Source organism: Ptychodera flava, chromosome 22 (genome assembly GCF_041260155.1).
Source record: "Ptychodera flava strain L36383 chromosome 22, AS_Pfla_20210202, whole genome shotgun sequence".
Classification (NCBI taxonomy): Eukaryota; Metazoa; Hemichordata; class Enteropneusta; family Ptychoderidae; genus Ptychodera; species Ptychodera flava.
The window spans coordinates 19573987-19634934 of record NC_091949.1 but is presented as its reverse complement, the minus strand read 5'-3'; the positions used below and the strand labels follow the sequence as shown (position 1 = coordinate 19634934).

At 38.3% G+C, this 60948-nt stretch overlaps 3 protein-coding genes across 3 annotated transcripts; all 3 read right to left on the bottom strand.

The window, feature by feature from the left end:
- Positions 1–23192: 23192 nt before the first annotated feature.
- On the bottom strand, positions 23193–25111 carry LOC139122898 (uncharacterized). Its single transcript, XM_070688752.1, has 2 exons — positions 24838–25111; positions 23193–23977 (listed from the first exon to the last, which is right to left on the bottom strand). Exons 1-2 carry the CDS (start codon positions 24907–24909, stop codon positions 23486–23488), a joined length of 564 nt encoding a protein of 187 aa, XP_070544853.1. The 5' UTR covers positions 24910–25111; the 3' UTR covers positions 23193–23485.
- Positions 25112–44447: 19336 nt separating this feature from the next.
- On the bottom strand, positions 44448–44918 carry LOC139123373 (interleukin 17-like protein). Its single transcript, XM_070689522.1, has one exon. The coding sequence runs from the start codon at positions 44916–44918 to the stop codon at positions 44448–44450; it is 471 nt and encodes a 156-aa protein (XP_070545623.1).
- An 11114-nt stretch (positions 44919–56032) lies between these two features.
- On the bottom strand, positions 56033–59066 carry LOC139123372 (interleukin 17-like protein). The gene is made up of 3 exons (XM_070689521.1): positions 59043–59066; positions 56834–57321; positions 56033–56099 (listed from the first exon to the last, which is right to left on the bottom strand). The coding sequence occupies exons 1-3, from the start codon at positions 59064–59066 to the stop codon at positions 56033–56035; spliced, it is 579 nt and encodes a 192-aa protein (XP_070545622.1).
- Positions 59067–60948: the final 1882 nt, after the last annotated feature.

Sequence of the window (60948 nt, the reverse complement as noted above, 5' to 3'; positions counted from 1 at the left end):
CAAAAAATCGGACACGGTTATCAATAAATGTACCACGACGTAGCATTAGAGGTATCGCTATACTCTTCACTAAAAATCAGAATCAGACAGAACTGAACAGTGAACTTTTCTTTAACCCATCCATTGAATCTGTGTCTGTATCAATCGAAGGCATTGCAAATAAAGTGTACGCTCAGAAGATGATACCAAGACAATTTTGGCGAGAGGTGCGACGGTATTTTGCTGAAGATAAAGATTGGTGTGAAATTGATATAGATGAGGCCGATTATTTGAAGAATAAATTCTGTCTGTTTATCGATCTGCGTAGCTTTAAAGATATTGAGTTTCATGGAAATGGTTTAAAAGTAATGAACACAAAGGACGGAATTCAACTGAGATCCTGAAGAAAGATGCCTCGTGGGGTGGCGATGACGCTCACAATGATAATATATTTGCCCACATTTATGTTATCAGTGATGCCCTGGTCTCTATTGAAAATAGTAGATTAAAGTCTTTACAATTTTAACCATGACCCGTCATTCCTATCGGTCATGTTTCTGCCAACCATTCGCCCGTGTTCTGGATTGTATAACTGCACACGTTTGATATCATTTGGCGCCATCATGATTTTACTACGCTTTTCACTACGGATTTCTCCAGCCTTTTTCCGTACAAACTGTACAAATTGTGCCGGCTCGGGCTCCTTCCCAGTTTCAAATAGATCTTTATAATCTTCAAAGTTCAAATGTTTTCTAACACAAACATCTTTCACCCCTTTATTTTTTTTCGTCTCGGAAACGGGAGTTCGAAAAGCATACACTTTCGAGCGTATGCCGACAAAATCAAGAATAGGTTCACCATTCAACTCATCTTTAAATTTACCTATCACTTTTTTATTAATCTTCGGAAAGTTGGGCCCACTCATCCCACTAGTATCATATATAGACTTCTCACCATTCTTTTCAACATCTTCTCGGACTATATCATTGAAAGTTACGTCGGGTCCGGGATCGCACACTGTAAACAAAACTGTCAGTATCCATGTAGGCTAATCGTATTCCAGGGAACTGGACCCGAAAGTAATTGTAATGCGTCTCATACATAACAGCTTAGAAAGTTCCAGTACTGCGGCGCCGATGAAAACTGGTTTTACATATCTATGCTCATCCGTTTTCAGTTCCAGTAGGGCACTGTCGCAGGAATCGCCATCCTCTTCGGAAGTTATGAAAGTTATATGTTTCATCTTTGGATTATACTTCTGAATCTTTTTACGTCCACTATCCGTGCCGTTCCAGTCCGAAACAAATTTAAAGTCTCTGTACTTTCGAACATCTTCTATTGTCTTACCGAACATTGCATTATTCATCAGCTTATAGAAATTCTTTTCGAAATCTGTCCTCCCCTTTGCCCTCATTTTAGTGTTAAAGTCAATATATTTCGCGAGACATGGAGCCTCATCGAAAGCAAGCACCCGATAAATCTTTTTCAATCTCATTCCCATCCGAAGATAGAATTCCAGCAACTTGTAGTGTAAGACGTATCTCTCTCTATCCATCACACTTGTAATCAGTCGACCGCCCTGCCTCGGAAATTCATAGTGATGCGGTGCTAATGGCAAATCGCTGTGTTCTTCATGTAATTCGGGGGATATTCTAAGTCTACTTCTAGAAAACTTGGTGGAAAGGTGGAACCAGGTCCCCACCCTCCGGAACCCGCTCCCCATTCCTCCCACTCTTCCATCGTCATCCAATGAAGTCCGCCCGTAGGCATTGCCTGACTCATTGCCCAGCCGTAGAGATTGTTTGCATCGAGATATTTTATTTCGGTCACTGGTTTCTCTGGATCGTAATTCCCGTAAGCAGGATGATTTGTCTGTAAATAATGAATATTACACTGGCTGATACCGCCTCTAATTCCCCGTTGTACGAAATTCATCTGCTCAGCATCTTGAATGAGCCCAAATTTATTACCTGTGTAAAGTAACATAGCATCCCATGTCAAGCCGGGCGCTGACATATAGTGGGCTGGATCTAACTTATATGCTTCTAAACATGTGTCACGAAAATTTTCAAATATATTTGCAAGAAGTAGAACGTCAGTCTCACAATAGAATTCCATATAATCACGAATCGTCTTACATCCAACTTCGTCCCATACTCGCAAAGCATGTTCGTAATCGGACTCTGAAATCCCCTCTTCCGTCAATTCGCTATAAAATTCCCCTCTCTCCGGGAGCTCACCCTCTCCCAGTCTGTCAACCGAGTCTAAATATTCGTAGGGGAAGAAACCTTTCGCCCTTTGAATGTCCGGGTACGAAAGGGGCCGCCGTCCACCCATCCTCCGGCACAGTTTTTGCCAACTTCGCCAATGACCCCATCATCAACTGAGCACTGTCCATAAACTTTATAGAAAAGTGGCGTCTCTTTATCTCCCTCTTCCCATCAACAACAATTGAGGCGTGAAAAATAAATGTTTTCGAGAGGCCCATAATTCCACCATTGCTCGTCTTAGCTATTATATTTGGCTCTTGTCCGGAACCCCCTCCATCTATTTCATGTAATTCTTTCAAAATAAAAGAACCATCGTATCCCTTGAGGTTGTGAAAGTAGATAGGAATGGTTCTCGACGGTCGGCATCCTTCGCAATAAAAAGTCGCCTCCTCCTTCACTACTCGGTATCCTGCCGGCTCTCCACATGCAATACAGACTGGATCATTGTAATTAGATCTATCTTTCATCGGTATTATTTTCCAATAATACGATTCGAATAATACTCGGCCCGTTCTTTCATATCCTTCAGAAAGTCTGTAACACAGGAGAGACCTGTGAATGTTCTTTTACCATAAACGGTGGGTGGCCGCCGTTCCGAAGGAACCCCCACCCCCGTTCCACCATAACATACGAAAGACAAATTGGAATGTGTCGGCCGGTCCCCTTCTCAATAATTGCCTCAGTATCTGCATAGACGACGTAGGGAGAAGGAACCTTCTTCCGATGTCCTTCGAATTGACATACTTCCTTAGGAAAACCTGGCTGGGCGTCGTCTGTTCCACAGTACACCTGATGTATTTCTAATTCTTCTGTTGACTTAAAACCTCTTTTACAAACCATACAAATACACTTCCGTCTGCGCTCATTCTTTCGATTAGTACGAGAATTACGAAAGCGATTTAATGTAGTAATTGGTACAAAGTGGTTGCCGTCTTCGCCAACTATCAGTAAGATATTTGCTATTTGATTCCTATCGGCTTCGCCTTCGGAACGGGCACTATATAACACAGTTATGTCGGACGGGGGAGTGGGATCATTTTCGTAGATCTGAAATACTTGAAGTTTGACCCCTGGATTTTGCTGCTCGAAGCGCCTGAATACAGTCATATCGGCGGGCGTAGGAAAGGGAATACCTTCCAACAGTAGTCAGCCATAAATGGGGCGTACGTATTCCATTTCTCCTTACCTGACCACATTTCTTTTCACGAAACTCGGGTCGGTCAACTTTAAACTTGCTACGATGGCGTATTGAAAACAGTTCTCGCTGCCCGAAGGTAGCACCAGATCGCTAACACAATGCTTATTTTTAACCATCCGGGAAGTTGAATCCGTTCCGGGCCAGCCCCGAGTAAAACTTCTACTAGAATTACTTCAAAATTAAGTATCTCCTCGAGAACGAGACCAGAACCCTCAACATTTTCAATTGTATCAAGCATAAGATCGTAGCGATCTATTAATTGTTGCCCCACATCCGCCCCTCTTACATCTTTTGTGTATGTATCTTTTAATTTAACATGCAATGTACGATTTTGTGTATTACCAGTTTTCGGATCCAATAATTTGACTTCTATATCTGTATAAAAAGAGTACATCTTTCGTTCCGAATGGCTTTCTTTGACCATACCTTCAATATCCACCAGCTCCCCGATATCCTTGACTCGCTTGACTTCAGGAAATTCTTTTCGTAAAACTGCTCCCTTGAATGCTGTATGTAATTGACTGGCCATCTTTATGATATATACTATCCTAAAATTTTTTTAAAATGAAAAAATAATTATTCTATGATAGGTCATCAAAATCCACTATAATATTTTTGTCAGCATTTATTTGTTTATATATCTCACCTAATCTTTCTAAGTCGACTAGTTCTTCCGCATCTTGAATTTCTGGTTTATTAGGCGCAGCACAAAATAACCTCTCAACAGTGAAAGAAAGGGCACGCTTACTTAAGCGCGGTTTAAATGCTAAGAATTCTATCTTACTACCTTTCCGGATATTACGAGGTACAATAGCAGGATTTTCTCGGACTGGCAATGGGCTCACTGTTTTAAAAGCACAGTCAATTTCTTGAACCATATCAATACATGTAGCGAAATCGTGAGCCTCCTCTTTTAAACTGAAATTTAAAATACGCAACTGGCTGCGCCCCGCTACCTCGCTTCTGATAAACTTTAGATGGATTGTAAAATCCGGTAGGATTCTTGGAGTGAGCGGCCAGGCTTAGAGCATAACTTTTAGCAGTAGATGCATCGAAACTTTCACCTAGGGTACGGAATATTATTAAATCAGTAAACTTTTGAAGACTCGGTTGCCAACGGACACACACCCCATCGCATGTAGCAGGATCTCTAGAACCGTACTTAGGTCCGATGGGGAAAACCACTTCTAGCTCACTGTCTACGTATATGAAAGGATCTACCAATGATTCACCAAATATGAGTTTGCCGTCACTGATTTGAATATTCTCTTCTCCGGTTTCAAGTATTTTTATTGCAGTTGAAATAGAAAGGATTGTCATTGTCTTATCGTATATATCTTAATAAAAAAAATTTAAAAAAAATTTCTATGATATAGTATCCTCAAAATGTCATACATATTCATAAATGGACCAACTGGAAGTGGTAAGAGTTACGATGCAATAAATTTGGATCCGTGTCACGTACCAGAATTTGACACTAGTTTTTCCAGCAACATTGCCGACTTTTATAATGGGCGTGTCGTTGTTTCGATTGCCGATTTTCAGAAACAGTTTATAGAACATACTCTTAATTTACAATATCAGGCTTGGGTGAGGGAGGAGTGGGAGGGGTGTACCCCTTCAGAACACTACATTATTTGTGACTCTTCCATAATTCAACATCTGACTTTTTCTCGAATCCGGGGCGTTTCCGTGGCAGCGGAAGAAAAAAAGATTGTTTCTAGAGCATTTGACCATTTACCCAGTTTCATTATCATATTCAAAGATATGCCTTGGGATTATTGCAGGCGGAATGTGTTGACTCGAGCCAGGTCGTACGAAATAGGCGCCTTAGAAGAACTAGAAGAGATTCACAACAAGTTCAAACAGACTTTCTTAGAAATTTGCCACGACTATAGGCTTCCATGTTTGGTAATTCGGAACGCTCTTACCCCCCTCGTTCTCAAGAATATACTTAATCCAACAATTGATACCGAGACAGTCGGACCAGTAGAATATCCACAAGCTTTTGACTTTGGAATTGCATGGAGCGGCGGCAGCCAGGGATTTTTAATAGACGGTTTCAAGGAGGAGGAACTTGAAAAAGCGTACTTCCCACCTGGTCAAGAACAACTAGAACAACCACGAGTCTCACTCAAGAACATACACAAACTTCTTAACGCTTGTGAATCTGTGCACGCTTATAATGCTCCGTTTGACTTGCAGGCACTTGATATGATGAAGCCCTACGGTTCCGAAAGGGACTTTGAAGTTACTTGTCTATGGCTCATGTCAGTTGTGTACATTATACTTCAACCAGAACTTATAGATAAAGCTGAAAAAGGGGGACTCGAAAGAACGGACTATGGCAACATGAGAAGTCGTTTTGAAGATCTTGCAAACTTAATATGTTCAGGAACTGAGATACCACCTCATCCACATACTGCCGAAAAAGATGCAGTAAGTGAACATTACTTACGACAGTACATGATAAATACTTGGCCAGGTGGTTGGAAGAATAATGGTAAGCTGTCACTTTCTTCTTTCAAGAAATTAAGACTTTTTCCATGGTTCTTATTGAATAACTTTCGTAAATACTTACGTTAGTACTTACGTAGTACTTGACAAGTACCAGCACAGGAACTTACGTAGTACTTGACAAGTACCAGCACAGGAACTTACGAAGTTCTAATAACATTTTCCTCTGGCTCCCAACTATTGAAACTTTCTGGATAACCTTTCCATTTTATCAGATAATATTTCTTTCCTCTAATTTTTTTCGTCTTCAAAATTCGTTCTACTCTGTACAGCTCGTCGAGGCCTTGTTCCGAAAGGGCGCTCTGAAGTTCATCGGAGTAGAAAGTGCCAAGTATTTCCTCTCCATTCAGATCTTTTATTTTGTAAACTGGTGGCGTTCCCAGTCCAGCCGCATACACAACTTTTGAAACCACGAAAATCTCCTCTGTCCAATTTGGTAAATATCCTTTCTTGAAAGTGGTCTTGTATTTTGTAATTCGGACCCGTTCTCCCGGCTTGAATTCAGGGTTAACTCCCCCGGCTGCCAACTCAGGACCGAATAGTGTATAAAATGCCTGCCAATCGTTCTCCTCTGTTACGTCCCTGGGTTTCATTTTGATACTTCCGTGAACGGTGTATTGTAATTCTCGAGAAGTTGTGGTAGAATGGGGAGCCAGGAACGTGTCTGTCTGTATGTAAAGTATTTCCACATCATCGTCTTAAGCGTCCGATTAAAACGTTCAACGACGCTAGCTTTTTTATCACTGTAGTGTGAAACCAGTGAATTCCCACCTCCTGGAGCCACCCCTGCATTTTTCGATTAGTAAATTCCCGCCCCTCATCTGTCTGAAGTTTGTCGGGCCTTCTCCCGGATTTCTTAATCACGTCTTGTAGCGCCTGTAACGTATCATCAGCCGTTTTTGACTGTATCGGCCTGGCCCATGCATATTTACTGAGTACATCGATTACTGTTAGCATGTATCGAATGTTACGATTCTCTTTTGCGAACGGGGGAGGGAATTCCACGAGATCCGCTTCCCACTGGGCGTCTATCGATGTTACAAAAACGCGCCGGCCTCCATGAGTACGAGGGACCGGTTTATGTAGATTATAAGTTAGCTGAGTTTTTAACCACTCCTGCACCTCTTTCTTGGTCACTTTCAGTCCGCTGGCCCGTGCTGCGTCATACAATTTTTGTACACCTCCAAAACCAGTTTTCGGGTTGTAATATAATTCTCTAAGAGTACCTTCGGTAGAACCTTCAGCTTCCATAATTGCTATATTATACGAATAATTTTATGTCGTACGGATTCCGTAAACGAAATACTAGTTTACTGAATGGCCTACTTTTCAATTGCTTGATTAGGCCCACGGCTTCCCGTTCTGACACCTCCATTCCATATTCTTTTATAATAGTTTTGTTGTCTATCTTGTTCGGTGTGTAAAATAGTACTAACATCTGTATGTTTTCCCTAAATGGTTTACTAATACTAGTATATTGTTGAGTCAGAACCCAGACAGATAATCCGTCATGTCTTGCGCTGAAACCAAGTTGGACTAAAACGTTACTGCGCTTCTTCATATCTTTGGACGAGGCGCAGTCATCGAGGATTATTAAAGTGTTCGTTCCAGCCCATTCTTTATGCACGTAGGTTAATGTATCATCCACTGCATCGAGTCCGACTGGAAATATAAACACATTATCATCGGTGAAAATGAATCTTCTATTATACGCTTTATTATTCATGAATGTTGGGCAAATGATATCACATATTCGAATTTCCTTAAGTACGGACCGGTGAGGAGGTCCAACATAAATTCTGTTTTGCCAGAATATGTCGGTCCAGTTATAATCATGTTGAATGGTGGGGTTACGTATATTGACATTTCCTCTGGATCTATATATTTAGTGACTTTATTCCAGTACCTACAATAGTAATGAATATTGCTAAAGATAACAAACCAATTTTACCATATTCGTGAATAGGGTCTGCAGATGCTGCCCGTTCTGGGGAGGGGAGGCCCCCCAGAGTCGTGTCATTGTGAGGTGGTGGTGACTCTCCGGGCTCGTCCTGCCACTTCACAGGATCCCCCTCCCCTCCTTCCATCTCATGTATAGCACTTTCTCGAACTTCCGTGTTTATATCACCATTCACCCCGAAGGACATAGATTCTGTTGCGTATTGCAATTCATTATTATAACCCGAGATTGCCGGGCCCGAAAGAATGACCATCTCAGACGGTAAGAGAAGTAAATTTGGTGAGACTGCCATATCAAGTTTGACACCAGTATTCATTATTGTGTCTTGATATCGCCGATAACTGATTACTTTGTCGGTATTGCGAATTTCATCTTCGAGGAGAACGCCGAATTCTTTTCTTACTTGCTCTGCACTGCCAGTATCGCCCACAATGGTACTGCGAATATTTGCTTGTGCGCCGAGTATGCAATATACGTAGGCTTCAAGGCTTTCATTGAGGCGAGCGAGACCGGCCTTTGTTAGTCCCGAGTCTCCTGTCAGAGGAATGAAACTATTGTATTGTCCCTCCGATCCATCATTTCGGAAGAAATAGTAGTGCGGTCGTTCTTTGTCGGGTAGTACATGTTTTTTCTTTCCAAAAATGGTATGTGTATAGAAAACGCCTCCGTCGGAGGAGAGGAAAAAGTCATGACCGTTGTATATCGCTTTTGGCTGTCGAACAGGGCCACGATTAGTGTAATATTCATATCCATAACCAAGACCTTTATTTTGACCTTTTCGATATCGAAAGTCGGACTTCGTTGGACTTATATTTCCAAATTCTGTACATAGAAGTTCATATTGGACGAGATTGTACGGATTGTCGCCCGCTTTGAAGGTGGGGTATCGTCTGGAAGTGCAACGCCCATTTCATGAAGGATACGACGTATTGTAAAATATACATGGAAACGGCAGAATGATCGTATTTGCGGAGGAAAACGCCCCCCTTCGGAACAAGAGATGGGCGAATGATATACCACAACCAGTAGTGCTCACCATACAGCGAAATTCAGTTGCTGGTCCCATATTTCATATGCGGGCTGCCCAGCCAGACATTACTTTCTTTCGCTGATCGATGAGTGATTACGTTATCTTTGAACACATCCCGAGGATGAAAAGTAAATTTATCTGTCGGCGTTACATATATTTCTAAGTCCATGAGAATAGGTTTTATTCCCCCATTCGGTTTGGAAGGAATATCAGCATGCTGTACTGTCGGTACGCTCGTCTTATTCAATTGAAAAGCAACTGGGAATAAGTCTGTACTCATTATTCGTGTTTCTATATACATATAGATTTAAATGGAGGAGAATTTTCCCGGAATCCCTGTCGGAATCGTTCTGTTAGGGTACTAACATTCCAGACTATGTTAATACTTTATTTCGGATTCAGGTTTAAACGAATTTTTTATTTTTTACTAAGAATAGATAACATACTGCAAACAATGGAGAATTTAATAAAGTCATCGGCAGCGGCAAATACGACAGCGCCCTATCGGAACGGTTCCGAAGGACCAACCGCAGCGTCGGACAATAATCGATCCATAATAGAGACGAAACGTGAAAAAATACTCTGTGTCATCGCAAGTGGTCAAAGTAAGTTATTTTTTGGTAAGGAGTTTACAGTTAGAGAAGTGGAAACGTGGAAAGATGAATTCATAACACGAGCCTTTAAAGTCTATGAAGCGAAATACAGTTCTCTTATAAGTGATACCATCACTCAAAGTTTCATAGATCTAGGGGCCCGTGCAATCAGTCAGGTAGTTCCAATCGATGATCGAGATAACTATGCCACTGATCTTAAAAAGGATTTTATTCTAAACAGTGAAATAAAACGATTATCAGGACGGATAGGGTACACATGGGGGCCCCTGATTGCTCTAATTTCCACCGGTTTAATTACGGGTAAACATTTAAATTTTAAAAAAATCGGGTTTAATATAGTACCTGAAATAAATGGATTCAACTTCGCCGACTCAGCAAACGGAAACGACTCCGTCAGGGACGATCCTACCACCAACACCGGCACCTCCGACACAGCGCAACATAGAGAAAATGACGTTACCGCCGAAGCATCCAGGGAGAGTTGCTGCGGGCAAGAAATTAGCGGAATGGAACAGGCAAAACAGGGAGAAGAAACTAAAAGCAATGGAGGGGAATGATAGTGATGCGGTAGCGACTGAAGCAGACCTACCGCCTACAATGAAAGAACAGTGTGATAGCTCACGCTGGTATAATAAATGTTATCTTGTTTTAGGAATTGTGGGAGTTTCATTGACTGCATTAGGGCTATATTGGGGGCGTGCTCGGCATACCCCCTGTCCTCCCCGGAAAGATGAACCGCTTCAGAAAGCGAAAAAAACAGAGCCCGTAGCGCTCCCGGGGAGGGGAGGGGGAGGGGGAGGGGGAGGGGGGACCCAGCTCCTCTACATTGTATGAGATGGATTAACTCCCCATATTTTATTTTTTATTTTTTATTTTATATACTAGTCAGCAATCATGGATATTAAAACAGTTGTAAACACAATGTACGATGGTATTGTAATCGCAGGACTTGCGATGGGATATCTTATGATCTCCAGCAAATTTCTGAAAATAGAGGTTGGCGATCCAAGTCGACCAAATTTAACTCGATTGGCAAAATTAGGCGGTGCGACTGCTGCCGCGGTAGCAACCAAAGATCTCCTTGAACAGAAAAATATTATTCCTGCTGAACCTTATACTTCGTAATGGGCACCTTCGGAATATTATTCATCAAAAAATTATACTTAGTAATATATACAGCGCACAACAATGATCATTTGGATTGAAAGTCAAACAGGTGAACCTGTTACTGTTAATTTTTACCCTTGTATTGACACGACACAGTTTACGAAGATAAGACTGCTAGAGTGCGGACTATATAATTCATGGCATAACATAACATCGACAAATAATGTACTAAAATATCAAGAAGGTGACCAACCAAAGAAGACTAAATCAATACGTCCAGGTAACTACAATATCGATACGTTAAACAAAGCAATCGGGTTGAAGCAAAAAATTAATTTTGAAAAACATCTGCCGACAAACCACGTTCTTCTAACTTTGGCTAAAGATGTTAAAGTTTATTTCAATGCTACAGGTAGCTTTGCCAACGTAGTTGGTTTTTCAGATAAACCTGAGGACAACCCAGTTATAAAAAGTACTATTAGTCCGAAGAAAGTGGATTTCTTAACAGTCACTAAATATATAGTTCATTCAGATGTAGTCGATGTTACTGGAAATTATGTTTCATTTGGTTCGGGTGAATACATACAGGGGAAAGTATCGAACTGTTTACAAATACTTCCCATCCGGGATACGAGAGAAATAAGTGAAAAGGTTACTTACGATTTTAAAACGGAGCAATTTCTATGCCATTGAGAAAAGGGGGAGATTACATGAATTCAATGCGTATCTGGATAACAGATCAGGATGGGAACATGATCGATTTCAATAACTGGCCAATTAGCTTTTGTATTGAATGCTGTAGTCGTTCCGAAGCGCGGGGCCCCTACCGGTGTAACATAAACCATCCCACGACCAATCCTCCAGCAATATAGATCATCTCATATTTCTTTTGCTCAGGACTGGGTTGATAATAATCTGAGAATTGAACTGGCCCTTCGGAACGACCTGATGCATAGTTGCTTTGCACGCTTCTGCTTCTTCCAGGATTTCTGCATCTGTATCTCTTAATTCTGCCGCAGCATGTGCATCCTTTGCCTGATTTTCTCTTTCCCAGTCAGCCTGTATAATCTTTTTCTGACCAGACGTTGCGATCATGTTCAAATTTTTCTAATGCTTTATCATGTCGGACCTTCTCTTCAATAAGAGCCTCACCATTCCCAGAAAGCTTTTGTCCGATAATATTTCCTCCTGTGAATGCCGTTGCTTTAATACAGCACCGAGAACTGTCATTCCTATAGCTGAAGCCATGTTGTGTATATTACAAGGTATTATTTAATTTTCACTGTATATAGGTAATCATGTCTGATCCAAGTGGCTTCGGTCTAGGTACAATTCGTATGCAAAATCTTGAGCTTGAAGATCTGAGTGATGTTAAAGTTAACAATAATACTAAGATGGCTGCTAATCATAATAAGGATTACGTCCTTCGTTATAAAGACCGCGAAAAATATTTCGTTTTAGCCAATGCCGCGGCGCCACCCCACGAACATGCTGTAGAATTTTCCGAACTTAAAGACATTGATGAAACTGTAATTGACGCCACAAAGGCTTCGAATGATCCTACTCCTTTTGCTCTGACATGGGATTCGGCTAGTCAGAAATTCATGCCTTATAATGTGCCGCGTAACATCTTAGATATATTGGATAGTGAAATTGCGGGTGGAGTTGCTGAACCACCAGGAACTCCGAATGTGATTTATTTCGATAGCAATGTTAACAAGTACAAGTTGTTAGATTTTCGTAGTTGGCTTACTCCTACGAATCCATACATTGCACTTCTTGGTATACCGATTCACCTTAAAATTAGTCCTCTTAATACAATAATGAAGGCAGATAATACACTAAGAAGGTGGATAAACGAGGGGGAGAATTATTGCTCGTATACAGCTAGCGGAGTTCCAGTTAGATTATTTTGGGACACAACTTTAAAGAAACTGGGTCTTAAAAGTGTCGGTGATGAGGCAGCTGTTCTCAACTTTACAGACAGTAAATCAACAGATGACTGATAATATGAAAATACTTCAACATGGTACAGTTCTCATTAGATGTGTAAAGTTAGCTACTGGAGATGAATTTGACGATTTGGTTGGATATTATGCTATGAAAACAGATAACAGAACAACTTGTGATATTATCATAAGTATTGATAAAGATCGTAATGAAATGAGTATTGAATGTTTTGTTGGTGGGAATAGAATAGAGAACGACTTAGGAACTACATTTGTACGTAGAGATAAAAGAGTGAACACTTTAGATATCAGTACCATTCATCTGAAACGTCTCATATTATTTGAAGTAATGGTCTTCCGTCAATTTTAAGTTCAGAGGAAATTACTAAAATTTTATCTATCAGGTGAACAAGTTCGCACCGATAGGAACTCCGAGTTCAAAAAAACCTACCGGAAATTCAGACCTCAGTCATGCAGTAGGAAAAAATTCACATCAGCTAGACTCCGCGACTGACTGACAACGGGGGGGTAAAAGTCCTTTATATAGGCTAGTTTGATGGTGATGACTCACACGGAATTTCCCGTACACCTTCGGAACGTGTTTATACATGTTGTGTATTTAGGTCAGACAGAACAAGTTTCTACATGTCCCAGCATCAGTGAGTGTATTGCGCAAGTCCAGGACCTGTCTCAGCAGGGAATTTCCCTGCTTAGTTCAGGACAATGCACTGCTGCGCGTGAGTTCATATATAGGTCAGGGTCATACTTTAGTTACATGGATGGTTAATTTTTCCTTCGCTTCATGTAGATAAATGAATAAAATGGGTGTAAAATTCTTACTCTATCCCAGTTGACCACCTTTACTTTACTACTACCGCCTGAGACTAGCATAGTATGACTCATTTAGATAGCTGTAACGCATTGACTTTTGCACTGCCTCTGTACTCGCTGAACAACATCGTTCAAAAGACAATAAAAAGCTATTAGCATCAAATGAAAGAGGCCTGTTTACTTTTGCTACTTACTAAAGTTCCTTGAGTTCATAACACAGGACCTCACCTCCATTTGGTTTTGATATAGGCTGGTACTATACGTATTGTCGAATTTCCGTCTCGTCTTATCAAGGTGTGTGGGTGGCTGTTCGGGGAAACCCAAGATGCCACACACTGACCTGTGTAACCACCCCGAAGCAATTTTTTTTTCTACGTGCCACGCTTGGACTGGAGTAGACTTAAGACTTCCTTTCTTGCCGCCGATGAATTTTCACACGAGTCCACCCATTAACGTTTTAAAACTTCCCAGTTGAATCCCACATCCCAAAATTAGATGTAGAGATGTACCTTGTTTCATGTGTTGCCTCACACCAGCTGTTCTCGCCTCTTTTCAAAGGGCGAACAACAACGTAAAAAGAATACAACGGAAAAGCAAAGATATGAAAGAAGAAACACCCAATAGTCAATCCCTACAGTTTTTAATCGCATGAGTTGGTTCCCTAAGGCCTTGCCTCCCACAAATGTTGTTACTTGCTTTTTTTACAAAGTGCCACTTTTGAAAACGCCCCAACGGATGTCACTAGAGCGAGATATGGAGGTACAGGGGAAAGGTGTACTCTATTAAAATATTTCAATATAAGGGGGTTTGGCATCTACCGATGTTTATTCCAAATATTGACCGAGTGTTAGGGATTTTCTTGACATATTTGGAGAACATTTACTGATTTTTTTATATTACATTGGTAGGTTTTCCTAACCCATGTACACTTTTTCTTTTGTTATCGACCCATATTTGGTTTTTGATGAAAGTCGACGCATTTTTAGGAATTTTGCGTGAACAAGTGACCCGTACAACGTTCGGGGCACAAACTCGTACGACTTAGGTGACCAGAAAATCATTAACTACGGTAACCTAAAATTCCGATATTCTCCGCCCGGGAATCGAGGAGAAGGAATATTTCACCCGATGAAGTGATGACAACACATATAGGTCAGATTACCGATGCTGTAAAATGAGCAGCCAGCAGTCGTAACGCAATAGAACTCCTGACAGTGTACGCAAGTGTGGATGCAAATAAAAGGGAGAGCGATAACTTTGTGTGAAGGCAAACTCTTTATGTAAACCCATATCCATGGCTTCCACAATGAATAAATACATGCACACACATGCGTGCACAAACATTTATACCTACCTACCCTATACATACATACCTACATACATACAGACAGACAGACAGACAGACAGACAGACACACAGACAGACACACACACACACACACACATACACACACATACATACATACATACATACATACATACATACATACATACATACATACATACATACATACATACATACATACATACATACATACATACATACATACATACATACATACATACATACATACATACATACATACATACATACATACATACATACATACATACATACATACATACATACATACATACATACATACATACATACATACATATGCACACAACCACCACCACGACCAACATACAGACAGTTTGTGTCCCTGTACACACGTATTATATATGTAGTCCACAGAATACTAGACGTACATTTCACATAAGGTTACACATTGCCCAAATTTATTTATCTGCATCCTAATCCAGTAATTCTCAATAAAGATAAAATCTACATAGATATAAAAAATAGTGTTTAAAAGATCATCATAATGAAGTACTCGAAATCCTAGAATCATTTGACAGTTTTAATCAACGTGAACAATCTGGTGACCTTTGTTAATAATAATAATTATAACAAGGCAGTATTGCTGAAGGCAATGAGTACTTGGGCCGTGATAGAGTAATTTTGAGGACAATATATACTACTATTCAAATATGGTCTTGAATTTCCTCCTGTCAATTAGGCATTTGATTAACTGGTTATTAAACAAAGCAATGGCATGACAACGGCAAAATATGTCTAGCACCTTTTGTGGAGTTTGAGGCAGGATTCTTTATTTATAGTGGAAATTGCTTAAACTCCTTAAATATTCAAATTACAGCAAATTTCTTTTGTTCTCGATGGTAGATGTCTAATATTTAGATGGGCATATTTAGATTTCTACCCTATAGTTATCCCTATATACCAAAAATCGGACATACAGCTCTATTGGCTTGCTCAGAATTAGATATGCGCATAATTAATGAGGTACAATATGTGGTGTCATAAGGTGTCCCATCATACCAAATATGAAGGGTGTAGCACTTGTGGTTACTGAGTTGTGGACAAATATATATATTTGAGGTCAAAGGTCATTGAGGTCACGTGACATTTTGTCAAAATAATTGTATTGCTAAGTTATTCCTAAATACCAAAAATCAGACCTCTAGCTCTATTGGCTCGCTCAAAATCAGATATGCGCATAATTAATGAGGTACAATATGTGGTGTCATAAGGTGTCTTATCATACCAAATATGAAGGATGTAGCACTTGTGGTTACTGAGTTGTGGACAAATAGATATATATATATATATATATATATATATATATATATATATATATATATATATATATATATATATATATATATATATATATATATATATATATATGAGATCAAAGGTCATTGAGGTCACGTGACATTTTGTCATAATAATTGTATTGCTTAGTTATTCCTATATACCAAAAATCAGACCTCTAGCTCTATTGGCTCGCTCAAAATTAGATATGCGCATAATTAATGGGCCCAATATGTGGCGTCATAAGGTGTCCCATCATACCAAATATGAAAGGTTTAGCACTTGTGGTTACTGAGTTATGGACAATAATGTATATTTGAGGTCAAAGGTCACCAAGGTCACATGATATTTTGTCAAAATGTCTGAGATATCTGCGTGAACCGATGGACTCACTGATGGACTCACGGACGGATATGACCCAATCTATAAGCCCCCTGGACTTTATCCGTGGGGACAAAAAACTGTGTCACTGCATCCTTTAGGCAATATGAATACGATGAGAAACTAAATTTTTATTTTTCTTGGCCTTATACATGGGAGTCTATGGAGGTGTAAACTAAAAAGTCCTCTAACACGGCCAAATTCGATCGCATTGTGAAACAAATCGACGTGCATCTGTATGGGGTGGGTACTATTCTTGTGCAAAGTTTGAAAGAAATTGACCAGGGCATGTCTGAGATATCTGCGTGAACGGACGGACGGACGGACTGACATGACCAAACCTATAACTCCCCCAGGACTTCGTCCGTGGGCACTAAAAACAACGCAACAGTTATTACAGCTACACCGGCGGTAGGTTCATATCCAGAGCCCCGTACGGTCTGCCGCCGTCGCTTGAAAACAATCTCATAAACCTGGCCATATGGGCAACTGTGTATGGGCAGCTGGATACTTGACTTCCCGGAGAAGGCGAGCTGTCACGTTCAAGCTCAGGATTATTTGTCGATCAAATTTCAGTAAATTTACCTTACCTAGATGAAATTTTGTCTATAGGCTGAAATTTCGCCGAAGTTTGACAAAATTGCATCGATTTTTCAGGTTCATATCCGACATTTTTGAGTTTTGAGTGCAGACAGAAATAAGTTTTGAGGCAACATGGCTGCGACCCCATGTTGACCCCTAGCCCTGCGTACGATGCTATGTGCTACAGCTAACACACAGCATCGTACGCAGGGCTAGCGAGAGAGTTGCCGACATCGACGGTTATTTACGAGAAGTGAATAAAAGACTGTCATTTTTGGAAGCGATCGAGTAGCTGAGGTAGGCTGGGATACGACTTGGGCCCAAGAACGCTGAATTTCGGCAGTAATTTGGCTTTTTACGTCAAGTCCAAAATGGATTTGAAGTCACCGACCCTACGTACGGGTCTTTGCAGGGCTGTGGTGAGCGGGGCGATTAGCTGTAGCGGAACACACAGCATCGTACGCAGGGCTAGTTGACCCCAAGTGAAAATGTGTTCGCGATCAAATCTTCCTATATTTTTTTCAGAATTTTCGACAAAATCATTGCTTCTTAAATCTTTTGTAAAATATAAAATACTAAAATAAACATAGGGCCAAAGTCCCTGAAGCTACTATAGACATGGATACAAAATTAAGTATTTCCTGACTGTATGAAATTATCTCACTAAGGTCATCCTAGGGATATGTAAACCAAATATTAAAGCTGTCTGACCAGCGGTTTTGAAAAAACAAGCGACTCAACAGTTGACAGAGCTCTGCTGTGTTATGTAGAGAATAACCTTTTGTGACACATGTATTGATGAAGAAGGTGGATATCTTTGATAGCTCATTTCAGGATGGCCTGACCAAAAATGGAAAAAAATCCGTAAAAATACAGATTTGCATATTTCATCAGACTATATTAGTCTATAATAGCAAATAAACGAGAGTTAATTACATTCTAATTAAAGTAAACAAGACTTGCTTAAATCAAGATTTACGTCATAAAAAAACAGCATATCTGTCAGGTTATAAAGAATCTTGAGCTGGTTATCTTTTAATATCAGTATTTTCATCCTATTAACCAAGCACATTTTAACTTTCAAATTAACATTGTAAGTAAGTTCTGTTGAATAAGTTGAGACTGTACGTACTCAGAGAAAGCACACTGAAGAGACAAATGTTTGAAACTTAAGAAGTTCAAGGTCATCAAAAGCATTATAAGGAATCATGTTACACTTTCATTGAACTGTTTACACAGATTGCATAATTGCTATAAATAGCACATGAGGAATCTTACAGCCCAGCTTTACCATAAAAACCCTATCACTTTGACCACTCTTTAATTGACCACTCTATTTTTTTCCTCAAAAAGTAATCTTATTTTATCCTTACCTAGTCAATCATAAATGGAAATTAGAACTTTCTCTATCTCTATTTATTTGACCACCCTATCATGACAAACTATTATGAGCAATTTCTTTTAGATAACATAAATGGTGGTTCAGAATATATCAAAGTTGGGATTCAGGAAAGTTGCCTTTACATGTTTTAATCCTCAATTCACTATGAACTGTCAAAAAAAGTTGAACTTTCTGATAATTCCACACTAAAATTATTTTGGCTTTGATGATTTCCTAATTAATTCAATTATTTAAAATCATATTAATTATTTTTTCTGGGTGAATTGATAGGGTTTATACAGTACAAGAATTACATACAATGTAAGTCAAACTTTGACCAAAAATGACAAAAAAATTCCTTAAAAATACACATTTGCATATTTCATCACAATTTGAACAAATCTAAGTTGGGTTATCCCTAGGGACCTGTATACCAAATAACAAAGCTGTCTGACCAGCGGTTATGAAGAAGAAGATTTTTTACCAAAAACACCTTTTTTGGCATTAATTTGCCTATTTTAACAATATCAAAAATTAAAAAAAATAGTTATCAAAATCATATTTTTCATCTACACAACAAATATCAAATCAGTAAGTACTGCGGTTCTCAAGATATTTGAGTGGACGGACGCCTCACAAACGGACATACCATACATACATACATACATACAGACTGACGACGGACGCCGGACGGATACCCATCCCAATAGCTTCTATAGACTATAGTCTATAGTAGCTAAAAATGCGATGTGCCATGTCTCCAGATTTCAAAAATATCGTTCGTTGACCGTTCGACGGAATACTCATTTCGCAAACTTGTGACGCAGTTGAAATTCAATACTGACCGCCAAATAATCTTAATGAGACGAGATCATTCTAGACATCCTCCAAATTATCCAACCATTCGCGTTAGAGTTCAGCTCGCTTAGAGTATCATAACATTCTTCGGCCTTCGTTTAGATCGACCCTAATCTCTCCCATTTAGGAAATAAATACACAAGCTACCTTGACAAAACTTCGTGCACCATCAGGACCAAACGCACTACAAATCTGTCTTGACGTCATCATCTCCTTACATGGTAATCGGCATACCGTATTTTTTAGCAAAGGAGACACAGAATACGTCGGAGTATTCAGTTTCAAACGTATTACATTGTGTGATGTTGTCAAAAAAGGTAATGTTACTGCAGTGGTATAAATTACAAAACACAAAAGTTCAAATCAGTTTATTTTGGACTGGCTTTACCCACATTTCATATTGTTTCTTTTGCCAGATTTGACCACGTGCTTACTGGCGACCCCTTTACATGCAAATTTTGTGTCAAATGGTGTGTTCTCCTGGAAAAACAAACGTACGATTTCTAAATGAAGGAGGCGAAATTTGCCCTCAAAACTCGAAACCACCCCTTTATGGGGTGTACCTAGCTATTTTGAACGAGCTTCTCGAATCTGCAGCTCTATTTCGAAATGATGGTCTGGTTTTCTCAGCTCAAGGATAAGTGTTCTCCACCGCTGTGGGCATTACTATTCTCATCTGGGGGTGCAGTTTCCAGTCGTAATGTTTTCATTGTGTCCGGGATATAAAACCTTTCCTTTTCACACTTTTACTTTGATTAACACTAGTCCACATCTTGTCAGCGATTAAACATGTTTCAAGTTTAAATGTTAAATTCTGGTCTCGAGCCCTCTTGTTCGACCAAACTGAAATTACCCCCCCACTTTGGCTCGTCCAGTGGTTGTAGCAAGGGTCGTGCCATCGCCTAGGAAACGGAGGGTGCATTAATTGTTGCATTTCGATGCACATTTTGATTATATTCAGAAGATTATGTGGCAAAAACTCAGATAGAGAAGCATTAATATTCACATCTCACTTATTCAAGACTGAATGAGAGCAGCACTTCCATTCAGTTAACATCATTACGCCATTTATTATGCCAAGATAATGAAGCCAAGACATTTTGCCCTCACTGGTCTCAGACAGAAATGGTTCTACCTTACAGAGTTTTTTCCCACGGAATGAAAACAAATGTACTTGGGCTGAGGCCCAAGTACAATAATAATAAGTTTATTCCACTTGCACTGTAGGCCTCAGCCCTATGTACTGGAAATTCTTATACATTACAGAAAAAGAAGTAGTACAGAACACAGTGACCTTGAGCATGTAAATGAAATACAGTGAATTTCTTTCAAAAGAGAATAGGAACCAGCATTTCCGATGACAATACAGTAAAAAATAAATCAGTTAACCAACTCTTTTCTTTTCTTAAATGCATAAAATAAGTACAAGCTTAACTTTCTTAGGACATTCGTATTTGTGTTGACATCAGTTTTATAAATTTATCTATTGAAGGGTTGATAAGAAATTGAGCAGGTAAGTATTTTGCCCTGATGGAGTCGTATATCTTACATTGTAATAAAAAATGTTATTCGTTTTCGATGCATCCATTGTTACAAATACACAATCTATTTTCACGTGGGGTATTCTTTCGTCGACCTTGTTCGATATGAAGTGAGTGGTTAGATAACCGAAAAGATGTTAACGTGGCTTTGAAAATTGTGGTGAGAAGGTAAGGTTCTATCAGCAGAGCAGTTTTAAAAGTCTAAAGATTGTAGCCTGTTGTATGTACTAATTTCCACGTTCCAATCTTGCAGGTCTATATCTAAACATCGCTGTCTAAACTCAGAAAGAAATTTTGTTTCGTTACCAACTCCCTGATTGTACCATGCCTCGGCAAACCCATAGTGAAACAGTAGAGATCTCACAGCTTTTGCCCAACACTCACAGTTTCTTTCAACAAGTTTACATTGCTCCTGGTACGCATGAAAAATATATCTGTTAACATCAACAGTTGTTAAACGTAGCCAGAACTTGATTATTTTTGGAAATCTTAACGTTCTCATACTAAATCTTCCCAGCTCTCCTCTCACAGCAATATTAACAACTGAACCATGCATGTTGGCGCAAAAGAAATTTACAAAACTTAAAATGTATCCTTTCCATATCAGGCGCTTGAATATACCCCCATACCTCTGAGCAATAATTCAAAATTGGTGATATTTTTGCATCAAAAATCTTCAAGCATGTTCTGATTGGAACATCACCTATAGCTTTGAGTTGAGAGGTTACAGAATATAAAGCTTTATAGCACCTTGATCCGCTAACACCTTTTGTGCCTTAGACTACATGCTACTACATGAAAATACTATACCAAGATACTTGAAATAAGTAACCACTTTGACTGGCTGGCCCCGATAAAACCATTTTTCATAGTTTCGCAAACGCCCACCTCTTCTAAAAACAACAATATTTGTTTTTTCAAGATTCACAGTGAGTTTATGTTTTACACAGTAAGAGTCTAACTCGTTGAGTAATCTCTGCAGTTTGATTCTCGTTTCAGCAATCAGAACCATGTCATCCGCAAAAAGGAGATAGAAAATTTGCACCAATCCCATAGAACAGCCACTCACCCAAGTATTCATAGTAAATTCTTTATGAAGATCGTTTAGAAAAAAGGAAAAAGAAATTGGGAAAGTATACAACCCTGTCTGACCCCGTGTGGACAATTGAAAAACTCAGTAAGCCCTTCCCTTCCGAGAACACATGTTTTCACCTCGGAGTAAATGGCGTGCAACATTTTAGCATTTTCCCCTTAAGTCCTGCTTCTCTTAACATCTTCTTCTCACACATACAGACAGACAGACAGACAGACACACACATACACACACTTATACATACTACATACATATACATACATACATACATACATACATACATACATACATACATACATACATACATACATACATACATACATACATACATACATACATACATACATAATTACATAATTACATACATACATACATACATACATACATACATACATACATACATACATACATACATACATACATACATACATACATATGCACACAACCACCACCACGACCAACATACAGACAGTTTGTGTCCCTGTACACACGTATTATATATGTAGTCCACAGAATACTAGACGTACATTTCACATAAGGTTACACATTGCCCAAATTTATTTATCTGCATCCTAATCCAGTAATTCTCAATAAAGATAAAATCTACATAGATTTAAAAAATAGTGTTTAAAAGATCATCATAATGAAGTACTCGGAATCCTAGAATCACTTTACAGTTTTAATCAACGTGAACAATCTGGTGACCTTTGTTAAATATCCGTTTGAAAGCATTACTGTAACAATTGTATTGACAATTGAATTGTATTGTGGTCATCAAAATCAAAATCACAAAGGTGTTCTTGACTATGTAACATGACAATGTGTCATAAAAGACAAGTGGCGACAGAAGCATTGTAACGTACATACTAAATTTTGGGAAAGACTTACAGTACGGATGTTATAGGAAACATTTCATCTCATTGACTCTAGTAAAAGAGATTTAACATAGAGGGTATTTGTTTGATCTTGCACGATGATGTATTATTCCTGATATTTACCCAAAAAAAGTCGGTATCTAAATCGATCACGTATTGGGCAGGGGGAAATATATTTAGTACGACTTACACAGAAAAGTCTGGAAAAACAAGACATGTGTTCACAAAAATCTTAGATTCGTATCACAGTATATCTCCTAAACTATCGCCGTTGTCTCTCTTTAAGTACATATACTCCAGGCTATCTACGTACAAGAATAAATAAATATGAGAAAATATAATTGCAAATATTTTGAGATGGGTCCTTCGGGTGCTATAAATTAAAATTTTTAATGTCCTCTAATTATTGCATGTAAACATTAGATGTGCGTTGTCATGGGAAAATAAATATAGTTGTACTTCTAAGAAGCAAATCTATCTTTAATAAATTAAAAATGTTATACATGTAAATAACTTATAACTTACTGGCAGTAGGAAAATATTAAATCGCCGTGCTGTGTGAGTGTCAATAAACCATAAAACAGTAATTGACAAGGGCAGTTTAATTTTACCAAAAAAGCAGATTTTATCGACGAGACCGATTTCTGCAAGAGGAAAATGTCTAATATCTGCTTCTACCACATGTACATCCCACTTGTAGGGAGATTCTCTCAAAGGCGTAGATGTATTCACCATCGTTGTTGCACTCGTACGTGTTGCGAAGCACCCATAGTTTTGGGGTTACCACTTTCTCACAGCGCCAGTTCGGATGATGGTGTCTGCGGTTGCGTAAGTTGGTGATGCAGGTGTGGCAGCGGAAGCACCTGGCTTCGAGGAGAGTCGAGGGGAAGCGGTCCACGTCCGTGTTTTCCACGTGGTAGAACGGGCACGTTGATCGCCTCTCCAGGGGAGCGCCGTAGCCGTAGGTCAGCGGGCACGCTGTCGACGCTGGCTTGTTGTACACGCCCACGGTCGCCGTCGCGAATGACAACGCGTTCCAAGTGTGCTGTCTCAGTCTGGCCACGAGCTCTGACTGGCTCGGCTGACGGCAGGCGCCTCTTTTCACCACATTACCATGGCAACAGCTGATGAGCAGCGCAAGGATGATAGCGAACTGTAAGAAAGTGAACATTTCCATACCGTCAAAACTTATTTTCAATACCACAGTATATAAAGACCAGCCCAAGTCGTTCAGTTTCATTGACCAAGCCATATTGTTCAAATGATTAAAAAAAATACAGGAAGTCACACGTACACGGTTCAGAGATTCCAAAACATTTCAAATATTTCAAGGCGAGAAGCAGTGAAGATGACTTCATATGACGTCATTAATTTCAAATTTGTAGCCAGAGCCTAATGACGTCATGTTTTGACATGGACGGGGACTAGTTCAGTGAATGCAGCGACCTTTCACGCACGTCACAGTGCCTTAACTCACTTTATGGGTTACCATTGCGTAATTTGTCGTCTGAAGATCGATGTTTTAGAGAAAATTATTCCTTTCCATCATTATTGTAAAAAAATGTAAGAATACCATTAGAGGTGACTAGAAAACTCTCCAGTCTCAGATGGAGAATACATCACATAAGTTTACAAACGGGTAGGCGGACATCACCTCATACTACCGGCACCAACTCAACTTTCACTTTGCATTTCAAGCACTATGATATCAAATGTCTTGCACGAAATGCTACAGGCATGAGCCCGCCAAAAACAACATAGCGATGCTGTAACTTGAGGTGAATGAGTATTCCCTACTGGCTGACTTCTATTACGAGTCTGCTCACTTTATGAGGGCCAATCTAGCACAGTGCAAGACGTCAAGAAGTGAATGTTTTGTGTTGCGTATCACTGATGCTTCCGCATTAAAGAATAGCCCAAAGTTCGCCTTGGGACCTTTTGTGGAGAGTCGATAAAGCGCCATGAACAAAACTATAATGCCAGCAAGATCTGTGATTTGCAGTGAAGGCTTACCTTGAACGATTTTGATGGGGTGGCAAACATTGCCGGAGGGGCGAAGTTTCTTGTCGTCAGACGGAGATGCATGGTTTCAAGAATTAGATAGTTCTTGTAGAGGTGTCTGCTTATCTTCGAGATGTGATGTAGATTTGGCGATGATGCCGAATCGATGAAGACGATGTTGGCAGTGATAGCAGATAAATGACGATGACAACGATGATGGTGATAACTATGATAGTTGTCGTTGAGAGTTTGTCTCCAGGTTTTCTTCGTACACTCGATATTTGTCAACTTTATCTTTCTCAAGCAAGCAGGGCCGTTTTATAGAACTCCAGGGACTTAATTTTAGATTATTAGCTCATCGTAAATTAGGTAGGCTACATGGCTAATTTGAATAGCCTCTAGGCGACAATACCTGATTTCGTAAACTAAATCTTTCCATAGCTTGGGGTTAAAGCTCCATCGTTGCGTATAAAGTCCTCCTACTTCGTGATTCTAAACACCAGTTTCCGGCTAATACAGGTTGTGGCAATATAAAAATATATTTTCAATAAACACTTTCCAGACATTACACCTGTTATCCCGGACCGGACTTGAGCATATATTAAGTTGTGCGCATCTTTGAATCTATTCAACTCCACCTTTTCAGACACAAATCTCTGCTTTGCGCCGAAAAAAATAATGTGTTTTTCGCTCTTTGTTAGCAGATCACGAGGCCCTATCCTTTTGTCATGCGCGTTGACACGTCAACATACCTTTTCTATTCTACCGGTTGCGGTGTACTCGAGGGGGAATTCCCCTCTCCCGGATGCGGAAAAAAAATATCCGAGTACAGCCATTGTACCTGGGACTACTGTACCACCCTTCCATTGTACATCAGTTGTGCAATGACCGAACGCTCACTTCCCACAGTCTTTGCTGCTTGTAGGCTTTTGAACGAGTTGACCCTTCCCTTTCCAGAGCAATGACCCGAGCCCACATCTTAAAGCTAAAGGCGTCACTGGTGTCAATCGTAGAGTACCATGTTTACACTATCCATATCAACGGATACTTTGATTTATTTTATCACCTGCTGTATTTTCCCGCCAATCCAAATGCGGCACAGCAAAGTACACGCTGTTTGACGTTTCTTTTCGACAAAAACTTGACAAATTCAGCAGGGGAACGATCACAGGGCAATATCGAATTTGCATGTCTTATTTTCGAGATAATGTCTAGCTTTTGAGCGATTCCAGCAACTTCGCTCAAGTGTTAAGTTAACGCTCAGTTGACGAAATCTCTGAAAACGAGGTCGTATCTGACTAGTCGTATGAGCTTTTGCACGGAAAATCTACGAATCAACCTGGAAGACTGCGGATTCTTATTTTATTTTATTTTATTTTATTTTATTTTATTTATTTATTTATTTTTTTTAAATTTTATTTTATCTTATTTTATCTTATCTTATTTTATTTTATTTTATTTTAATGTTCTGTCAAATCTTACTTTCTGCATCGCACTCATATTTGTATTTTCAACAGAAAAAACAGGACTTTTACAGACACTCTAGTATCGCACAAGTTAATTTATGCGGTATGGGAATACGGCTCACGTGAGCATATGGGATCCATCGGTCTCCAAAGTTGAATGTTGATTCGAAGAATGAAATATGAAAGGTCTTGCATGGGTAATCACTATTGCTACAAGAATGAGGTCATTTACAATTATTTATAGATCTTGTAAACATCTGGGAACAGATAAGGCATGGCATGAATGTAAGGAATCAATTATTGTTATATCTCAATAGTATCTGCAATAGGGTATTAAGAAGTTAAAAGTTGATAAAGAAAAATGAAGTTAAAACGACTTTTAATACTTTGGTAACTTTAAACGGAAATGAAAACTTGACATTGAAGTGACGCCGTTTAAATAAGATGAAATTCCTCATTTCGTGATCGGAAATAAATATACTACATTGAGATATTTTAAGTGTTGGTTTGAGAGAAGTGTGTTTGTATCATAAAGGGACTTTGAGGGGCCGGGAAGGCAGGGAGGAAGGTTTAGGGAGGGAGAGTCACGGAGAGAGGGGAGAGCAAGAGAATAAGTGGGGATAGAGATACAGAGAGGCATACAGACAAGATATATAGAAAGACAGACAGACGGGAGGACAGACAGAAAGACAAACAGGGGTGGACAAAGACAGGGAGATGGAGACGGAACTCGACAGATATGAAGATGCAGAAGATAGTCGGCACAGAGAAAAAAATAAACGATGAAATGGTTTATAAGATATCATGTACGATGGGCTTATTGGACAAACGGACTCTAAATCGTCAGCTATTGGTCAAAATTTCGAATCAGAGCGACTGTTTGCAATGAAAGCATATCTTAAATGCAAATAAGACTCTCGTCATATATATTCAATACAATGTTAACTACTCTTCTGCATTTATTTCGGTGTCCTAGTCGAATTCGGCGGGAAATTTCTATCGAATTGAATTCACGAGAACACTCATATCTAAAAATTGAGCCAATTTATCAAAAAACCAATAACTCATTTTTCCTTCAAGAAAATCGATAAAAGTTACAGTAGGGCTAATCTGATTGCTTTTAGATCTTGCCACACTCCAGTAGCACTGTCAGTTATGACGCTACTCAGGCTGTTTTCCATCAGTCTTGAATAAGATGAACAACCTGTACCAATACCCAGAACTTTGCAGAGAAAAAAAAACCTAAAATATCTTTGCTTTTAGAAGTTTTACTTCCTCATATGTGTCACACATGGCTTCTCCTGAGAAGTGCCGTTTCCATCGAGTATAGACTGGAAAATTCACAGTCTTAATTATTTATACATTCAGATTCACTAAACAGAGTGTTAATCCGAATTGGATTGTTTCCCTTTTATTCTAAGCATTCTCCAGTGTATTGCTCATGACATGGACAATTCGAATTTTTTCCCATTTATTTACCATACTATTCATGTAGTGTAAGTTATCTCAGGCTACATAATTGGGAAACCATATTTTGGTCCTCAAAATGGCAAAAGTGGCGAATTATACCCCTTCCTTATCTTTAATACATATTCACTCATGTTCTAACATGTGTCTCATGTGTCGTTGGATGTTGTTGAAGTTCTTCAACCAAAATGGCGATCATTTTTGGGGTCCTACAAGCAGCATGTCTTATGAAGTTTACGAGATTTTTGCCTGTTCTACCTATAACATATTAGCCTAACTTAGCAGTAAGAGTGATGATAATTGGACGTAGAAAATGTTTCCTCGGAGAATACCTTTTAAAGGTACTGGTAGCCGTAACGTTTTGCGATTTTATTTTCACTGTTTGTCATTTTGTATGTAAATGGCGACTTCTTGCTCCACGCCCATATGAAAGCATGTTAAAATACCCATTAATTACTTCGTGAACACACCGAGCCGCCGGTCTGTATAGGTGTAAAATGCACCGTCATTGTTTACATTTGAATTTTAATCCAGACAAGAACTCACTTGCAGTTTACATACGTACAGGTTGGGTTGACAAGATGAAAACTGTGTATATATCTCAATATGCTTTGGGAAGAAGAACAAGAAACTGTAGTTAACGTTAAAAACAATAATAGAGAAAAACAATCATCAAAAATTACATCTACTGGCTCTTTGATTCATACTCAAGGGTTTCTAAAAATAGAAAAAAACTTCATTAGTTGCATTCCAGCAAGGATAGAGGATTTCCAAGCTATACCAAATACAAAGCTTTATTACCATAATGGGATTAGATGGGACAAAGACCGCGGACAGGCAATTCATTGGTCAATTTCAAGATATTGCGACCAGAGATAGTCCACATCTCAATCATATTATATAAATACTTTAAACGAAATGGGGGAAAAACTGGATGTAAAGTTAGAGCCATTGGCGACTGCCTCTCAAGTACGATTTGAAAAAAATACCCCTCTCGCCCATTCAGTTTTTCAATATACTCCTTCAGTGCCAGACTATACACTGGCTCTCTTCAAGGTGCAAAGCCTCCATCTTCACCCTCACAATCGTCAACTGCCACGCAACCGCTGACTCCCGCTGAGTTTTCCCCAATATGCTCGCTTACCAACAGAACAATATTTTCTAACCCACTAATGATACAAAATTATAATGCCTTCCTGTCCATGTCCTGCTTGCTAATAGTTATTCATGAGCAACAATGTCTGCCCACAAAGAAACCTTTGTGACTCTTTTTGGGGACAGCTTTGTTCCTGTGGAGAATTAATTTCCACTGCCTTTGGTTGCTGTCACTGAAAATGGGTCGTCCAAGAACGCCCGGGTAATTAAGTATCCGTCCGTGCCGGTCAAGTGGAACCAATTCCGGCTAATCTATTTCATTAGACGCTGCTTTAATATTTTAGCTGTATTATTTAGGTGTGGTCACCTAAAGACCTATAAACTTTGAGATATTCGGATTCTCAAACTTTCGCAATATTCGTTTCGCCTACCACTGGCGGGGCCTTACTTTGAAGCATACAGATTACAAAAAGTTTTAACCGGCTTAGTTTTGATAAATCAGGTATTTCATTTTCTTCATAGTGATAACTCAGTGATGGCAGCAATTTTGAATGTCAAATATCGGTAAATATTGGTTAATTTTATTTATCTTTTGCCACAATTTTGGACGGTGACTTCCGATTTTTGTTCTCGATTTTGAAAGAGAATAGTTAAAATTTTGCTCGATGAAAATTTTAGCAAAATTCCAAGTATTTCATTTTCGAGGTGCGAACGGCCTTACTGCAATAATATTTTACAGATTTTACAAACATACAGTACAAACGTCCGCTCAACCATGACACAGTGAGACATTTTAACTACATTTAAACTACTGTAAGTTTGTGACCATCCGAGTGACAAACAGAAAATGTTAGCCTTAGCCAGTGTTGTAGCTGCAACATGTGATCAGATTTTTCACTTGTTATTTCATGAATATATCATGAAATGGGTAAAACTACAAGTGCAAACTTTTTCGGTCTCTTACACGTAATTTCCAAAAGTATTTGGTTTGGGGGATTTTTTAATTTGACAAACGTTTGCATCTATGTCTAATGATAGAATTGTGATACCATTCGCTGCCCAGTTGATTCTGTTGTTTCTCCTTCAAATACCACAGATGTTTGAAACTTATCCTACAGCGATCTCTTTCCGCATGACATAATATTGCCAGTTATGTAAAAGGGACGCAGTAGAGATCTGATATGCAAAAACAATTTTACCATGAGGTATGCAAGTTTTTGTTAAATGCGTATTGTTGTTCCCATTTGTTGTTCACTGTCGATCAAAGTGCGCCTGTTCAGAATAACGCAAGGTCAAGCTAAAACTTTAACATGTTTGAAGCTACTATTTATGTGTGGTCGACAAATGTTTGTACAGCTAAAAAAGCGGAAGCATTTTGTACTTTAAAAGAAATACAACAAGCTCAATTTAAGATGGAGAGAGAGAGAGAGAGAGAGAGAGAGAGAGAGAGAGAGAGAGAGAGAGAGAGAGAGAGTCAGACAGACAGACAGACAGACAGACAGACAGACAGACAGACAGACAAACAGACGAGGGGTCAGGCACTTAAGGTTAGACAGAAATATAGAAATGTACTTAATAGACCAAGAGACACGCACAGACAAGAACTACTCAACAGAATACATCTCAGCCAAATCCTACTGAAATCTGCTTAAAGGCGTTGGTTGTTTAATTAGCTTTATTTACATAAAACTCTCAAGAGAGCATAAAGTACTGACACTTTATAAATAGTAAACGTCAACAAGAAATTAATGAGAGGATCAGGTCTTCAGAATTGCTGTTTTCAAGTGCCCCCATTTGATATAATGAAAGTGCGAACTCTATTAATTTGTTCACACTGCAATGGGAGGATGATATCCGCAAGGCAGAAAGGGATTGTCCAATTTGAAGAAGTAATCTTTCAAGAAATCATTGTCCTGTGTGAAAGCTGACAGCATTTACTGACAGGTCGATCGTTCTCAAATAAAAAAGAAAATTTCATTCATCTTTACGAAGACATACTTTATAGGTGCTTTATAGGTGTTTTTATTGCTAGATCTGGTTAAACGCCGCCATTAAATAACTTTTTCGGCTAGTTATCGAGATTAATAAACCAAAAAACACGAATGCTCCTGTCATACCGAAGAAATGTTCTGCGAAGCCATCAAAGCGTTCAGCGAAAACCACGGATGAATGCGCCCTCATGGTATCAGACGTGACGTCATTGGACCAAAAATGCACCGTGCACAACACGAACTTAAATTTTCCCCTCTCTAAAACGTGACATCATGTTACTTCACGACGGCTTCATATTTTATCTCGACTTAGGTAGCCCCGTGTCAAAGAATATAGAGATGAAAAACAGAAAATTTATTCACTTTTAAAAAGCAGAACTTCGTTTTTACTGCCCGTGTAAGCCCCATTCATTCCGAGATATGCATCAACAATTCTAAGTGTTTCTATGTTTTTATGCCCTCTGTTGGGACTAGAACACCATGCTAGACTACCCCATTGCCCATCGTTGGATGCGCTTTGTGCGATACAATCCTTCCAGATGGAGGGGACGTCCTTAGTTGTAGCTCAGCGAGCTAGTGTTGCCAAGTTCAGCTGGGCAATGGCAGTAGGGTTTCGCCAAATTTGACCCTTTTGTGACGTAGTGGCTGCTTGAGAGACGATTCGGCCGTGAGAAAGTTACAGAGGCCATCGACTACGCTGAAAAGTGGTAGGAAGGACATCGTGTTTCTAGTCAGACCAAGAAGAGGACCGTCAACACTTCCTGGTGTCATTGTTCGTGAAAATCGCAAAACAGCATAATTATAAAGTTGTTCTTGAAGAAAAATGCTCACGAGTAGTTTTCTGCGCGGGGCGAGGAAAGGTCAGATAGCCAATTTTTGCCACCCTGCGGATCTGGGTTTGGTCTCCTGCAAGTAGACAACTTGTTATCGAGCTGATCAAACGGCAAGGATTCAGATTTTTTGCGGATGGGTAGAACAATACCAATTGACACCGGGGTAGACTAGGTCAAAGGATGTACTTGGGAAGGGGCGGGGCGGGGCGGATAAAGAGAGTTTCAAAGTGGGCTAAATAGTTTTCAAATCATAGCGAGAGATCAGTTGCAAACAAGATCAGTTGCGAAGCAGCTTTCAGTTTTCCATAAGTATTTATAACTGGCTATATACAGCAACAACTCTTGCCATGCACTTTTTTTAAAATTGCTCGACTGCGCTGGCTCCCTATGATAATGAAAGTAATGTCAAGAGCCCTTGAATAGTTTGCGCAAAGCAAGCACTCTATGATGGGCAAGAGCCAGGGTCTATTCTCAATATTATGGGCGGTTATTGCCCGTTGTCGTGTGTCGAAGTTCCTACATTTTTGTGCCCATCATGTTTACCAAAATAAGAGACAATAGCTACAACTTTTGATGATAATGTAATGTTTTTGTTATATAAAATGAGTAGTTATTCCATTCTTCGCCTTTCAGTATGATGTTGAAACATAACACATCAGCCGTACTAAGCTTATCACAAATCCGATTTATAATGTACTATACGCAATCATGTATTGAGCTTACCCATTCCGTGGCACCATAACAATATTCTTACAATATTCTTGGTTCAAGATGGTCCTTCGTGAAATTGTAACTTTTGTGTTTATGCGACCATGACGTCATATTACAAATAAAATTTTGTCCGCACTAAAATTCATTAGTCAAACATGACGCACGACTCTCCACGGATACAGGTCATTTTGAACTCAAGGCAAGAGACAAGTTGAAACTGCATGCTTTGACATGATTTAGGGAGTTGAATAAAGAACTCTATTTTACCGGCAGAACCTAAATTCTTGTAAACGCATGGAAAGTTACAGCTAATGGGACTTTGAAGGAAAAAAATCTGTGAGCTGTCTATGGTCTAATGAAGGGGTGGCATGGAAAGTAACTGGACCTGTCCATAATTTGTTTTCGTGCAAAGATTTGAAGATAGAGCGAAATTGATAGGTACGGGAATTTCCTCAAAGGCACGATTAAACGTTCGAAGCAAGAGCAACAAACACCGAAATATATTTAGACTACACCTCGAGAGCAAGCCACACATACGTAGATTTTAAGGACATGTCTGTTTGTAACTGTTTGCCCTTTGCATGCTGTCTTTTAGTGCAGATTCTACGAAAGGCTTACGAACTTTATAATCATGCTGGTAGTGATCTTGAAATTAGCCGTTTTACAGCTGTGAGAGGGGTAAAATTGTAAGTTTGTGACGGCAAGGTGCACCATACTAAAAGGTAATCGGTACATAATTTACATATGGAAAGATCAAACGTCAACCTTGGGGAAAAGTGATAACGTTGATCTGTCTGAACAACGCAGTGCATGATGTGTAAAATATACATGCTGTTGTTAACTGACTTCTGGGCCGGACTGAAAATTGAGTTGTAAACAATAACAATTGATATTGCAACATAAAGGCTGTGTTGATAAGCTGAATACTTTGATATTGTTCTTGGAGCAGAACAAGTAACCGTATTCACAAACAGCAGAAGCATATTTGTAAGTGCATTAAAGTTCTATCTTCGATGTCGTTTTCCAACTTTTGTGCCCACATTTTTTATACAATAGATATATGTACAGATATACTCAAGACTTTAACGCGATTTCATGAAATCCCTGTTGAATTTTAGGCCTAAAACAACGTACACAAGGGCTAATCCTGTTTCGATCCCGATTGGTAGTCAAATGTTTGACTGCATACTAAAACAGGCTTTCCTGGTAACTTCATGAGATACTGGTATTGATTTTATCTTTATATAAGTCGTGACTCGTCAAAACTAAAGTATGAAAGAGTGTCTGTGTTGAAGTACGGCTTCGTTTTCTTTTGAATGAGGAGAATGACGTTTTAGACTCTTACAGCACCCGGAACTCATGCAACATGTCCGTGCGCGACGCCATAAAGTGCGCCCTCAAACCAGAAATCGTTGACCCAACATGTTTTCATCCTATTCCCCGTTAGTTTGTTCCGAGGTGAAAGTGTAACGCCCCTCCCTGTAGAGATTTTATCTCGAAGCGTCCCTCACGTGGCCAAGACGTGTGAAGTCATTGACTCAGATCGTACGAGAAGCAGATAAGAGATAGTGTGATAGTTTAATTAATTATTGGTTAAGATTTCATTGAGAACAATCGAGAATGGGATATTCCATGGTGTGATCTTATTTAATCTTAAGAAACAATCAAAGACTGGCGGGAAAATTACCACGTGATAACTTTTGTAATTATGTAAGTTTGAAGATGTATTTAACTTTTGTAGAGAGCTTAGACTAGAGACTTGAGATCAGACCGCTGACGGTGAACGACACGGTCGCCATCTTGCAATAAAGTACAAGGTTGTGTTACAATCTACATCTTGGTGTGTCGGCTTCAGTTACTGAAAGCATTACGATCCAGGCTGGTACCTCTCAACTCGTAATTCCCCTAACTACGAGCGCAACAAAAGCTAGACTATTTCATTGTGGCGCTGTGCCTTTTTACTATTGTTGTGATTTTCCAAAGTGATATCTTTATGAAGGCATATCATTCTGAGCGATATACAAGCTGAGCCCATGTGGATTCTACTGAATTCGAGAAATGTTCCAACACGGTAGAGCATTTTTTTTATTTGTGCCTGCGGGTAGCCTGGCGAGAATCTTTTCTTCGCTTGTTCACACTTTTTGTGTTAAATTCATCTGTTTCTTGTCAGAAATCGTGCCTTTGCCAGTGTTTTCAACTTTTACTACATTTTATATTTGATATTAGTCCACTCTGACAACTATTTCGAAGTGACGGATAGAAAACAAGAAGACAGGTAGGGAGGGAGGAAGGAAGGCAAGAAGGGGTGAGAGAGGGAGGAAGGCAGGTAAAGAGGTAGGTACGGAAGGAGGGAGAGACAGGGGCAGGCAAGTAGGCAGACAGGCAGTTAGGCAAGTAGGTGTATAGACAGACAGACAGACAGACACACACACACACAGACTCACAGACAGGCCAATCATACACTCAGGTAGGAAAACTGAATGACAGACAGACAAAAACATGTGGTTTAATACTTACAGTAATAATTTCTACTCCGTATTTCCTGTGCACCTGATTAATCTTTATTTTTTTCGACATTTTTAAGAAAGGTAAAATATGAAATATTTGTCATTTAGTCATCATCCGCTATAAAACTCTGAACTGCATATAACAGAAGTCCATTTAATACGCTATTTGATATCTATCATAATCACTCTAAATGTTAAGATTGTCCTATACACTGAAGTTTTCGAAACTTACATTATGACGTCACTACAACGTAACTAACAATAATGCACATGTGTAACAAATTTAGCAAAATTCTGTGATCACAGCGAGAACTGTTTAACAGTCATTTCACAGAAGTTTTGTAAAATAGCTATTGGATTAACTCTACCAATAGATGGTCCACAATTGTCGCTTTGCAAGATTTACCACACATGCAATAGGTTTATTAATCTTAAACGCAGAACTTGCGCGATTTTTGAAAACTTAACATTCAACTTCAAATACAATTACAGGTACTTTTTAAAATAAACTTTAAAAAATAACCTAGCCTAAATAGGGTTTTAGTTTGTATCCAAAATACTGTAAAATTTAAAATTATATTAGAATCAATTTCGACGGTCAATTCTTTTCTCCTTTTCTAAATGTGTTCTCTAAAACCAAAGTAAATAACGTTTGTAAGAAGTAATCACTATTATAATGTGATTTTACTCTGTTAACTAGATACTCATCGGTGAATATTGATGCAAATAAAATTGCCTGACACTTAAGTTATATATATATATATATATATATATATATTATATATATATATATATATATATATATATATATATATATATATATATATATATATATATATATAATATATATATATATATATATTATATATATTTTTTTTTTTTTTTTTTTTTTTTTTTTTTTTTTTTTTAAATAATTATATTTAAGGTAAATGCATATCTGGGTACTCTGCAGCAAGCCAAACAGATGCCGGTTGTCGTCCTGATTTTGTCGATGGAATTTTTGACTTCGGAGCCTCTAGACGCGTTCTCGGCCACACGTACACAAGACCGGTATTCTGATTTTCACCGCTGCGTACTTGTAAAAACCCTCAGAGTCGCAGGTGTAAGTTTTGCGAAGCACCCAGAGTTCAGAGGTTGTCACCTTCTCGCACCGCCATATTGGATGATAGTCACTGCTTTCTAGAAGATCAGTGATGCAATTTTGACAATTGTAACACTTGGCTTCTATCAAGGTCTGTGGATAACGGTTAGCGTTCGTGTTTTCAACGTTGTAGTGGGGACAGGTCGATCGGATTTCCAGCGGAGCGCCAGGGCCGTAAGAAACTGGGCATTCGGTCGATGAGGGCGGGCTATACGACCCTGGTATCACGGCGTATGACAGCGCGTTCGGAGTGTAAAGCTGTAGCATGGCTTTCAGTTCATCGTCACTTGGTTCTTGACAAAGTTCACGCTTATTCGGGTTACCATGACCAAAAATGATCATACTAAAACAAAAAATACTTGCGATCTGCGGAATTAGAAAGTAAGAAGAATTATTAGCGCCATAATCAATGTGAATCCTCGTCTTTCGTCGTTCTGAGAAATATTTCCTTGGCTTGTTGCACGCTGGTATGTGTGGTGAGTTGAAAACTGGTAAACCAGATAGAATTTTTAATTCTGACCTAGGTTCGTACAATTTTTATAAAGTGTTCAGTTCTAGTAACAGGGACAGGTCGCTGAGGCGGGGCACCATTTTTTCAATCTGAAAGGTCAAGTACATCGGTCGTGACCGTGAAGTGTATTGAAAGAGTCATCAACAAAACTTGTAATCAGGCCGCTAAAATACAGAACTGATAATGAATTCAAAGCAGTGACATCATATTTAGTATCTGTCCAAAATACTCTACAAATAGACTGACAGCTGTTCTAAAAGATTGCAGACCCAATGTATGCCACAGCGAGGTTTCACCTGACACTGAAATTAAAAATATTCGGATTCCTGGTTTATTTTGAGCAGGTATTTCATTATCTTTAGATAAGCACAAAACTTTCGATAGTGTCCATACAAACTACTTCGATTTAATGCTGACTCTTATTAAAACATGTGAAGAGAAGTTCTTGAAAAAAAGAATGAGTGGGTGAGTATAAGCGATGCAAATATAATCAAGCAATAAACCACACTCAGCGACTGTACACCACGAGATTTTGACCAGTTCACCACATATGTGCACGAGCGATAGTGAGTGCATATACAGAGTGAATTGGTCAAAATCGAGTAGTATACCACGGCGTTGCTGAGATGACTTATTGCTAATATATATATATATATATATATATATATATATATATATATATATATATATATATATATATATATATATATATATATATATAATAAAAATTGAAATTCTGGCTTGAAACGTCACAAAGTTTTTTTTCTCTTGCTGATTATTTATCGCGAATATAGCATGGTTATTTTTACGTCTCGACCAATCAGATCGCAGTATTTGCGGCATCAATATACTGGTGTGATATAGTACGCATTACATGTATGTAGAAAATATAGATAATGCATTACAAGTAACGGCCAGTGGGTCAAACTCGGCATTCGAATAGACCGCGGTACATACAAAGCTACGCGCACAAACGTGCATAGAAACATATGTATTTCCTTATGCAATTGTACATGTGATCTACGGTCCACGGTCGACCGTTTTTCTGGTTTTTTAAACATCTTTCAATAAATCTAACAATATCAGTAACTTGTCATTTGCAACAATATTAGTGAAAACGTCAAAAGATAGTTACTTTGTCCCTTTAAGCGCTAAGCGTACCAGCAATGTAAAATATTCAGGGAGTCGTGGATACTTTCTGGCTGACTGTTCTACACGCTGCTGTCAACGGAGGAATGTCAACGGGCGCATAACAGTGTTGCACCGGGCATAACAGTGCATAACAGTGCAATGGCAGCAACGTTAACAGCAAGGTGTATCCGATTAAGTCCAGGGGAATGACGAATGTACGGCTAAATCACTAGGTAGGTAATTCTATATCCACTTATCGTATCTCACTTTATCCTCTGGTATACAATTTTGATTTTACTCTTCACCTTCGTATCATTGCGATATTAGTTTTTAATCGATTGCCTGTTATAAAACAAATTTCAGAAACATTACCGTTAATCTCTGTGCAAATCCCATCGTTGATACTTCTGAAATCTTCACGTGAATTCGCCTTGGAAGCAGATCTCAGCTGGCCTTTGACGGTAAATTATGTGTCTTTCGAGTTATGAGTTTAATCTCCCGCAAATCTGTCATACTTATACATTTCATCCGGAAGTAACTACTCTGCTGGAACATTAAATTTGGAAATGCGACAGCATGTCGGGCCCGTTACACATCTTTCCATGTTTTTCTCCCAGCTTTACAGGTGTTAATGAAAGCTATTGTTAGTAACCGTATCATCACATCACCAAATTAATTACACACTTCCCATTTCCAAGTTTAATGATCTTCAGAGATTTGTAACAATTTAATGCGTGGACTCGCTGGCATTGCAGAAGAAGCGGACTTGAAATTGGCACTTAAAAACTTTTAGTAGAGTTCCTGCGGAATCGCTACCTTGGGAGGAAAAGCATCGCCCACTTTATATCCCTCATGTGCATTTTTTGACAGCAATATTCTAATTATAATAAATTTGTAACTATTATAGCTAAATTTCTTTCAAGCAACAAGAAAACATATGTTATAGTCGAAGAATGTGTCATTTAAATATATCGATGATTGCAAGCCATATGGCAACTAACTGAAGTGATATAGTGCATTCCCTTATGCACTTGGCAGTAAAAACGTACAAAAAATGACACACATAAACGTACAAAAAATGACACACATAGACAAGAAAAGACACAATTCTTTCGGAGATAAAATAGTAAGATCCAAACTTTCATTTCACTGTTGTTTAAAGAAATGAAACTGACATATATGCCTGAAAAAGTGCAAATCTGTGAAGGGCCGCCATACAGAAAGAAGTCCTGCCATTACTTATCTATCCGATAAATCGCTCTGTTTCTTTATCATTCGTTTAAATAGATTATCCAAGACTATCTTTCTGATATCATATTTGAATGACAATGACTGTCTAATTATTACAATTGTTCTCTAGTTAGGTCGAATGCTGTCAAAATATTTTCAAAGCTCTTCTTCCATTTTCCTAGTGAAATAAAGACTCAGATATATGAAGTAGATTTTTTCAAGTCGGTCACAGCACAAGAAAAGAACTAAAAGCTTATATTGTGGGAGTCTGTTTTATGAAAATTATTGATATATTTATATATGCATATGATTTTGGTCAAGAAGCACCAATTCAGGACAACCTCAAGCTCTTATTTATTGAAGAAGATTCTCCATTTCATCATCCTTATGTGTACGTAATTCTATTTATTGTCATCTATGAGGATACGAGATGTGAAGGCTTTGCTAATTGATACTCGGCCGTGACTTCTAATTGAGTATTTCATTTCAGCCGTTTGGGTTTGCATAAGCAGTTTACTGTTTCATTTAGGTGGTTTAATCCGGGCCATGCCTCCTGTTACTTTTTGACCAATACGAGGAGGATTTTCTATGGAAAGCCATGACTGACTTAAGTGGTCTAATACCATGTTGTCATGAGTATTAACAAATTGTGATGTGTATTTAACATATTGTTTAAAGCATTTCCAACGTTGTCCTAGGAATTACCAATGTTGCCCTAGGCAAATATTATGCTGTGCTAGGCATTCAGTATGTTGTTCAAGGCATTTACTATGTTGTCCTAAGCATTTACCATGTTGTCCTAGCATTGAATATTTTGTCCTAGGCATTTAACATATTGTCCTAGGCATTCAATATGTTGTCCTGAGTATTCAATATATTGTCCTACGCATTTATTATGTTGTCCAAGGTATACAATGCAAGATCCGAGGTACATGAATATTCCGCATTGATTAAGGGTCATTAGCATAGAATTTTAATACCGAAAACAATGCTCATTAGTGTAATCTGCATATTTGAATATTCATTATACCTCGCATCTTGCACTAATAGGTCCAAGGCATTTGATATGTTGTCCTAGGCATTTAATATGTTGTCCTAGGCATTTAATATGTTGTCCTAGGCATTTAATATGTTGTCCTAGGCATTTAATATATTGTCCTAGGCATTTAATATGTTGTCCTGAGTATTCAATATATTGTCCTAGGCATTTAATATGTTGTCCTAGGCATTTAATATGTTGTCCTGGGCATTTAATATGTTGTCCTAGGCATTTAATATGTTGTCTTAGGCATTTAATATATTGTCCTAGGCATTCAATATGGTTTTACTGAGCATTTGATATGTTGTTCTAGGCATTTAATATGTTGTGTCTAGGCATTTAATATGTTGTCCTAGACATTTAATATGGTGTCCTAGTCATGTAACATATTGTCATAGGCATTGATTATTTGTCCTGAGTATTCAATATATTGTCCTACGCATTTATTATGTTGTCCAAGGCATTTGATATGTTGTCCTAGGCATTTAATATGGTGTCCTAGGCATTTAATATATTGTCCTAGGCATTCAATATGTTTTACTGAGCATTTGATATGTTGTTCTAGGCATTTAATATGTTGTCCTAAGCATTTACCATGTTGTCCTAGCATTGAATATTTTGTCCTAGGCATTTAACATATTGTCCTAGGCATTCAATATGTTGTCCTGAGTATTCAATATATTGTCCTACGCATTTATTATGTTGTCCAAGGCATTTGATATGTTGTCCTAGGCATTTAATATGGTGTCCTAGGCATTTAATATGGTGTCCTAGGCATTTAATATATTGTCCTAGGCATTCAATATGTTTTACTGAGCATTTGATATGTTGTTCTAGGCATTTAAGATGTTGTCCTAGGCATTTTCCACGTTGTTCTAGTATGTTCTCCTGGACATTTAATATGTTGTCCTGGGCATTCAATATATTGTCCTAGGCATTACAGTGAATTGCTTTGAAGCATTGGCATTAGACGAACTAGACACATTGTCAAAATTGAGGTGTTGCCAACACTGTCAGGTTTAATTATCAGCTGAGCAGTTATTCCAGTCGACCGCAAAGAAATCAATTCTGCCAAAGTTGAAATATTGTCTTGCAGCAGGTCAGATGTAGTCACACAACCACACCTGAAAGCAAGTGATTAGACTTGGACAGTGCTTGGACATATGGTGGTGGTGTGTTTAGACTACGTCTGACTGTCTGCTAGACAATGTTTCAACTTTTGCAGAGTTGATTCTTTATGATCGACTCATGTTACCGCTTAGCTGTTAATTGCACCCAACAGTGTTGGCAACACCTCGATTTAGACAATATGTCTAGTTCGTCTAATGCCAATGCTTCAAAGCAAACCACTGTAAATGTGTTGTTCTAGGCATTTACCATGTTGTCCTAGGCATTCAACATGTTGTCCTAGGTATTTAATATGTTATCCAAGGCATTTAATATGTTATCCCAGGCATTTAATATGTTGTCCTAGGCATTTACCATATTGCTCTAGGCATTCAACATGTTGTCCTAGGCTTCATTATGTAGTCCTATGCATTCAATAAGTTGTCCTTGGCATTTTATATGTTTTCCTGGGCATGACTGACTTAAGGACAATATATTGAATGCCAAGGACAACATATTGAATGCCAAGGACAACATGTTGAATGCCAAGGACAACATATTGAATGCATAGGACAATATGGTAAATGCCTAGGACAAAATATTAAATGCCTAGGACAACATATTATATGCCTAGCGCAGCATGCTCAATGCCTAGGGCGACATTGGTAATTCCTAAGACAACGTTGATATGCTTTAAACAATATGTTAAATGCACATCACAACATGATAATACTCGTTACAAAATGATATTAGACCACTGAAGTCAGTCATGGTTTGCCATAATTTTATGTCGTGTGACAATTCTGGTAATGCCTGGTTTTTGCATGTGTCAGGGACATTGTGCGCTGTAAGGCGACGAGGTTAGACTTTTTAACCTATGTTCAGCAATAGAAAGACTTTTCATATGACGCTACTGGTGTCCTGTGTTTTATTATTTTATTTCTTGAAATTTTCTTTGGGAATCCATTTCGCCAAGGTTGGGCTGCATGCATGCCGATATGGTTTGAATCGGTGAACGGTCACTATCAGTCTTATCAGCGTAGAAACGGACCGAGTCGGTTGGTTCTTGCAGACCCTGGGGTAGTCGAAGAGACACGGATTCTGCAAAAATAAGCATATATATATATATATATATATATATATATATATATATATATATATATATATATATATATATATATATATATATATAATACACACACATATACCCACACCAATGCTACATCATTCTCTTTATTTTTCAACAAATTTAGTGCTTTTATGATTTGTTCGTTCTGTTCGTATACTCTAGTTTTTTATCCTGAGGAAGTAGGATTAAGGAAGAGAGTGATAGAGTTGGTGCTGCTTGGCAACAGTTTTTATGCATAATAGATATAATATAACACTAGTATAATACATACATACATACATACATACATACATACATACATACATACATACATATTAGTGAAACATCTACGTTTGAATGTAAAACGGGAGATGGATTTCAATAAAGGAGAGAAGGAGAGGGAGAGACTTTTGTGTGTGTGTGTGTGTGAGGGGGAGGGAGAGATATCATACAGAGATAGATCCGTTTCAATGAAGGATACAGGTAGGGGGAGAGAGGGGCGAAGGAGAATGAGTTGGAGAGAGAGGAATAGGAGGGAAATTGAGTGAATGAGAGCGATGGCGAGATGAGAGAGAGTGATTGAGAAAGAGAAGGGAGGAAGAGAGAAGAGAGAGTGGTTGAGAGAGAGAGGGAGAGAGAGAGAGAGAGAGAGAGAGAGAGAGAGAGAGAGAGAGAGAGAGAGAGGGGGAGCGAAGGCGAGAGAGATGCACGTACTGTAATGATGCATTTCTGTATGCTATGAAGTAGCAGCTTGGTACTACTCCGCGTAATGTGTATGTTGATATACCTTTAATGTAAGTGAGATGTGAGTAGAAGTCAGACGTATGATATATTTAACATCTAAAAGCATTTATTATAATTACTTGCGTATACATATGACTCGAATACGACCGAGGTCGCTGTTCAGTACCAGACTTAAAAAATTCCCGGATGTGTATACATACATTGTTTTGAAACTTACAAATCGTTTTTAACAAAACGTACATTAATACCGTTACTAAAACGTAACTGACGAAAATATAACACTGACACATATCTAGGGTCTTCATCAAATTACATAAGTTATGCAATAGTTTGATGTAAATAGCTAGAAATGCGAAACTTTGGATGTTTGTACTTTTTACATCGAACCTTGTCTTTCAAAACGTACTTGACTTCGTTACTGAAACGTAACTGATATGTTTAACAATGATGTGTAAACATTTGATCCTCTACAAGGAAAGTTGTCTGTGAAATACAAGAGCTATAAACGTTTAGATTCCCACCTTAATGAATAATGCCTGATATGTGACCAAGGTCTTCTCTGATATATACAATGAAGTCAATATGAGTAAACCTGAACTCTCAAAATGTAAAAAACTTGAAGATGATATAAATTGTTATGGTTAGTCAAAACCACATGTTGACCGTATGTTGTAAGTTAATCGAACATATGATAACTCTGGAGAATTGCATAATTTCATAATTCGGGTGAAATGTTGAGATAAACACTGCGATCGTCACAGTTCTTGAACTTGGTCTTAATGCTGAAATAGTCAAGATAACACAGAAATTGCATATTTCATATAGCAAGTATAAACGAGACAGTATACAGCAGTAATGTTTCTTCCAAAAAATTTCAAACGTAACTGACATTTCGCATAAAAGTAATTTTCACGGCATCCTGAAAATCTGGAATCATTTAAATGAATAACGCCTTCTATATATTGTAACTGCCAACTAATGTTGCTTTCTTTAGCATTTAAGGTAAAGTGTGGATCGGGGACAGTTTTTCGGATTCTCAAATCTTTATAATAATTCAGCGCTGCCATTGCGTGATCTTATATTAAAGCGTAATGTAGTTGTCTTGTTGTTTTATAATAGAACATCATTTTTCTCATAGTATATAGTTCGTATCGCGGTCATGTGTAATTTGAAATATTTGTAAATTTAGGTAATTTATGTCTCTATTTCCAAACTTTACAAGGTGATCCGTGCTTTGTGTTACTGACTATGAAATAGAATGTCTGTAGTTTGCTAGGAAAGTTTGCACAGAATTTTGCTTGTTTACTTTGCACAAAACTTTAACTTTCGATGCGCATTTACCTAAAATGCTTCTATGCATTTTGAGCGTTACTCAAATATATGTAAAGGTAAGCAATAGCATCTACTTACAGCATCTACTTAAGCTTATAGCATGTTGTCGATCATTTTGCAGCATTACAGCGTACACAATGGTAACTGCGAGCGCAATTCATTAATTCAGAGAAATTTGCTGCAAATCTTTATGATTCGGTTTTGTCACCCTACACGCGTTCTCGCCCACAAGTACACATGAAAGGTATTCTAGTTTTCATGGCTGTGTACTCATAGAAACCCTCAGAATCGCAAGTGTAGGTGTTTCGGAGCACCCAGAGTTCAGGGGTCATCACCTTCTCACATCGCCACATTGGATGATAGTCGCTGCTTTCGAGAAGATCAGTGATGCAGTTTTGACAACTGTAACACTCGGCTTCTACCAAGGTCTGTGGATAACGGTCGGTGTCGGTGTCCTCGATGTTGTAGTAAGGGCACGTGGATCGGATATCCAAAGAAGCACCTGGACCGTAAGAAACTGGGCATGACGTCGATGAGGGCGGGCTGTACGATCCAGAAGTGGTGGCGAAAGAAAGAGCGTTTGGCGTGTACTGCAGCAACAGCGCCTCCAGTGCTTCTTCAGTCGGCTGTTGACAAACTTCCCTCTTTACTGGGTTACCGTAGCAGGAACCGATAACCATCGTACATAAAATTCCAGCGATCTGTACAAATTTGAAGAAAGGAAAAGTGAATGAGTGACGTCATCATTTTTATCTTTGTTCAGCTTGAACGGTTTAACAAATGTTATATCCACTATCCAACAGACTCCACATGACGGAAGTGTGATACACCGCTGAAAAAACCTCGCAAAAAATCAAAAGTTTTTTTCAATCTATCTGAAGAACTTTTGCTATTTCGAAATACATGTAGTCGACTACATTTGTTACACAAGAAGCAAACGGATGGAAGTAGCTTTAATTTTATTATACCAATGAGTCGTCGCCCATAAAACGGAATAAAAACGTTATTGTCCGCCGTTTAAGTTAAAAGTTTAGAATGTGCCTTTGGACAGATATTTGGACACTCAAACTTTTACAATATTAATTTGGCCTGCCACTTGTGAGGGTTCATTTTGAAGCTTATGGAGTAAATAAAGTTTTCATCGGCTTAGCTTTGCTACAATCGGGAATTTTATTTCTCTACATAGATATAACACAGGGATGGCGGCCACTTTGAATTTCAAATACTTATCTCTAAATATTTGGTAAATTGTTTCTTAACGACTAACATTGATCCCGATTGTTATTCTTGATTTTGAAAGAGAATGATTAAGTTCGCTCGGGAAAAGTTTGAGTAAAAGTCTAAGTATTTCATTTTCGGGAACTACTTCAACGTCTTGTTAAATAAATCCGCTGTGCGAAGTCCCTACATCATGTGACAGAGTATCATGAACAGAGTGGCAACACGTGCATGCCTTTTGTTCCATGGTCGTCTCGGTAGACTATTGGCTTTTCATATTAAAATGAGCTTCAAAGGTGTTAAACTTTTGGAGGCTTTGTTTGTGGTTGATAATTACACGAGATTATGCGAAACATACGACGAGATGGCATCGTACTGCCAGTCGCGTAGCAACCATAGTTACTTTGTGAGCTCTCAGGCCAGAAAACACTGCTTCACGCCAATCAAAACATAACACGCCAGCAGTTTCATAAACATGTCCTTTTTGACGCACGTGTAAAAGACGGTATGACTGACCGTAAACCATTGAGTAAAACCAGACAGTATCGATAAAAGACTTTCAAATTTGGTTCAAACACACTTATTATATATTCATAAAAAATATGAGAGGAATTTTTAAAACGGTAAAACCCACTTTCCTGAAGCTCAAAACACCTCCCGTTTTTGCCAGCACATCAATTCCGATCAGCACCACACGACAACAACAACACAAACTTTGTCGAACATACTTACGCTTAACAATTGGTGAAAATCCGAAAATTACCGAAGGGTGCATGGTCGGCACTCTTCGGAAAAGAGAGCCAAGAGCTTCGTGAGGCGAGGCAAACACGGATTGCTTACGTAACCGCTTCACGCCTTAAACAATAGGTGTGATACTCTGTGATCATGTGAAATATTCTAAACAAGAATCTAGCGGCTCATACCTTTCCCACGCGAAACGTCAAGCAAATTGATAAGAGAAAAGAAGCCGGAAAGTTCGTCCAAAATATTGCTTAAAACCGAGATTACTAAATTTTTAACAAGCAGTCGATAAGGACAATATTGTATGATCACACATGGGGAACACGTCCTGAAAAAACAAATATTCAAACCTAAACGACGTCAGTCCTGTAGTACCCTACACATCAAATTTGAAGACGGCGGTTTGTAAAAAGAAGAGGCTTTTATCAAAAATTTGAACAAAGAATCGCAAAGGTCAAATGTGCCTTTCTTACCATAATATGAGCAATCAGAATAAATGAAAATAACAAAGTAGCCGCAAAAACTACGGTACGATAATTTTCTCGCAATTTGAACAAATGCGAATGAGACCATCACGATGGAAACGTACAAACGCATGGACAAGTCATGTCTTGGCATATACATCATCGCAATCGTCCCTACCTGTAGCTATTTAGCAAGCTCCGCGTCGTTGCTATTCGAGCAAATGAAGTCCTTAAGGTGACAGGGACATACAGACATACAGACAGAATATAATTAAAATTTGACAGCCCGAATGTCTGTCCGAACGATTGTATAGATTCTAACGTTAGATATATTCTTTCCAAGGAAAAGACGGGGGGATTAAAAGTATACAAGAAACAGCTGACTGAAGGTACAGTAACCATTGACGGTAAAATCAGTTTTATGTGAAAAAAATTAATGAGAAACTCTTACCACAAATCTGCCTGCAAATTCCATGGTTGTACTCCTCGTTGTATCTCAAAGTCGAAAATGATTCGTCCTCCGGTGGATAGACTAATTGGTCTTAATATCGATTTGATAGTGTCGGTTCAGTCAATAAACCTGCCATATTTATGCCATAATTTTTGTCTCGAAATGGCGAAATGCGCAATGTGGAAATTTGAAATTGTCACTTCAGGTTGCCAATGAATTCCGCAGAATCGTGAGTTAACGTTCCAAACACAATTGTGCCAGACACCGTTATGTATTGTTGGGTTACAATAGGGACCTCCTGGATTTGAAAACTACCCTTCCGTATTATCTCAATTCATAGTTTATGTCTTGCTTATGGGCCCACAAAGAATTGAGGGCTACCGAGTGTATGCCAAACATTAGTCCTGCAGGAGAAACGGATAATTTTCCCCTTTTTGATAGATGTCATCCCACACGTGATGTTAGAGCAGACTCACTAACTTTGCGCTCGGTGAAACGCCGTTACACAGCGGAAGTGTAATGGCATACACTGGTTACAGGCGCTGTGCACGTTTATGAAACGGTGATTTTGGTTTGAAAACTTCAAGACTTGACGGGAAATTGCCATCGGTCAAGAAACTGTAGAGCTCCAATCAGGAACTCTTCAGTTTTCAATGCGTGTATTTCACCCCTAACCCCATTTCACTCGAAAATTGTCACAAAAACACAATACTACACAATTTCCCCCCTTCCATTCATTTTTCACAGATACCAACAGATAATTCAGTATCGTTTATTGTTTGACGACTTACATACCCATATACATAAACAAATGAGAATTATGTCTTAAAGCACCGTGTAGGATTGCGTGAACAATTACAAGTCTCAGATAATTACACGTTGCCTTCATCTTGCTTTTGGTCATCACAGTAACTTTTAAAAGTAGAAGCAAACTTACTGAATAGGGTACATTTAAGATAAAAAATATTTCAAAGACATATTGATTTTGTGACAGATTTTTAAAATCTGGTTCCCTGTTCTTGAAGGGGTCATTAAGGGGTTTTGGCTTTGTACTGCAAGCTCAATGGAGTGGGATTTCACTTGAAGTCAATTTCGGGGTATCTATTTCAGGAACTAAGAAACAGAGTCAAGACCTTACGAAGAAGACCAGATATTTGCAACCGTAACTACTCAGCGGTTTTATCAACGGAAGTTATTTCGGGTCAAGTAGGGTTGCAGTATGTATACTTTACGATCGCAATTGTTGCAACCAAATGCGTAACTTATCAGAAACATTCGCCCACCAGATGACGTCATCATGATTATTCCAGTTCCTTTTCTGCGATACGGATCAGAAATTTACACCTCATTTTTTCCCGATTATTGGCTTGATAATGCCCATATTTGATCAATTTCAACACCAGTTTAGGACAGTTTCCACAAGCGTGATGTCTCCTAATCTTGAGATTGAATCTGTTTGTTTATGCATCACAAAAACGTGTAGTTCAGTCAACGTCGATGGCATTCATGTTTGAATTATTGTACGAAACACTATTCGAATAATACCGGGGAAGGGGTACATTTTTCTAGTTTGAAAGTCCAACCATAGACCCTTGCCAGTGTCTACGGTCAAACTAATAACACATTTTTTTTCAATTGCACCTTCAAAAACTGACATTTGTGACAGTTTTGTGTATCATTTGAAATGAACCTGTAATTGGAACAACCTTTTGGTAAATAAATAAATAAATAAATAAATAAATTAAATAAATTTACGTACAAAAACCTTCATAGTGATCGCAACTGCATATCACTTCGGATGTGAATCATGGCATATCCCTGTAATGTGTACAACTGGAAGAGCACATCCCTTAGTACATACATATATATTCATACTGTATACATGCGGTTTTCCATTCATGACAATTCGTTTTAATATGCACTTCTTCGCACGGTTTGTCCTTATACATCTAATTGATAATATAGGGTTATTCACAAAATACGGCCCTGTATGGACGAGGGCTCAGTGGGTGACGTATTGGACGAGCCGAAGGCGAGTCCAATACGTCACTCACTGAGCCCGAGTCCATACAGGGCCGTATTTTGTGTATAACCCTATTATTATACACCTCCCTTCATTAATCGTCCGTATAAACTATTTCTATGGTAAATTGAGGGCTGCGGCACGCGTGATATGAGTGGAACGCGCGCGATTACTGCTCCGCGCCGTACAAGTCCCTTGCGTTGGCACGAAGCCAATTAATTTTCAGTGCAGTAGGAGCAAACTTCGCTGAATGTTTTCAATTTTATTAGTTTTTAAATAAAAATCAATTGCATTTAGACTCAGTTTTGTGTTTAGCGTGTTTCAAACCTTATACTACGAATACATTTTGGTGGAAGTTGTTATTTTATCTATAACTCATCGTAAAATAGTTTGTTTACATCCGATAATCGCTAGGTCAAAGGTCAAACAGGCGCGTCGCGCGTCTCCCGTATTCGGGACTCCGCGTACTATACAAAATACGGAAAGTTATTGGACGGTCAAACTCCCATAGGTTACGGCAGTAGGTGTATAATAATCTCATTGATAATCACCACTTGGCTCTCTGATATATCTCTACGATGCGCAGCGTATACAGTGCGCATCTCATCGATATGCCACGACTATGTCTTGTTTCATGCTAGGCACGGACCGTACGATCTGCCACCATGCACTGGGTATATGCGTACATACAGAATGGTGTATGGCCATAGCCGAAGTGCACAGTTGACATCTCTCCATTACAACAGCTCTGAGCAATCATAGACAGTAGGCCCACCTCTACTGTCTTTGGAGAAACCAACCCCACTCCTAACACGCCCTGTATAATTAAAAGTCTTTAATTTGATCATTGTGCGAAATTCGCAGACTAACGTTATGTTACAGAAAAATTTTGCACTTTTTATTTTCAATTCGTTGGAGACTGACAAGTTATTTTAAGACATTTTTGTACTTTGGCGCAACCAAAAAGAACCAATTATCCCCGTGAAATCAACCAGGTTGTTTAGGGATGTCAATACCGTAGTAAAGAAATTGGCCCCCTAGGATTATGTTGATTTGTAAAATTTGTACATTTTTGTCCCAGTATTATTCAGTCTTACCTATTATTGAATCAAAGTCATGATTGCTTTGTGATCTGTTGTATTCCTACACTCCCGGTCATTATTTTTGCAAATTAAACATTTTGATTGTTTCCTTATTTCATCAATAAAATTTATTACTATATTTAGTATTCCAATTTTTAATGTTTTTTGTGTAATTTTTATTTTGGCTGCCCTTAGTCTTTTTCAGTGCTAAAGTAAGGATGTAGATTAAGCTCTGATATTAAGGCAAGTACTTCAAAACTGTAAAAAATGTTGACGCATGATTAACGTACTGTGTCAATATGAAACTATTTGAAAATGTCAACTTATTTTCAGTCTGTCTTTTCCTATGAGTAAAAAAGTCAAGTGCATTTCGCTGACTTTACTTGCAGGCACACAGAATGGGAAATATATATATGTTACTACCGTGCATTTACGAATTCTACAGGGAGTATGTCATTTATCACCGCGGCGAGTTAACGGTGAGTAAAAACGAAACATCATTCTAAAAATTCACGAACTTTTACGCATATCACATTGTCAAAATAATTCAGTAACTATTGTAAAAAAAATATCGGTCAGAACTACGAGGGTTTTCCCTCTAGTGACTTCCTTTTTATTCTCCTGTCGGTCAACCCTAAATGCCGCCCTTTGGGTTGCCTTTATGGGCCACACAATGGGCCAGCAATGGACGTTTACGTCGAGTACAATAATCCCTTCAATGATACCTTTAATCCTTTGTACATTGACAAACGTGTGCACTCAGAGTATCCGGATACTTGTCTTCACGCTGACTAGCTCACTTGAGAATAGAATTCCAACTGTAAACAGGACACATGATCGCACACTGACAAACGTCTGAAACAAAACTTCCCAGTAATCTCAGACATATTTCTAGTTTAAATCACTCTAAAATGAAGAATAAAAAACCGGGGGGAATTTTGGGAGGGAGTGTGAGATGCATATATGTATGTATATACGCCAAAATTTTGGTGAATAAATTGTACTATATGTGTGCACGCATGTGTCTACGACAGAACGATATACATGTATAGCCAAACAGACAGAGACTGAGAAATCGGTATATGTGACTTTTTGATGCTCTATATACAAATAATTGTCATAACACCAATTTAACCCTAGTTTTTGTCTTTCGTATTTGTTTCGGACTCCTAAATGCCTAGGGCAACATTGGTAATTCCTAGGACAACGTTGGAAATTCTTGAAACAATATGTTAAATGCACATCACAACATGATAATACTCATTACAACATGATATTAAAGCACTTAAGTCAGTCATGACTTGCCATAATTTTGTGTCATGTGACTATTCTTGTACTGCCTGGTTTTCGCATGTGCCAGGGACAAGGGAGAACATCGTGCGCTGTAATAAGACGAGGTTTGACGTTTCAACCTATGTTCAGCAATAGAACGACTTTTCATATGACGCTACAGGTGTCCTTTGTTTTATCATTTTATTTCTCGAAATTTCCTTTGGGAATCCATTGCACCAAGGTTATGCTGGATACAAATATGCCGATACGGTTAGAATCGGTGAACTGCCGCCATCAGTCTTATCAGCGTGGATACGGATCGAGTCGGATTGTTGTTGCGGACCCTGGGGCAGTCGAAGAAACACAGGTTCTGAGAGATAATAATTGGACTGAAAATAAAATGATTAAACAAAGGACACAAGTAGCGTCATATGAAAAGTCGTTCTATTGCTGAACATAGGTTGAAACGTCAAACCTCGTCTTATTACAGCGCACAATGTTCTACCTTGTCCCTGGCACATGCGAAAACCAGGCAGCACAAGAATAATAACATATATAAACATATATATATATATATATATATATATATATATATATATATATATATATATATATATATATATATATATATATATATATATATATATACTAGTATATATATTGTTACGAAGGAAACGCCCTCTATCATTTTTCTAGTGACCAGGTAACATAGTTTGAAATCCTTTTGTTTTCTTTGCTTATTTGCGTGACCAGGTGTTTATGAATAATGTATTTTTCTCGTATATAAACGTGTTCATTGCCACGTCACTTTGACTTTCCGCAAGTGCTGGGATCGTCGGAAGTCCACGTCCACTGAGTTTCCCAGTTTTGAAGACCGAGGCCGACTTTACGGACTTTTTCCCGCTGGTGCCAAAATTGTGACTGCAGTCTAGAAACTTTGTGTGCCTGTTGACGCCTGAGGAAGTTCTGATTCCAGAGTTCCTGTGAGTACATTACAGTTATTTGGAAACATCGTAGTGGTGGGAGTTTCATGCTGTGACTTTCTACGAAGATGGTTGTACTTGAGCGTCGAGCTGCTACGTGGCTGTTCTCGTTGGACTGATGCGTCCGGACGGAGTTGGCACTGTGGACCAGCGTGTTTCATGTTCAGAGAGCTCTCGTCGTCGCGCCTGTGGACACTTTCTGTTATTTATTTAAAAGCTAAAATTAAATACGTTTTGTTATTTGGTCACGCTCATAGTACAAATAATTTCAATATTGTAAAGTTATTTTCTTGCTGTCACTACGTGACGTTCTTCAATAAGAATAAGGAAATGTTCTCAATAACTTGCGTGTAGTTTCCTTTATTTGACCATCTTTTGTTGCGGCCAGCGGGTCCGCTTGGAATTGTACCACTTTGCTAAAGACAATTTTAGACAGCCATTTCCATTTGCCTTGCCGACTTCCCGTGGTCGTAACAATATATATATATATATATATATATATTATATATATATATATATATATATATATATATATATATATATATATATATATATATATATATTTACCAAAATGTTCATATAGTTTGGCACGTGTTCAAACTTATTACATTATGATATTGTACGCCAAAAAGCAATGGCATACTAGAACTGTGTTTATAAAACACGTCACAAGAATGATGTATACAAACTCAGTGCTTTTCATGATTTGTTCGTTCTGTTCTTTATTCTAGTGTTTATCCTGGTGAAGTTGGATTCAGCCAATGAAACGTCGTAAGGGAAGAACCATTTGATTTCTGGGGGGTATGGAAGAAGTGGGTATGGGAGCAAATTTTTTTTCCTGTCAGTGACAGCAATTTTTTTTTGCATCAATTTTTTTTTCAAATGGAGTAGCAGTGCAATTTTTTTTTTAATTGGTCAACAAGTTTGTAATGCGTTGTATATAAGGGAGCCGTCATTATTTATGGCCTGAAATTCCGAAATTTCGAGTGCCCCCCCTCTTTGCCAACCATGATGAATTTGAGTAACCTCCCTCTCTAACTCTGAAATTTTGACTGATCTCCCACTTAGAAAAGTTAAATACCAATACATGTAATTGTAAATATTTACAAAATACAGCAACAGTGAAGACCTTTGAAATCCTGATGTACTCTGGTAGACTATCGTCAGTTATCTCATGATGGTTCAAAAAAGGTGAACCTATCAATATGAAATTGCAAGTCACAATAAAATAAAGATATAAAAGATCATGCAGTATCTAATCATATAGTATATTGTTTTATTTGGATGGATATTATGACAGGGTTTTCACTAGGATATCTGACCGGGCAGAATTTGAAAGTACAGGGGGAGAACATGCGAGAGGCTTAGGGGGAAAGTGTCACAGGGGCTTTCCCCTATCTTGCATGGAAATATATAAAATATTGATATGTGCAATGATGCAGTCTGGTGCAATCTGAGAGGTGTTTTTTTAATTGTTTTACCAAGTGAAACTGTTAGAATACCCCAAGGGGGAGAGCACGTGAGGGGTTCTCCTTCTCGTATTGGAAAATTTGAGAAATTGATGTGTTTAATGGTGCAATCTGAGAGGAGTTTCAGTTTATTTTGCACTCGGTAAAACTGTTTGAAAATGACATTGAACACTGATATTTTTTACATTTTTTGCATGATCAGTGTTTGCGTCACAATATTCAACAACCAAACAATGACAATACAATTTGTGAAAAACAGTTCTGTTTGCCAGAGACTGAAGACAAATGAATATACAGGAACGGAAAATCTGTGACCTTCTTGTGTCATTTCTCCAGCTGCCAGCTTCTAATGAAAAGCCTGAATATGGTATGTTTAACTTTCAAAATGGTCATTGAACTGAGGTAAATTAAAACATGTTTGTGTGATAATAAAGGATGAATTCACAACAGTTCAGTTTTGCCCTTGATCCTGTGAAAATTTTGAGAAATTGATGTGCGCCACGATGCAGTGTAGTGCAATCCGAGAGGTATTTTCAATTTGTCTTTTACCAGTAAAACTGTTAGAAGACCCAAGGGGGAGAGTACGAGAGGGGGGTGCCCCCCTCTCGCATTGAAAATTTTGAGAAATGGATGCGTGTCTTGTGTTTTAAATTTTCACAATTTACAGAAGTCAAATAGTCCCCTTTAGATAGTGCCTATGCCATTGAGATATTGCAACAGAAATCCTGAAATACGATTTCTTGGGTCAGAAAAGGGAAGGAAAACATTGAGTGTACTAAGGTGGAAAGTAGACCTATGTAGTGCATGCTTATATCATAAGTGCTAGGAAACAAAACATAAGAATTGCTTGTGGTAAAACCATTCGCGCTTTTTTTTCTCAGGCCATGACAGGATCATTTTTTTTCCTTCTATCTCACCTCGTGACCTTTTTTTTCCTCAAAATCTTCCATATCCCCCTCCGAAATCAAATGGTTCTCCCCTAACAAACAACCTGGTTTGTAAGAATCAAAGCGTAATAGAGTTGGTACTGCTTGACAACATGTTTCATGAGAGAGAGAGAGAGAGAGAGGAGAGAGAGAGAGAGATGAACTTCATACAGATATAGATCCGTTTCAATGAAGGGTACAGGTAGGGGAAGAGAGGGGCGAAGGAGAATGAGTGGGAGAGAGAGGAATAGGAGGGAGATTGAGTGAGTGAGAGCGATGGCGAGATGGGAGAGAGTGATTGAGAAAGAGAGGAGAGGAGAGAGAGTGTTAGTGTGTGTGTATATGTGTGTGGGGGAGAGAGAGAGAGAGAGAGAGAGAGAGAGAGAGAGAGAGAGAGAGAGAGAGAGAGAGAGAGAGAGAGAGAGAGAGATTGGAGGGAAGACGAGAGAGATGCATGTGTACTGTAATGATGCATTTATACATGCCATGAACAAGTAGCGTGGTACTACTCCGCGTAATGTTTTTGTGGATATACCTTTACTGTAAGTGAGATGCGAGTAGAAGTCAGACGTATTACATATTTAAGATCTAAAAGCATTTATTATAATTACTTGCGTATACATATGACTCAAATATGACAGACTGAGGTCGCTGTTCAGTACCAGACCTAAAAATCTCTTTTCGAAAATAACAAATCGTTTTTAACAAAACGTACATTAATACCGTTACTAAAACGTAACTGACGAAAATATAACACTGACACATATCTAGGTTTTCATCAAATTACATAAAGTATGCAATAGTTTGATGTAAATAGCTAGAAATGCGAGACTTTGGATGTTTGTATTTTTTACATCGAAGCTTGTCTTTCAAAACGTACTTGACTTCTTAACTGAAACGTAACTGATATGCTTAACAATGATGTGTAAATATTTTGTCTTTGAAATACAAGAGCTATAGACGTTTAGATTCCCACCTTAATAAATAATGCCTAATATGTGATCAAGGTCTTCTCTGATACGTCTAATCAATATGAGTAAACCTGAACTCTCAAAATGTAAAAAACTTAAAGATAATATAAATTGTTATAATTAGTCAAAACCACATATTGATCGTACCTTGTAAGTTAATCAAACATATGAAAGCTCTGAAGAATTGCATAATTTCATGATTCAGGTGAAATGTTGGGATAAACACTGCGATCGTCATAGTTCTTGAACTTGGCCTTAATACTGAAATAGAAATTACATATTTCATATAACAAGTGCAAATGAGATAGTATACTGAAGTAATGTTTCTTCCGAACATTTTCAAATATGCCTGGCATTTCGCATAAAAGTAATTTTCACGGCATCTTGAAAATCTGGAAGCATTTTAAATGAATAACGCCTTCTATATATTGTAACTGCCAACTAATGTTGCTTTCTTTAGAATTTAATGTAAAGTGTGTCAAATGTTTATAATAATTCAGCCCTACTCATTGCGTGGTCTTATATTAAAGCTTATGGAGAAAATGGAGTTGTCTTGTTGTTTTATAGTCGAAAATTTCAGTTTTCTAAGAGTTCGTATCTCAAACATTTGTAATTTCAAATATTTGTATATTTAGGTAATTTATTTCTCTATTTCCAAACTTTACAAGGTGATCCGTGCTTTTTGTGATTGACAATGTAATAGAATGTCTGTAGTTTGCTAGGAAAGTTTGCACAGAAATTTGCTTGTTTACTTTGCACAAAACTTTAACTTTCGAAGTGTATTTACCTAAAATGCTTTTATGCATTTTAAGCGTTACTCAAATGAATGTAAACGTAAGCAATAGCATCTATTTATAGCATCTACTTATAGCATGTTGTCGATCATTTTGCAGCATTACAGCGTACACAATGGTAACTGCGACCGCAATTCATTAATTCAGAGAAATTTCGGACAATTTGCAGCAAATCTTTATGATTCGGTTTTGTCAACCTACACGCGTTCTCGCCCACAAGTACACATGAAAGGTAATCTAGTTTTCATGGCTATGTACTCATAGAAACCCTCAGAATCGCAGTTGTAAGTGTTTCGGAGCACCCAGAGTTCAGGGGTCATCACCTTCTCACATCGCCACATTGGATGATAGTCGCTGCTTTCTAGAAGATCGGTGATGCAGTTTTGACAACTGTAACACTCGGCTTCTACCAAGGTTTGTGGATAACGGTCGGTGTCGGTGTCCTCGATGTTGTAGTAAGGGCACGTAGATCGGATTTCCAAAGAAGCACCTGGACCGTAAGAAACTGGGCATGACGTCGATGAGGGCGGGCTGTACGATCCAGAAGTGGTGGCGAAAGAAAGAGCGTTTGGCGTGTACTGCAGCAACATAGCCTCCAGTGCTTCTTCAGTCGGCTGTTGACAAACTTCCCTCTTTACTGGGTTACCGTAGCAGGAACCGATAACGATCGTACACAAGATTCCAGCGATCTGTACAAATTTGAAGAAAGGAAAAGTGAGTGAGTGACGTCATCATTTTTGTCTTTTTTCAGTTCGGACGGTTTAACAAATGTAATATCCCCTATCCAACAGAGTCCATATGACGGAAGTGTGATACGCCGCTGAAAAAAACTCGCAGGAAATCAAAAGTTTCTTCCATCTATCTGAAGAACTTTTGCTATTTCGAAATACATGTAGTCGACTACATTTGGTCCACAATAAGCAAACTGACTGGAGTAGATTTGATTTTATTACACCAATGAGTCGTCGCCCATGACGCGAAAAAACCTTTTAACCTTTAAGTTAAGTTAAGTTAGTAGAATGCACCTTGGGCACAGATATTCGGACTCTCAAACTTCTACAATATTATTTTGGTCTACAACTTGTTGGAGCTCATTTTGAAGCTTATGGAGTAAATAAAAGTTTTCATCGGCTTAACTTTGCTACAATCGAGAATTTTTTTACTCTCCATGGCTATAACAAAGGAATGGCGGCCAATTTGCATTTTAAATATATGAACACTTGGTAATTTGTTTCTCTAGCACTTAAATTAACCCAATTGTTATTCTCGATTTTGAAAGCGGATGGTTGAAAATTTGCTTGAAAAAAACTTTAAGAGAAAATTGAGCCTTTCATTTTCGAGGCGCCAACTACCATCAACGTATTGTTAAATTAATACGTAGTGCGAAGTCCCTACATTGAGTGAAATATAAGCAACCTACGGCTTATATATTTTTCCAACTTGGATTCGTCAAACAAATTGATGATAGAAAAAAAAACAAGTCGCGGAAATTCGTTTAAAATATCGCGTAGAACCAAGATTTATGAAATTCCAACAAGCAGTCTATAATGAGAACATTCTATGATCACATACGGGGAACAAGTCCTAAATTCGAATATGCAAACTTCATCATTACTTGAGCAAATCTGAATGACGTCAGTCCTGTAATACCCTACTCATCAAATTTGAATACATGTGGCTTTTAAGAATTTTGAGCTTTTTATCAAAAAATTGAACAAACCATCGCAAAGGTCAAATGTGCATTTGTTACCATAATACGAGTAATTAAAATAAATAAAAATAACAAAAGTAGACTCAAAAACTACAGTACGACAATGTTCTCACAATAAAATGCAAATGACATCATCCCGATGGAAACGTGTGAACGCATGGCCGAGTACTGTCTTGGCATACACATTGACAGACCACCGCAATCGTCCCTACCTGTAGCTATTTAGCAAGCTCCGCGTCGTTGCTTTTCGAGCAAAAGAAGTCCTTAATGTGACACGGAAACTGAATGATATGAACACTTTCTCAGTCTTTCGCTCAGAAGTTTTAAACTCCAAAATCGCCGATGAAAATAGGGGATCAATGTGCAACCTTTGGTACTAGAGAAATAAATTACCATCCGTATGTTAGCTGTTTTCTCTACAAAATAAAATTTGTGATTTTCATGAAACCAGACAGTGAATGTTATATTACTACACGAGCTTCAAATCGAGTTTTCACAGACAGCATACTAGAATATAATTAAAATTTGACAGCCCTAATGTCTGTTCATAACGATTGTATAGATTCTAACGTTAGATATATTCTTTCCAAGGAAAAGACTGGGGGATCAAAAGTATACAAGAAAAAGCTGACTGAAGGTACAGTAACCGTTGACGGTGAAATCAGTTTTATGTGAAGCAAATTAATGAGAAACTCTTACCACAAATCTGCCTGCAAATTCCATGGTTGTACTAGTCGTTGTATCTCAAAGTCGAAAATGATTCGTCCTCCGGTGGATTAGACTAATTGGTCTTAATGTCGATTTGATAATGTCGGTTCAGTCAATAAACCGGCCATATTTATGCCATAATTTTTGTCTCGAAATGGCGAAATGCGCAATGTGGAAATTTGAAATTGTCACTTCAGGTTGCCAATGAATTCCGCAGAATCGTGAGTTAACGTTCCAAACACAATTGTGCCAGACACCGTTATGTATTGTTGGGTTACAATAGGGACCTCCTGGATTTGAAAACTACCCTTCCGTATTATCTCAATTCATAGTTTATGTCTTGCTTATGGGCCCACAAAGAATTGAGGGCTACCGAGTGTATGCCAAACATTAGTCCTGCAGGAGAAACGGCAAATTTTCCCCTTTTTGATAGATGTCATCCCGCACGTGATGTTAGAGCATAGACTGACTAACTTTGCGCTCGGTGAAACGCCGTTACACAGCGGAAGTGGTGGCATGTAATGGTTACAGACGCTGTGCACGTTTATGAAACGGTGATTTTGATTTGAATACTTCAACACTTGGCGGCAAAGAGCCATCGGCCAAGAAACTGTAGCGCTCAGATAAGGAACCCTTCAGTTTTCAAAGAGTGTACTTTACTCAAAATTTGTCACAAAAAATATACTACACAATTTTCCCTTCAATTCATTTTCAAAGATATCAACTGATAACTCACTATCATTTAATGTTTGACGACTTACAAACCTATATACATTAAAAATGAGAATAATGTCTTAAAGCACCGTGTAGGATTGCATGAACAATTACAAGTCGCGGATAATTACACGTTGCCTTCATCTTGCATTTGCTCATCACAGTAACTTTTAAAAGGTAGACGCAAATTAACTGAATAGGGTACATCTAAGATAAAAAATATTTCACAGAAAATATTGATTTTCTAACAGATTTTTAAAATCTGGTTCCCTGTTCTTGAAGGGGTCATTATGGGGTTTTGGCTTTGTACTGCAAGCTCAATGGAGTGGGATTTCACTTGAAGTCAATTTCGGGGTATCTATTTCAGGAACTAAGAAACAGAGTCAAGACCTTACGAAGAAGACCAGATATTTGCAACCGTAACTACTCAGAGGTTTTATCAACGGAAGTTATTTCGGGTCACGTAGGGTTGCAGTATGTATACTTTACGATTGCAATTGTTGCAACCAAATGCGTAACTTATCAGAAACATTCGCCCACCAGATGACGTCATCATGTTTATTCCAGTTCCCTTTCTGCGATACTGATTAAAAATTTACACCTCATTTTTTCCCGATTATTGGCTTGATAATGTCCATATATGATCAATTTTAACACCAGTTTACGACAGTTTCCACAATCAGTTTCCTAATCTTTGCATTGAATGTGTTTGTTTATGCATGTAATTACGCTGTACAAAAACGTGTAGTTCAGTCAACGTCGATGGCATTCATGTTTGAATCATTGTACCAAACACTATGCGAATAATACTCGGGGCGGTACATGTTACTAGTTCTGAAGTCCAACCATAGACCCTTGCCAGTGTCTACGGTCAAACTAATAACACAGTTTTTTTCAATTGCACCTTCAAAAACTTACATTTGTAGCAGATTTGCGTATCATTGAAATGAACCTGTAATTGGGGCAGCCTGTTGGTATAAATAAATAAATAAATAAATAAAAAATAAATAAATTTACGTTCAGAAACATATATATTGATCGCAACTACGTATCACTTAGGATGGAAATCATGACATATTACTGTAAAGTGTACAACTTGAAGAGCATATCGCATACATAAATAGTACATACATGTATATTTATACTGTATACATGCGGTTTTCAATTTAAGCTTATGACAATT

What these genes read in the sequence shown, in the direction of transcription:
- LOC139122898 (XM_070688752.1), bottom strand. Translation starts at nt 24,909, where the DNA reads ATGCATCTCCGTCTGACGACAAGAAACTTCGCCCCTCCGGCAATGTTT. An exon ending in CCCCATCAAAATCGTTCAAG is followed by an intron (nt 23,978 to 24,837) that starts GTAAGCCTTCAC and finishes ACTTTCTTACAG; the next exon opens with TTCGCTATCATCCTTGCGCT.
- LOC139123373 (XM_070689522.1), bottom strand. Translation starts at nt 44,918, where the DNA reads ATGGTTATCGGTTCCTGCTACGGTAACCCAGTAAAGAGGGAAGTTTGT.
- LOC139123372 (XM_070689521.1), bottom strand. Translation starts at nt 59,066, where the DNA reads ATGGAATTTGCAGGCAGATTTGTG. An exon ending in AATTTGCAGGCAGATTTGTG is followed by an intron (nt 57,322 to 59,042) that starts GTAAGAGTTTCT and finishes AAATTTGTACAG; the next exon opens with ATCGCTGGAATCTTGTGTAC. An exon ending in ACTTGTGGGCGAGAACGCGT is followed by an intron (nt 56,100 to 56,833) that starts GTAGGTTGACAA and finishes TTTCTATTTCAG; the next exon opens with TATTAAGGCCAAGTTCAAGA.